Here is a 72089-nt window from a genome sequence, read left to right on the forward strand (position 1 = left end):
AGTGGGTCCGAAATGTACATACACTATGTTGACTGTGCCTTTAAACAGCTTGGAAAATTCCAGAAAATGTCATGGCTTTATAAGCTTGATAGGCTAATTGACGTCATTTGAGTCAATTGGAGGTGTACCTGTGGATGTATTTCAAGGCCTACCGTCAAACTCAGTGCCTCTTTGCTTGACATCATGGGAAAATCAAAAGAAATCAGCCAAAACCTCAGAAAATAATTGTAGACCTCCACAAGTCTGGTTCATCCTTGGGAGCAAATTCCAAACGCCTGACAGTACCACGTTCATCTGTACAAACAATAGTACGCAAGTATAAACACCATGGGACCACGCAGCCATCATACCGCCCAGGAAGGAGACGAGTTCTGTCTCCTTGAGATGAACGTACTTTGGTGCGAAAAGTGCAAATCAATCCCAGAACAACAGCAAAGGACCTTGTGAAGATGCTGGAGGAAACGGGTACAAACGTATCTATATCCACAGTAAAACGAGTCCTATATCGACATAACCTGAAAGGCCGCTCAGCAAGGAAGAAGCCACTAATCCAAAGCCACCAGTAAAAAGATCATACTTTTTGGAGAAATATCTGATGAAACAAAAATTGAACTGTTTGGCCATAATGACCATCGTTATTTTTGGAGTAAAAAGGGGGACGCTTACAAGCCGAAGAACACCATCCCAACCGTGAAGCACGGGGGTGGCAGCATCATGTTGTGGGGGTGCTTTGCTGCAGGAGGGAATAATGCACTTCAAAATATAGATGGCATCATGAGGGAGGAAAATTATGTAGATATTTTGAAGCAACATCTCAAGACATCAGTCAGGAAGTTAAAGCTTGGTCGCAAATGGGTCTTCCAAATGGACAATGACCCCAAGCATACTTCCAAAGTTGGGACAACAAAGTCAAGGTATTGGAGTGGCCATCACAAAGCCCTGACTTCAATCCTATAGAAAATTTGTGGGCAGAACTGAAAAAGCTTGTGCGAGCAAGGACTGAGTTTAAATGTGTTTGGCTAAGGTGTATGTAAACTTCCAACTTCAACTGTATACACTACCATTCAAAAGTTTAGGGTCACTTAGAAATGTCATTGTTTCTGAAGGAAAATCACATGTTTTGTCCATTAAAATAACATCAAATTGATAAGATATACAGTGTAGACATTGTTAATGTTGTCAATGACTTGTAGCTGGAAACGGCATATTTTTTATGGAATTTCTACATAGGCGTACAGAGGCCCATTATCAGCAACCATCACACCTGTGTTCCAATGGCACGTTGTGTTAGCTAATCCAAGTTTATCATTTTAAAAGGCTAATTGATCATTAGAAAACCCTTTTGCAAAGATGTTAGCACAGCTGAAAACTGTTGTTCTGATTAAAGAAGCTCAAGTAGTCTAAAGAAGGCCAGTTTTATTGCATCAGCATTTGTGGGTTCGATTACAGGCTCAAAATGTCCAGAAACAAAACTTGTTTCTGAAACTCGTCAGTCTATTCTTGTTCTGAGAAATGAAGGCTATTCCAGATCTCGTACAATGCTGTGTACTACTCCCTTCACAGAACAGCGCAAACTGGCTCTAACCAGAATAGAAAGAGTGGGAGGCCCCGGTGCACAACTGAGCAAGAGGACAAGTACATTAGTGTGTCTAGTTTGAGAAAGACGCCTCAAGTCCTCAACTGTCAGCTTCATTAAATAGTACCCGCAAAACACCAGTCTCAACGTCAACAGTGATGAGGCGACTCCGGGATGCTGGCCTTCTAGGCAGAGTTGCAAAGAAAAAGCCATCTCTCAGACTGGCCAATAAAAATAAAATATTAAGATGGCCAAAAGAACACAGATAGTGGACAGAGGACCTCTGTCTAGAAGGCCAGCATCCCAGAGTCACCTCTTCACTGTTGACGTTGCTGATAATAGGCCTCTGTACGCCTATGTAGATATTACATAAAAATCTGCCGTTTCCAGCTACAATAGTCATTTACAACATTAACAATGTCTACACTGTATATCTATCAATTTTATGTTACTTTAATGGACAAAAAGTGCTTTTCTTTCAAAAACAGACATTTCTAAGTGACCCCAAACTTTTGAACGGTAGTGTATATAAAGAATTGTGTTAAATTGGGCACAATGATAAAGTATGATACAGCCTGTTGGTGGCACTACTGTAATGACACGACTCTTGATGTGATAACATCACAATGTTGTGATGGAACAGACTGATATGTTGTTGGAATGGACCTGCACACAAATGGTACAAAGCAGATGCTACAGGAAGATTCTCTCAGATACTCTCACCTGAGGCTTTGTTCTTAAAAGACGTGACACGATAAACAAACAAAAGGTACATTGCAATGCAAATACATAAATGTAGTTCAGAAACACTGACTATAATCCAGGCCTATCGGTCTGGAGTCTAAATCATTTACATTTGAGGAGGACAACAAAAAAGGGAATTTTAGAATTGTGACATTGCATTTGACTACTGTCCAAAGCAGGGTATGATGAGGTAGTGAACACTTGCTTCTACTGCAATAATGTTTTGTATTATTCAATGAGGGGATGAAACTGCAGAGCATACCAATCAAAACATTAATGGCATATTGCAACTGGCATTGGTTTACAAAAAAAACCATACACTCCCACATTTGTCACATCTGGCCTAGGACCAACACCATGGGCCTAAGCATTGTCACTCCCCGACAAGGTGTTTGTGCCAAAACAAACCAATACACAGCCCTCCGTTTTGTTTGACATCGCAAGCGAGAAATAACTTGAGTACCATTACTTGAAAAAAAAAGATCCATCCACTATGAAGGTGTAAAAACGGTTGGTTGTCCACTTCTAACCACCAGGGATGATTTCTAAGCTTCAGCTCATCTCAACCTGAGAGATTTCAGAGTCAAATAGTAAGGTGGTTTTGTAGCACAAGCATGTCGATGAACCAGCAGCACATTGACACATATCGACAGACAGTCCATTACTGAAGAACACAGTACTTCTTATAGTCAGACTCAAAGTCCTCGTCCATGCAAGTTGTGTCGGCCATCTTTTTGCCGTCAGTTTTGGGCATGAACAGAGAATAATCCACTTCCTGCTGCTCATAGAACAGGATATAGGCAGAGTCTGCATCAATCTCCTCTGACTGCAACTCCTTAACACAGAAAACACAGTGAGGTTTGTTTATACTTGTGAACTTTAAATAACTGAGTTACAGATGACAATGAACACTGCATCACATAGCAGAGATATACGTTCTGTTTTTGGCATACAGCTTACCTTACAGCTACTGTCGTTGTAACAGTACCACTTTTCATTTGGGTTTTTGGCATATGTCACATAGTGGCCTCCTCCTAGGATCCCTGAATGGCACTGCAAACCCAAAAGTGATTGGGGGTTAGAGGATATTTCAGATGGTAGATAGACAGTCACTTTACTCTAAGGCTTCAGGCTAGAACAGTACAATTCTTACAGAGAAAAACAAATATTTGACCCGCTTAATACTTACTGAAATTGCATACAAGTTGTACATGGCATCCAGGTAGATTTTGTCTCTTTGGCCTTGGGAGGCCTCCAGATCCATGCTGTCCTCGGGGTAGCCATTGCTGTTTAGCTCAGACACAGACATTGTGTTGTCACATTCTCTGGCCGTGTCCTCACCAGAGGTGGAGTCACCGAGGCCTTCTCCCATGCTCCCCTTCCTCATCCTGCTGGCCTCCAGCTCCATGGGGCTCTCCCTGCCACTGTCCAGGCTCTCCTTACTGAGGGACAGTTGGTACCTGCTTCCCGTGGGAAACACCAGCCCACGGCCCTGTCTCCTGCCCTCACTCTGAGGGCTGCAGTTGGGGCAGACGTCTCTGCTGAGGGGGGTGCTGGCCATCCTCCCTGAGCACAGAGAGTCTGCAAACAGACACATATTCATAGAAGAACACCAGCCTCCTTTAAATAATAAGTGGGATATGACAGGTACATCTGAAACCCGTCAAGAATCTATACAAACCTTTCCCATTGTTGAGAGTCAGGGCAGGGTTACAGACAGTGTCTCCACCCCCAGACTTTTGCACTCCTCCCTCTGTGTCGTGTAGCTCCTCCCCCAGCTTATCCCTCCAGCTCTCTTGGCTTTGGTCTGCATCTCTTGGGGTCAGGAAAGCACTGGGGTCAAACGTCTCCCTGGGAAACCTAACAATCTTCTGGGATTTGATCCACCGCCCATTCATAAACTGGAACCGTTTTAAATGAATTATCTGCAATTCAAATGGACAGAATAAAGGGGTTTTAGAGTGGGTGGTGTCATGTGCAATCTTGCACTTCAGACATAGCATTGAAAATGTTTGAGTTGGGGTTTATTCATGTATATTTGAATAGGTTTCAACTGCTATTGACACATATGAATAGGCACATATACGTATTGACACATATGAATAGGGAGAGGACAGGGAAGTTAACGCAGAGGGAATGAGCTCTATGTCTGACCAGGATGGGCGGCAGCCTCCACAGGTCCAGTTTCTTGGTGGCCAGGCGGTGGGTCTTGCACTTGGAGCAGTAGTAGAGCTCATCTTCTCCCAGCTCTTCCTCACTGGTAAAGGCCTGCAGACAGCTGTCCAGACTGATGGGCTCTGCCTGGGCCCTGCGACTCTGTTCCACACTGGGGTGCTCCTCCACGATCTGCAGGACAGACAAACATTACTTAGTGTATGACGTATATCCATTAGATATCGAATAAATACATTGATATGACCCCTAGGGTTCCTGCTGCTGTTATCCCCAGCCTCATGTCTCTCTTACCCTCTCCTGAGAGGTCTGGTAGCGGAGGTGCAGAGCAGTGGGGTCCCAGTCCACAGCCATGAAGGCATTTCCCACAGCAGCCCTCTCATCGTTACACTCCACTGTGCAGCCTCTGCAGAACCTGAGGGGGACAACAATACAGGGTATGAAATGAACAGATTCTCTATCTTCAACCGTATAGTGATATGTTGTACTGTGGTGACAGACTTAATTACCTGTACCACGGACACCAAGCGCAGGAGTTGCCATCTTTCTGCACCACGCGCAGGGTGAAGGGATACTGGTAGCCCATGCTGTCATCACTGTGTTCACACACACACACAGATCAGCATCACACACCTGTACCTTTAGGAGAACACTGAACACTGCAAAGCCACCTGACAAAATACAGAGAGTGGTCTGGAGAGACTGACCAGTCCTGGGCGTGGTTGCTGGCCTCCTGAGGGGGCAAGGGACTGGCCAGGCGTGACACCTGGGTCCACACAGAATCATACAGGTCCCTGGTCCTGGTGTGGACTGTACATGGCACGATTAACGGCATCCCAAACAGGCTGGGGCGGTTCTTCTGACTGGACAGGAAGTATAACTCTGCCCGCATCTACAAAACAAACACAAATGACCCATGGTTTAGAAGTGAGCATTATATAGACTTTGACTAATCTTGATGCACTGCTAATCTTCTCTCCATCTTTAGCCCATCCTGCAGTTCTTACCATCTTCCTGTGGATGGTGATAATGTACCCAGTGAAGGGGCTGTCTGAAGGGAGCACCTCGGGGCCGTCGGGGAGACCGTTAGCAAGGCTGCCCTCTGTGCCACAGGGAACCACAGTGCTGGGCATGCCCTTGGGGATCAGTCCCAGGTTCAGAGAGTTACTGTCAGTTACCATGGTAGCGTTCCCATAGGCTAGTGCTTGAGCTTCTGGAGATGACACGAAGAACAAATGTTATACGTTATATTTTCTAGTGTCAAAGTATCTACCTTTTTTCATCTGTTTTATAGAACCTGTGCATTTGTTTACATTCCAAGGTGTGTTTGGTTGCTACTTCTTTGGATTCTAAACCCCTTTCATCACTTCTTACGGATTGCCTTTAAAAAAGGAATGAAACGTCGCTAATGAACAGAAGAACCAATTGGTATACCATCTGTTTGTGTGGGAGTGGACACCACAGACGTGGGTGCACTTGGCACCGGGATCTCAAACGCACACAGGAAGCCGCACACCGCCCGACGCACTTTCTGGTTGTCCAGTGGAAAATTCTAAAAATAGGGTAGACAGACAATCATTAGTCTACGTGCAGACTGTGATATTGACAGTGTGATGGATGGATGTACAGTGCTGGAGGATAGATGACGGCTCCACCTTAATGTTGGAGGCATGTACTTCAGCCAGGAGGATCTGCTCAGGATTCAGGCAGCAGAGCTCACTCAGGAGTCTCTTCAGGCCTGTGTACTTCTCATCCGCATTGAGCCGGAGCCCATACCGCACTGGGCATGACCCATCCAGCTTAATGACTGGACAGAGGAAGCAAAGAGAAAAGTGTTTCAGAGGCACGGGATCCAATATACATTCCCTCAAAAGACAACAGGAACAAAATAGCTTTCTGTTCAACACCACACTGTTACTGTAAAGCTCAGAGTCCAGTACAAGAAAGGGTGGACAGGCGACAGACTTCGAGACATATCTCCAATATGATGCTTATGTTTCATCTTTTGGAATGTATTTTCTGGATGTTGCACTGTAGTACTGTATACACTGCATTTCACTAAACCCACAATAAGATCTGCTAAATATGCGTACGTGACCAATACAATTTGATTTATAAGGCTCACCTATGATCTCTAAGTGCATGGAGTTATCCATGGGCAGAGGGAGAGAGAGGAAGTTGAAGGGATCAAAGCGTGCACTGACGTGGCCACAGGTCTTGCACTTGACCTGTGACCTGAGCTGGCCATGGAACAGGTCCACCACAATGGAGCGGTTTCTCCTCAGGTGATTCTCCCACGCCTGGGGGAACACAATTCACCATCATCACACCAGACAATAATATACGCCATTTAGCAGACACTTTAAGCCAAAGCGACTCAGTCATGCGTGCATACATTTCACATTTGGGTGGTCCCCGGGAATCGAACCCACTACCCTGGCGTTACAAGTACCATGCTCTACCAATTGACCTACAAAGGACAACTTCTAGCAGTTCAAGATGACACAGAAAGCTAATATTACACCTCCAAATCAATATTTATACTCCAACAGCTACATGAGGTGATTCACCTGAGGCCTTATTTCTGGATCTCCCCACCATGACGATAGGAACAGTGTGTATGAACTCTGACCTCAGAAGCAACCTCCCAGTCTGGTCGTCCGTCGCTGTCCTTCAGCTCCACGTAGGGCTTCTCGTGAACACGGTTCAGGTCCTCGTGAAGGCCATCCAGCAGGAAGGCCAGCAGCTCCTGGGAGTCCTGCTGCTGGAAGCCATTGAACCGGGGAGCGTACTTCGCTATCGTCCACTGAGGGAAGAGACGGAGGACAAGGAGAAAATGGAAAAAGACAACCATTTGACTCTTTATTTTTTAGGGTGAAAGAAAGTACTTTTAGGTTGGTAGTCTGTAGTGTTATTGGGGGGTGTCAGTTGGAGGCTTGTTTGTGGACATACTCTGAGTTTCAGAGGGGCCAAGTTCTTCTGTGTTCCGCTCCACAACTCCTGAACCAGATCACCATAGCATTTGGCCATGTGACCCCGCATCCCAATTGGATTGGTCCTGTTATGGACACAAACAGCACAAATTAAAAAGAAACTCACACAATTAATCTCTGCTTGCTGTGGATTTATCTGCCCAAAGAGTATAATAAGCATGTATAATAATACTTTCTTGTATAATAAGCATGCATTCTTTTAAGTCTAAAATAATGCACACGCATACCTGTTGAGCTCGTAAAGGTGGTTTCCTGAGGTGAAGTAGTCTGTGAGAGGCTTGGTGTTGCTCACACACTGGATACTGGAGTTCATGAAGCACGTGTTGCCAAGGTTGCTCAGTCCAGTCGCACCTTTCTCAGTAGGGACTGTGAACAACAGCAGGAGGCAACAGTCTGAGGACGCTATTCAACCATCAAAAGCTTCTACAGCAGTCAGTAGGACCCCTTCAATGTGTTTGGAGACAGCAAAACAAGTACTGTCTGACAGACTTATCTATAATACATCCAAGTAGCAATCAGCCCAGTTAATGTTAAATTATCAATAATGATTACATATAGGAGTGCTAATGTTGTGTTGGTGCTGTAACTGTATGCAGTGACGGTCTTACCATTGTGTCTGTTCATCCTGTTGCTGTTAGCGATGAAGGACATCTCCTCTGGCCAGCTCATGTCCTTGTTCCGAACTGATGAAAACAAAAAAGTGTCTTCATCTATTCATCCTGACAATACATGATGGAGCTATTAAAAACACAGTTGTTATGATGCATACCTTCTATGACCATGTACTGTTCATCTGGGATCTTCAACCCCTCCAGGGAATGGTCTTCATCATCAAGGAGGGTCAGATAATTCTGTGGAATACAATGTTTTGAACTGTAAAATTAGCGTGTGTGTGAGTATTTGAGTTTGAGTGTTTACTGTGCACGTCTGTGTGTGCAGTGTAGGGTTCTCCCCAGGATTTTTTTTAACAAGGTGTTGCTGATGAATCAGTCGAGGGGGAGGTCTCAAGGAGGGCCGTGGCCCCCTTTGGACTCAGAGATGTGTGTTTTTTGAACAACTAAGTGCCATTTCCTGCAATCTAGAGCCTTAAATGATAACAAATAAAGCAGCGCACACTGGTTAAGTGCAAAATAATTATTTTATATTCTTCACAGTATTTTTTCTAGAATTATCCTAGTAATGTCATTATTCAATGATCTACAGAACAGGGACCATCAGTATGAGGTCCAGGCAAGAGCAATTCAAGTAATTCACAGTGTGTGTGTTTACATTTTGTATATTTATTTATTTTGATTTATTTTTTTAATAGTGGCACAGCCAAGTCCACAAGGTGGCGCAGTGCCCCTCTTACATTCTTTGGGGAGAACCCTGCCATGTATGTTGACAAAGGGTCAACCTTCTATGAGTCACACCCACCTCATTGTTGTAGAGCCAGAGGCGCATGTCTTCCTCCTTGATGCGGAGTCTCTGGGACAGGTATTCATGGATGTCCTTGATGGTGCCCACCCTACTGAAACAGCCCGTGTAGACCAACACACGCTTTAGGGGGGCACTAGGTGAGGGAACGTTACCTGGGGGAGTTCAGGGAGACACCACGGATACATTGAACTGCTCTGCACACATGATTGGTAAAAAGCACAGGAATGGGTGTGGAAGAAAATTCACAGACCATGTTGCGGTGGCCAAATGCTCTGACATATAATGAGGCCCAGATCCTACATAGCCTATTTCAGCTCACACTGCAACACTGCCTGGCTGGGGCTGTGCGAACGTGATGAGCGGAGTGAAAGATTTATTTTTAGAACCGCTGCGCACAGGCATGAAAGTTGGTCTAATTTACTTAAAATGAAAGTCTGCTGAAGTGAGACTTTTTGTCCTTGTGTTTCTTGGCTATTTACATTGTTTTGTTCACAAGCTAGGTTGTTTTTCTATGTTTGAGTTTCAACAGCTAGGGAAGAGAATACAACGCTTCTACTAGACAAACTCAATCTCAGACACAAACATGACTCTAGTCGTGCTACCACGGTAACCTCCCGCCCTTACAGGGGCATGTGGACATCTGTCGTCTCATCTGTGATATTTTGGTTAAAAGACTCAGGTCACAAAAAAGGTAATTCAACATTTTTGTGTCCCTGTGCTGCCCCAAGTCTTGTGACGAATGTTCCCTCTAAGTGCCTTCCTCCTCCTGGACTGCTGTGCAGAAGAAATGCCAGCCCGCGCAGAGAATTCTAGTGATTAAACTACTTTGCCAAGTTACATACTTCCTTAAACAGATCAACGCTTCCCTCTAACGTGGGAATTATGTTTGCATCAATATAATATCAGCCCCCTTCAATGCAACCAACCAAATCTAACTTTGCAAGATTGAGTCGTGATTGTGTTGTAGGCAGAACGCATCTATCGCACGAGCGGTCTTTCAATCATCCGCAGTCGGGAGTGGACGTGCTTTTCAGATCAACATGCTGAATGGCCCTGGACACTCTTGGGCAGAAAGTCACTAGGGTACTCTGCTATTCTTGTCCCTCCATTGCTTTGTAACCTTTGGAGAAGTGCTGGAGACACATGCAGGGGAACCTCTTACCCATATTGACCCAGACGTTGTTCTGAGGGGTGCGTGCGGGGGGCTGCTGCTGCCTCAGGAAGAGCAGGTGTCGGGGTAACAGCTCCAGCTCAGCACAGTCTGTCTTGGTGTTTCTGATCACCTGGGAATGCCAACAGGAGAAGAGGGGATGGGAATGTGAGGTTATCACAATGTCAGGATCAATAGGGATGATAATGGTGACGGTTTAATGGAAAATCCACAAGTGGTCCTGCTTTACAGAGTTGAAATGTACGTACCGGCCTGGGGAGACTCAGGTTGGCTCCGTACCAGTGGTAGAGTGCCCTCCACACAGGCTCTGGCACAACCTCAAAGTCCCTGCCTAGAATCAGGGACGGGGAGCGCCTCAGTAGGCCCCCCTCCATAGTCAATGTGGGAGCCTAGGGGAACAGTTCAAGATAGACAGATTTAAAACTGAAACAATATGGCAAGGCCAGTTTGAAGAAGAGGAACATTTTAATCTCTAATTGAGTCCATCCCCTTCCACAGTGTTGTTTGTGGTGCCTAACTTACCTTTAAGGGCTCTGATGTGACCAGAGGCTGGTTATCGATGGCCCCAGGCCTTAGAACCACCATGTTCCCATCAGCCCCCAGGAAGCACTGGTTGTCTGTGTCATCATGCTGACGGGCAAAGCAGATATCCGTAGCAGTCGAGCCCCGGGGTAGAAGGCCTGAGGAGAGCAAATTAATGGTTTTCAATGACATTCAGTTGTACACTCACTCTCAGCACACAGTATGCAAGGCAAGGCAGGTATAATGAGTGGTACATTTCCTTATTATTAAGCTATACTAGTATCCAACTGTTTTGCTAATACTAAGTGTAACACGGGGTGCTGAGAATTCTTAGCCACTCACTGCCGCTGGTGGTCGTCTCGGAGGCCTCTGATGCACTGGAGATGTTGTCTGCGAACTTCTCCTCTGTGGAGCTGTAGGAGCTGGCCATGCTCTCCCCCTCTGGGCCTTGCTCTGCCCTGGCCTGGGTTCCGGCCCCTACACCACTCCTCACTGTGCCAAACACTAATGGCTGCTCCACCACGATATGCTTGTTATCCTGGAAGAGACGCCAACAACCACAATCACATCAGCAAAGAAATTAGTGTAGAATGGGCACAGTATGATAAACAGATGATCATGGTGTCAAGCAGCAAAAAAGCCTTGCTTACATATTTGACGTAGTCCCTCCACTGCTGCCACCACGGCACTGCTATGAGGAACCAGTAGTCTCCTGGCTGGAGGCCGTGTCTGCTCGCCCTCTCCAACCAGCCCCTGCAGACACAAGTGAGTGAGTTTGTGAGTGTTTGATTGATTGATTGATGAGGGGATAAGGAAGCATGTGTATGACAGCAGGAAAGGACACTGACATGGCGACACAGACACACATACCTGATTATCTGTCCCTCCTCTTCAGGGGAAGCAGGCCGCAGCCCCAGGACAATATGACACACCTAGAGACCAACACGATAGCAGAAGACTGGTGATCCAGCAGAACAAGAAAAGCACACAAAGCACATAATGTTGACCAAAGTAGAAACACATGGTGGCTGGCTCTTACCTGAAACAGCAGGTTGAGGAACTCATTGGCAAATGCACTCTTCACACTCCATATTTGGTAGTCCTCCAGGGTCAAATGCCCTTGCTAAAGAACACAACAACCACCAATAACAGGTTTCAACATTAAAGAAATCTGTATGAATCCAAAGTCACGCAAGCAGTAAGGTAATACCTTAGTGGTGTCATGCTCCTTCAGGATGTCTTCCACAATGGCATGGACATTAGTGTCCGCTTCCTTAAGGGACAGAGGCAGGGTAAGGCTTAAGTAAGAACCCAGAGTAGTAATGGGACAGGTTAAAACAAAACAATCTAACTACAAACATTACAACAGTTATCATTATCTACAGTATGTCCATCATATGTCCAGTCTGGCCAAATGGTACTTACAGGTAGAAGGTCTGTGCGATTGTCTTTCCACACCTCCAGTAATGCTCCAACCATTTCTGTGATTTCCTCCCGAGACAGAAGCCCATCATGGTCAACGTCAAACACTTTGAAACAGACTGGGGAGAAGAAACAAGAGGAAAGTTACACATTGAAACTGTCAATGTCATGAAAGAATGACAAACAGCAAGGCTTAGTGCTTGTGTATCTACTTACACTTCTGTCTCTCTGCCAAAGGCCCTCTGCAGCAAGCAGATAGTCCACATGAGATTTCCTTAAAATCTATGTGATTGTCCCTGTTTTCATCAAAGGCATGAAACAAACCTGCACAGAAGGAGAAATGGACGTAACGATCGCCTTCAAAAGAAGTATCCAATAAATCAGATCCACATCCTGCGTGTTCTCTTACCTTCACTTAGGGATGTATGAATAGTGGGAGAAACTAAAGCGACAAATGTTTCCAGGTCAAATCGTCCTGTCCGAGACTGAGCTTTCAGCAGCCAGTATCTCTTCTCCAGGTCAATGATATCCGATTCCTCTACTGCAAGAAAGAAAATCTATAAGTGGCATGACAAGACCCCTAGCCTAGGCTATTATTTAGTATATCTCCCAAAGGATCAGGATGACAGTCACTCACAGTGTGTTACTCCAGCCAAGGTCTGGTAGAAGGTGGGTGTGTCACTATCGTCTGTCAGAGTGACACACACCCCACTGGACAGGAGCCAGCGGGAGAAGGTGAAGGCATCCTTGTTCTGCAGGAGCCAGCTCTTAAACTTCTCATAATTTACCTTCTCACCCTGGTAAAGAAAATAACAGGAACTCCACTAAGCCTTGAACAAAGGTGCAAAACACATAGTGGAATTATCTTTCTGTGTCAAGTAGCATTAGCAGCCCTGTGCACTTTTATTTTATTGAACCTTTATTTAACTAGGCAAGTCAGTTAAGAACAAATTCTTCTTTACAATGACGGCCTACCGGGGAACAACTGCCTTGTTCAGGGACAGAACGACAGATTTTTACCTTGTCAGCTCGGTGATTCGATCCAGCAACCTTTCGGTTACTGGCCCAACGCTCTAACCACTAGGCTACCTGCCATCCCAAACAGGTAACATAAGTTCTGTCAGCAGCTTACAATTAGATAAGGATACATTAGGATATGTGGCATGTTTGTAGTGAACAAATAAAATATACCTGGTAAGCGTGTAATAGCAGATTTGCACCCACCCTGGTGGTCATACAGTTTGTGAAAACATGGCTGTCAAAATGTGTTTAAAACAGTCAAATACAGGTAACTGCTAAAATAAAGGAAATACTTGAGTAAATGAGGGATACAACGCATATTGAAAGCAGGTGCTTCTACACGTGTGGTTTCTGAGTTAATTAAGCAATTAAAATCCCATCATGCTTAGGGTCATGTATAAAAATGCCTAGTTGCCCAATATTTTGGATACCATGGCTAGAAGAAGAAATCTCAGTGACTTTGAAAGAGGGGTCTCAAAGGAGCATAGGGGGTTTGAAGTGTGTGTGTGTGTGTGTCTCTCTCAACCACCAGATCTCAAACCAATTTAACACTTCTGGAGTGGCACCCGAGACAGCGTTTTCCACAACCATCAACAAAACTCCAAATTATGTAATTTGTTGTGGAAGAATGGTGTCGCATCCCTCCAATAGAGTTCCAGACACTTTTAGAATCTATGCCAAGGCACATTGAGGCTGTTCTGGCAGTTCGTAGTGGCCCAACGCCCTACTAAGACACTTCATGTTAGCGTTTCCTTTGTTTTGGCAGTTACCCATACATATTCATTCAAATAAGGCATATGAGCTAACCTCAGAGAAACACTTTCTGAGAGAAAGTGGGATCTCTCCATCCACAGTCTGCAGCATACTTTCCATGTCCTCTCGCGTTGCATGATTGCCCAAATCGCTGGCAAACAGACTGAAAATGTCTGAAGGAGAACCACAAAAAGAAGCTTAGCCTTATAAGCAACTCTGTCATGTGTGATATTCACAAAGGGGGTGAATCGCATTATTAGACATTATCAAGAATACAAATTAGATACCACTACAAAAGAGGGGTCATTTTGTGAAGGTCTATTTGTTTGTTTTTATTCTCAGAGATCCTATTAAATTATATGATTATTCTTGTAATTACATGGTCAACACAAGCATCTATAGAGGTTCCATAAGTCTGTCGGTTACAATACTCACATTTAGCTTTTTCTTCATCACGTCCTCTAGTCAACAGAACCAGGCCAACAATTAGGTTGTTGAAGTGCAGGCCTTTAGAGGTCCCACCGAATGAGCTGTATATCACCTAGAAACAGGGGAAGGGAGCTGGGTTCAATTCAGGTAAACCTGTCAACTCATTCTGGTCCAGTCCTGACCTACTTGTTGTTGTAATTTGGAGAGTGAGTTCCCTTTCAGAAACCGATAAAAAGGTATATTATCTTTGATAACCCTGTCAGGTGGACTAAAGTTGAATTCAAATATGCAAGGTTGTCCAGGTTAGTAAGCTAGTTAGACTCATATCAGAAGAGCACAATAGGCTACAATCACTCCTGAGTCATTCCACCTTAAAAAACACAAGAAAGAGGATTGACACCCACCATCTCAGATTGTTCTGAAATTATTTATGTAGTTTGAAACAGATAAGCGTTCCTGAAACATTTTGTTGAAAGACCATTTGAACGCCCATTATACAACCTGATACTACCAGGTTCTGACCACTAGACGGTGGTGTTGCTAAACAGGCTCACTATTATATCCAGTTAGAAGTTGTCGATAAATAAAAACATTCAATACAAATGAATGGTTAAGATTAGGATTGGTTGAGATTCGGAACGAGGACAGGATAACCTCCCAATCAGAACAGCTGAAGTTAGGTACTACCCAGGTAGAGGTATAGGCGCAGGGGTTTTCAACCTCATGAGCAACATTTTATTGGTTGAGAATACATTGAGTATGTGGCCAAATCCCTTCAAAAGAGGTCTGGAGCGGTTAGACCTTTTCCGGTGAACAAGCAAACCACTAGGCTACAGCAGTTATAATGGTTCTGGTCTCTAAATGGTCTTCAAAAAGGTAAATATCCCCAAAGCACATTGTGTTTTGCAATAGTTTCTATTGGTGAAGGCTTAATTGTTTATATAATGGTGTATTGCGTAGGTTTAACGGTTTCTAATGGTAAATGTCCTAATTGGTTCTCTTTTTTTTAATAGGGTTGTCATGCTCAGCATTTCAGTCACTTGCCAATTGCTCCAACGTTTTGGGCTAGTAGGAAACCCCTTAATGAGAATTGCACCATATGGAAATACCTCAGAGTTGCCATTCAATGGACTATTCAAGGGCAGTTAGTTTGAAGCATGAGGTAGCTAAGAGTACAAACTAAAATTGTTTTCATGGAGGACAGGTTTGACTTAAGGATGACCACACAATTTGCAAAAGCTATTGATTATCTACTCAGACTTCCAAAGAAAATGTTGTGATCCATTTAATAATCACTAGAAAGCAGTAAATAGATCACTCAGAAGTAAATGTGGAGGTAGCTAAGAATTAAGGGAATGTTCAGTGAGCATGTCATCCCTGGAATTAAATTGCGTCCATGATGTCGCATTGCTTTCAATGAAAAGTGACAATGGAGATCCACATAATTCATCTGGTCATGATGTTGACAGTGAACAGGCTGCTAAAAGAATGAAGTCCTGTCTTGACTCCAGTTTAAGTGACATTGGTGTTAAGTCCACTACAGCTCAAAGGAGAGGCATCTCATTCCAAGGTATCCTGCGCAAAAATAAATCTTCATGTGCAGATCAAGTTCAAAGATGCACAATACACCATACATCAGCAGGCTGCTCAAGCTGTCAATGTATCTCCTGAGGAACTGGCGCCTCAGAGCAGCCTGAGATCTTTAAAGAAATTAATAAAAATGCTGAAGATCTTGACAGGCTCATTTACTTAATGAAAGAAAAAAAAGAATTATCCAGCAGAAAGTAAAAGACACATTAATAAATGTCTCCACCATCATGGTCTATAGTCAAAACTAAAAGAGGTCTTTAATGTCAGTGTTTACATAAGGGCAACAAGAAAACTGGCTTCAGAGAAAGGTATCATGGAGTTGCCAAAGCAGAACACTCTTTGGCAATGATTTTCCAGTTGAGGATTTGGTAATTAGATTCTACAATGACGATGTATATAGTAGACTTATGCCAGGAAAAAAGCATTTTGTCAAATTCAAAATTCACGAGCAGACAATAGTCATTCTGTGCAACCTTAAAGAACTGTATGCAGCTTTCAAAAAGAAACTGCAGTCTGTCCGAAGCATTGTGTGGCAGTCGGCTCATCTGGAACACATTCTGTGTGCATGTACAATACATCAAAATGGCACTAATGTTAAATGCAGTAAAGGTGGACAAGGACTGCCATGCATTTGTGGACCTGATGGTGTGGTGCATAGATGTGATGTGAAAGTGTTTTTCATAGAACAGGACATGGAAAATTTGCACATAGAACTCAGGGAAAGATATGCGAACACAATGACTCTGCCAGGACCCTGCAGCTTCCATCACTTTGTTCCACTCTACAAAAGCCTCATAGGAGCAGAGTTTCCAGTAACCAGGTTTCTATCCAACCACTTCATGCGGATAAATTACCTGACGAATGAAAAAAGTCACGACCGGGCTGATGGAAACAGGATACGCCAGTACAATTTCATATATGCCGACAGACAATTTGTTCATTTGACAAGGTGTCGGTAAAATTTCTTATGCGAGAAATGGCAGTGGAAATGCGCAAATATTGATATAATAACCATCATTTCGAAGTAAACCTGCGTGGTCCTCCCACTATGACTCGGGAAACCATGCAGTTTATTAGGCTACAGATTAAATAAGTTATGAACTTCACAGGGTGGTGAAAGTGCATTTGATGTGCTTGATGCTCCTTTAAAAAGTGAGGGTCTTATTCTAGTGACGATGATCGATGCTTGGCTGCCTTTTGACAAATACAAATTATATCGGTATATGCATAATATTTTCAATATAGGTAGCCTACCCGTACTGTATCTGCGAGCTGTTGGCTAGAGCGCAAGTGGCAAGACCAGAGTGGGCACGTTTGCTATATAACGCAACAGTTTGTGCCAAAACCATCAGTAGCATTAAATGCAATGAAACCCATTTAACTTGTATTTTACATTCAGTACATAGTCATTTAACCGCAAAAGTTATTTTATGTGCACTACGTCAAAAATGCCAACTTTTATCCATAATAAGTGAGTTATGGAAAAATATATGGTGGGAAAATGCACATTGTTTTATGCAGATTTTAAAATATTTGCATGAAAATCTGTCCAAAATTGAATGGAAACCTAGATACTGACACAGATTATGCCATTAAGTTTGACTTAGTCCTCGGAAAATCCATAGATATAAAATGGTGAATGTGCGAGCATCTGATTTTCTAGTTTGCTGCTATGATGAATACTAGATTGGAATTGTGGATGATAACATGGACGTAAAAGGTGAAATTCATGCATCCAAGTTATCCAGCAAGGTTATTTTCTTGGCCAAATAGAGAGGACACGTTATGTTCCAAAACAAGCATCATCTGCACCATTAAAGGGTTACTTCATGCTAGCAGATAGCTCAATGACTGAAAGTCTATGGGTAAGGCTAGTTAGTGTTGGATCGCAAAACTACCTCAACTTCCTTCATACTGGACACAGAGATATGGATATATTTTTTTTAACTTTCACCTAATGACAGGAACAGCACCATCTAGTGGTCAGAATTTGGTAATATCAGGTTGTATGTGGGCCATAAACCTAACTTTAATGACTAATTTCTTTGAACAGGGGGAAAAACATCAGATTAACAAGGAATACATTACAAAGGATGAAGAAGCAATACTCCCAAGCCACAGCTCCATACTGCTTGTCAGACATAAAGAACTGATACTGTATACTGGTTGTTATGGTGGGATATGTGGGTGGCTTTTGGCTTTTCCAAATCGGATGTTAGGTACTATATTTATTGAATATTATGTGAATCCTATAAATTAAAATGGCCTATATGGGTGCAATCAATTAGCTTAATTTCTCAGAGATCAAATAACATTACAGCATAATAATGTTGCAAGAATTAGAGGTCTTCACGTGTCCAAAAAGGAGGAGGGAGAGACAGCAACCAACCAAGCCAACTCACGCTATAGTAGACTAATAGTTGCCATAGCTAGGTTATTTATTATCAAATATGAATACATAGTACATTTGACTGCATCAAACTGGGAGAAGCTAGTTAAATTAGCTAACGTTAGCTAGCTAGGATAACTGAGGCTGCAGTGCATACACTTTCTCATCCTACGGTTGAGTGATAATGCCCTCGAAGCCGGTGTTTGGAGGATATTGGCACAGGTGTTGTTAGGCAACCCGTGCTAATATATCCTCCAAACACCGGCTTCGAGGGCATTATCACTTTAATACAACGGGTTACCAACGTATTAAAATAATGACTGACATATTTTCATTAATAACCTTATTTTGATTAATACTATTTCATCCTTCCACAAGATGTAGTCCCAACACAAATCTAGGGTTGCTACCCAAGCCAGCTTGTCGGTCGTTCTATTCGTTCGGTTACTAGAGACGCCTATCCTTCACCTTTAACCTTCAATTTCGTATTTTTAATTCCATTTACTAGATATCTATTAACTTTTGCCACACATGGAGTCGAGGCTATATGGCTGTAGCCTATTGCCAATCTACAGTACCAATCTACAGTACCAGTCAAAAGATTGGCAACACCTACTCATTCCAGGGTTTTTCTTTATTTTTACTATTTTCTACATTGTAGAATAATAGTGAAAACATCAAAACTATGAAATAACACATATGGAATCATATAGTAACCAAAAGTGTTAAACAAATCTAAACCAATTTTTGATTCTTCAAAGTAGCCACCCTTTGCCTTGATGACAACTTTGGACACTCTTGGGATTTTCTCAACCAGCTTCATGAGGAATGCTTTCCCAACAGTCTTGATGGAGTTCTTACATATGCTGAGCACTTGTTGGCTGCTTTTCCTTCACTCTGCAGTCCAACTCATCCCAAACCATCTCAATTGGGTTGAGGTCGGGTGATTGTGGAGGCCAGGTCATCTGATGCAACACTCCATCACTCTCCATGGTCAAATAGCCCATAAAAAGCCAGGAGGTGTGTCTTGGGTCCTTGTCCTGTAGAAAAACAAATGATAGTCTCACTAAGCGCAAACCAGATGGGATGGCATATTGCTGCAGAATGCTGTGGTAGCCACGCTGGTTAAGTGTGCCTTGAATTCAAAATAAATCACAGACCATGTCACCAGCAAAGCACCCCCACACCATCCGTTCACCTACTATGCGTCTCACAAAGACACGGCAGTTGGAACCAAAAATCTAATTTGGACTCATCAGAACAAAGGACAGATTACCACCGGTCTAATGTCCATTGCTCATGTTTCTTGGCCCAAGCAAGTCTTATTATTGGTGTCCTTTTTTGCAGCAATTCGACCATGAAGGCCTGAATCACACAGTCTCCTCTGAACAGTTGATGTTGAGATGTGTCTGTTACTTGAATTCTGTGAAACATTTATTTGGGCTGCAATCTGAGGTGCAGTTAACTCTAATGAACTTACCCTCCGCAGCAGAGTTAACTCTGGGTCTTCCTTTCCTGTGGCGGACCTAATGAGAGCCAGTTTCATCATTGTGTTTAGTTTTTGCGACTGCACTTGACGAAACTTTCAAAGAAATTTTCCACATTGACTGTCTATGTCTTAAAGTAATGATGGATTGTTGTTTCTCTTTGCTTATTTGAGCTGTTGTTGCCATAATATGGACTTGGTCTTTTACCAAATAGGGCTCTCTTCTGATTGGCTCAAACACATTAAGAAAAAAAATTCCGCTGTTTAACTTTTAGCAAGGCACACCTGTTAATGGAAATGCTACCTCATGAAGCTGGTTGAGAGAATGCCAAGAGTGTGCAAAGCTATCATCAAGGCGAAGGGTGGCTACTTTGAAGAATCTCAAATATAAAATATATTTTGATTTGTTTAACACTTTTTTGGATACTACATGATTCCATGTGTCATCTTATTGTTTTGATGTCTTCACTATTATTATACAATGTAGAAAATAGCAAAAATAAAGAAAAACCCTGGAATGGGTAGGTGTGTCCAAACTTTTGACTTTCCACTCTCGTGAAAAGCAAAACCATCAGCATAAATTATAAAATGTCTCGCTCTCTACTGCAGCAGTCATGTTCGGCCTTCCAGACAAGTCACTTAAAATTACACATAGCCGATACCTGTCACAATTATATCAGATCCAAACCAGAAGGGTCGGAAACTTTCCGATAACTTCCCATGGAAAATGTCCGGAAATTTAAGTCCTGGAATTTGGGCGGTTTTGCTTAAATTCATCAAAAAAAGTTAGCGACCCTTTTTTGTGAGATACATAAGGCAATTCTAGGTCTTGTGGCATATTTTGGTTAAACTATCCCCAATTCAATGGAATCGCAACCCTCTGCATGCACAGTGCATTCTTCCATCACATTCGCAGTGCACTCTTCCATCACATGTACAGCTGATTCTCAAGATCTTGCACACTAATGAGATGCTATTGAGCCCACACAACTACACTGTCTGAGCCAAGGACTACATGCATTCTGTTAAGTTTTGATTACAATAGTGGGTGGGGTGAATTTATTTGATACGACATACATGATTTTTTGTTAACTAGTAAATAGTAGCCTACAGCAACATACATGATTTTTTGTTAACTAGTAAATAGTAGCCTACAGCAAAGTGTGTTTAAATAATTTCTAACTTGTTAACAATTTCTGCTAGTTAGTTTTTGCTACCATGTGGGTTTTAGCTTGCTTGAGCCTGCTAACTGAGGAGTGTTAATTCCCCTGTTTCCATACATGTTTAATTTTTTTAACATTTATCTTACAAAGGAGTTGTTTAATTTAACTACTTAACTATTTATCTGTACATGGAATTGTATTTGTTGTTTTTTTAACTCATTTTTTCAAATCTTTACAGGAAAATGCCACATCTGATGTGTGGAGACATTTCACTGCAGCTAATGTAGAAGGAAGCTGTGTACATTTTCAAATACTGTGCCAAATCATATGTGAAGAATGCAACAAAGAGGCAGAATCATCTGGCCAAGTGCATAAAGTTCCCTCAGCGCTCACAACAAGCAATCTCTGACAAATGTCCCTCTACCTCTATTTGAGGTGAAAATTATGAATCAGACACCTTATCGATAGCAACAGCTTATGGTCCTTCTGGAATCAGAAGTTTTTTTGACTGAATGGAGGAACATAGTCAGAGAAATGCTGATGAATGTCTTGCTCGAGCTGTGTATGCATCTGGTTCACCTCTGATGCTCACAGGCAATGTGTATTGGAAGAGATTTCTGAATATTCTTCGCCCAGCATTCACCCCTCCAACCAGACATGCTTTATCTACTCATTTGCTGGATGCAGAGTTCAACAGAGTTCAAGTGAAGGTCAAGAAAATCATAGAGAAAGCAGACTGTATTGCAATCATCTCTGATTGGTGATCGAATGTTTTCGGGCAAGGAATAATTAACTATATCATCTCCACCCTTCAAACAGTATTTTACAAGAGCATAGACACAACAGTCTCTACATTGCAGATGAGCTGAAGGCAGTCAATGACCTTGGAACACAGAAGGTATTTGCACTGGTGACAGACAATGCTTCGAACATGAAGGCTGCTTGGTCTAAAGTGGAGTAGTCCTACCCTCACATCATACCCATTGGCTGTGCTGCTAATGCGTTGAATCTGCTCCTCAAGGACATCATGGCACTGAAAACAATGGATACCCTCTACAAGAGAGCCAAGGAAATGGTAAAGTATGTGAAGGGTCATGTAGTTATAGCAGCAATCTCACCAAGCAAAGACTGCTGAACAATTAATAAAATCGCCACCGGACAATTTACATTGACGACCCCCCCCCCCCCCCCCCCCCCCTCCCGTACACTGCTGCTACTCGCTGTTTATTATCTATGCATAGTCACTTCACCCCCACCTACATGTACAAATTACCTCAACTAACCTGTACCCCCGCTGACTCGGTACCGGTGCCCCCTGTATATAGCCTCATTATTGTTACTTTAGTCTACTTGGTAAATATTTGAACTCTTCTTGAACTGCACTGTTGGTTAAGGGCTTGGAAGTAAGCAGTTCACGGTAAAGTCTACACTTGTTGTATTCGGTGCATGTGACAAATAATGTTCGATTTGAAGTGAGAAGAATAAGAACACCACATTGAAGCTGCCCAGCAACACCCGTTGGGGTGGTGTTGTCATGATCATGTTTGACAGTCCCCTGGGGGGGGGGGGGGGGAGTCTCTCCAAGAAATGGCCATATCACAGTCTGCCGATATGGACAGCCCCATCAAGAGAATCCTCGTGGATGATGTATTTCGGGAAAGAGTGGTAAGCAGCCTGAAACTCCTGAAACCTATAGCAGTAGCCATTGCACAGATTGAGGGAGACAATGCCATCCTGTCTGATGTTCAGACTCTGCTTGCAGATGTAAGAGAAGAAATCCACACTGCCCTGCCCACTTCACTGTTGCTCCAAGCAGAGGAAACTGCAGTACTGAAATACATCAAAAAGCGTGAAGACTTCTGCCTGAAGCCCATACACGCCGCAGTGTACATGTTGGACCCCAAGTATGCTGGCAAGAGCATCCTGTCTGGTGCAGAGATCAACAAGGCCTATCGTGTCTCGCCACCTTGGCCTGGAAGAGGGCAAGGTTCTTGGCAGTCTGGCGAAGTACACTTCTAAGCAAGGGCTTTTGGATGGCGATGCAATATGGCAGTCGTGCCAACATATCTCATCAGCCACCTGGTGGAAGGGACTTTGTGGATCTGAGGTGCCTTCCCCTGTTGGAGAATTTGGAGAATCAATCATTCTCCAAATTCCACAAACAGCAGCCGCCTCAGAACGCAAAAGGTCCTTGTTTGGGAACACACACACCAAAGCACGCAACAGGCTGACCAATACATGGGTTGAAAAATTGGTGGCCATCCGGGCAAATTTTGGGGCTTTTTGAGCCTGACAATGAGCCATCCTCAACAGGGTTGGAAAGTGACAGTGAAGATGAGGCCTCAGAGTCTGATGTTCAAGAGGTGGACATTGAGGAGGTCCAGGGAGAAGAAATGGAAGCCTGAGAGGAAGACAACAAAACTTTAGTTTCTAGACTATCATTTTACGGATGTATGTTGAAAACGTTTTTGGGATCCTCGATGAGGCAGTCAATATCGGCAGATGCGATGGATCAGTGGGGATCATTCAATATTCCCTTTTGTTGTTCAGTGAAATCATCCCATGTGAAGAGTCAACTAATTTAATTAAAGTTCAATTCGTAACTAAAGTTGTTTTTTTTTCTATTGGAAGGATTTTATAATTTGCAATTATGTCTACTTATGATAAGATAAAAAGATTTGTTTCTGTCTCCATATGATAAGGTAAATATATCCAATGCAAAATACATCTACATTTAAATGGTATTAATATTTATTTGCATAAATTCCCGTTAAATCCCACAGAAAGTTTCCACCTCTGAATATTCCCCAAAATGTGCAAACCGACTTGTGACATAGAATTCTGGATCCGGAAAGGTGGTCTCGGGTACAGGTGGATCCGTGAAGACCTCTAGCAGGAATGCTCCTCTTATCTGTTTCTAACTACAGAAACGATGTCAGAACAATCTGAAATGGTGGATGTCATGGCTTGCGGAAATGACATGGAGACTCTCCCATCAGACCTCATGTAACACTGGGGCCGTCTGTCTGTTGAACAAGGCTCACCTCAGCAATCCTGGGTGGTACGACGTCTCCCAGCACCTCCCTGAGGAAGCACTGCTGGCTCATGTAACAGGACAGGCCACTGGTCCTCCGGAAGGCATCCTTCAGACGCTGGAGCTCCACATTAGTTACTGGGAGGGATAGAGACACAGAGATTGTGAAGAAGCTTTTCTGTGAATTAAAACATGGACTGTATGGTCAGGCAGAGCATTAAACCATGGTCACCAATACAATCTTAGGCAGTCTAAACCAAACCCACAACCACAAAAGCTATTAAATTGTATTACCATAGCAACTATCATAACTAATCAGTAATTGCGGGAAGGTATATGTCTGCCACCCAGCCAGATTTAGAAATGCTTGCAAGTGCTCAGCACTACAATAGGGAACTGGCAGACGCACATACACCACCATCATCATCATCATCAACAACAGCAGTATACTGCTAGTTAGCTTCGTCAGCTGTTAGCTACAGTGCCTTTGGAAAGTATTCAGACCCATTTACGTTTTCCACATTTTGTTACAGCCTTACTCTAAAATTAATTAAATAAAAATCCTCAGCAATCGTCACACAATACTCTATTGTGACAAAGCAAAAACTGGTTTTTATTCATTTTTGCAAATGTATTACAAATAAAAAAACATAGCTAATTTACAAAAGTATTCAGACCCTTTGCTATGAGACTTAATTGAGATCGGGAGCATCCTGTTTGCATTGATCATCCTTGAGATGTTTCTACAACTTGGAGTCCACCTGTGGTAAATTCAATTGATTGGACATGATTTGGAAAGGCACACGTCTAAATAAGGTCCCACAGTTGACAGCACATGATACAGCAAAAACCAAGCCATGAAATTGACGGGATTGTCCATAGAGCTCCGAGACAGGATTGTGTCGAGGCACAGATCTGGGGAAGGGTACCAAAGAAATTCTGCAGCATTGAAGGACCCCAAGAACACAGTGGCCTCCATCATTCTTATATGGAAGAAGTTTGGAACCACCAAGACTCTTCCTAGAGCTGGCTGCCCAGCCAAACTGAGCAACTTGGGGAAAAGGGCCTTGGTCAGGGAGGTGACCAAGAACCCGATTGTCGCTCTGTCAGAGTGACAGAGATCCTCTGTGATGATGGGAGAACCTTACAGAAGGACAACTATCTCGGAATCACCCCACCAATTAGGCCTTTATGGTAGTGGCCAGACGGAAGCAACTCCTCAGTAAAAAGCACATGACAGACCATGAGAAACAAGATTCTCTGGTCTGATTAAACCAATAATGAACTCTTTGGCCTGAATGCCAAGTGTCACCTCTGGAGGAAACCTGGCACCATCCCTACGGTGAAGCATGGTGGAGGGAGCATCATGCTGTGGGGATGTTTTTCAGCGACAGGGACTGAGAAACTAGTCAGGATGCAGGCAAAGATGAACGGAGCAAAGTACAGAGATCCTTGATGAAAACCTGCTCCAGAGCGCTCAGGACCTCAGACTGGGGAAAAGGTTCACCTTCCAACAGGACAACAACCCTAAGCACACAGCCAAGACAACACAGGATGGAGGCGAAGATGTATACTAGCAGTATACTGCTAGTACATCACCAGGGCCAAGCTTCCTGCCATCCAGGACCTCTATATCAGGTGGCAAGCTGTACCAGAGCGCCAAGTCTAGGTCCAAGAGGCTTCTAAACAGCTTCTAGCCCCAAGTCGATCGGACTTGAACCCGATCGAAAATCTCTGGAGAGAACTGAAAATAGCTGTGCAGCAACACAGTTGCACAACACAACCTCTGTCCAGTGTCTGTTCTTTTGCCCATCTTAATCTTTTATTGGCCAGTCTGAGTGTTGCTGCACAGCTATTTTCAGTTCTCTCCAGAGATTTTCGATCGGGTTCAAGTCCGGGCTCTGGCTGGGCCACTCAATGACATTCAGAAACTTGTCCCGAAGCCACTCATCAAGTTGTATGTCACATGGGCCGAATACAACAGTGAAATGCTTACTTACAAGCCCTTATCCAACAATGCAGTTAAGAAAATACCAAAAAAAATTAAGATAAAAGTAACAAATAATCCAACCTGACAGAGCTTGAGAGGATCTGCAGAGAGGAATGAAACACTTTTTGCTATGTCATGAAGGGGTATTGTGTGTTGATTGATAAGGAAAAACAAACATTGAATCAATTTTAGAATAAGGTAACGTAACAAAATGTGGAAAAAGTCAAGGGGTCAGAATACTTTCCAAATGCACTGTATATGGCTTTTCTAGGTCACTGATTGCACAAGTTCCAGCTCGAGGCTAGGCCTGAATATCATATCATAACTAGAAACATTGGCACAGCAGATGGCAGACACAATGTCAACAATACAGTATTGGCAGAGACAAATAGACCAACATCAGTATACTGCTAGTTAACGTTAGCTCGGTCAGCTGTTAGCTAACTATACTGAAGAATGCAACATGTACGCAACATGCTACAATTTCAATGATTTTACTGAGTTAGTTCATAAGGAAATAGATCAATTGAAATAAATTAATTAGGCACTAATCTATGGATTTTACATGACTGGGCAGGGGCACAGCCATGGGTGGGATTGGGAGGGCATAGGCCCACCCACAAGTCCTCAACTGGCAGCTTCATTAAATAGTACCCGCAAAACACCAGTCTCAACGTCTACAGTGACAAGGCGACTCTGGGATGCTGGCCTTCTAGGCAGAGTTCCTCTGTCCAGTGTCTGTGTTCTTTTGCCCATCTTAATCTTTTATTTTTATTGGCCAGTCTGAGATATGGCTTTTTCTTTGCAACTCTGCCTAGAAGGCCAGCATCCCAGAGTCGCCTCGTCACTGTTGACGTTGAGACTGTTGGCATTATGCATTTGGGCAGGTAGCGTTCTACTGGCATCCGCCAAACCCAGGTTCGTCCGTCGGACTGCCAGATGGTGAAGCGTGATTCATCATTTCAGAGAATGCGTTTCCACTGCTGTTTCCACTGAGTCCAACAGCAGTGAGCTTTACACCACTCCAGTCGACGCTTGGCATTGCGCATGACGATCTTAGGCTTGTGCGAAGCTGCTCTGCCATGGAAACCTATTTCATGAAGTGCCCGACAAAAACAGTTATTGTGCTGATGTAGCTTCCATAGACAGTTTGGAACTCGAGGACAGACAGTTTTTATGCTCTTTAGCACTCTGCGGTCCCGTTCTGTGAGCTTGGGTGGCCTACAACTTCACGGCTGAGCAGTTGTTACTCCTAGACGTTTCCACTTCACAATAACAGCACACACAGTTGAACTGACTTGTTAGAAAGGTGCCACGTTGAAAGTCACTGAGCTCTTGTTTGTCTATGGAGATTGCATGGCTGTGTGCTCGATTTTACACACCTGTCAGCAACGGGTGTGGCTGAAATAGTCAATGGGTGTCCAGAGCAAGGGGTGTCCATATACTTTTGTATATATAGTGGATCATGAATATTTAACATTTTAACACGGCGGGGGTTAAATTAATCTCACACGGGTGGCCTGTGTGTGTTTTAGATCTGTTGAAAGTTGATTTGGAACTGGGCTGCCTCCCAGGCATGAGCCAGGAGACCCTTTCAAAGCCCACCTCGATGTCAGCTCAAAACAATTGTGACATAATTAAGCACGTGTAGTCATTAGTAGGATTCTGTGTTATCCCATGCAAAAGTTATTGTTTTTGATAAAAACGCTTCATCTGCCTTCCCAATAAAAAATAGTTCGAAAATTTAGGAAACGATGCGTTTCTGGACGATGCTTTGTTGACAAAATGACCAAGCTACACAAATTACTGTTGCGCTCCTCCCTCCCATTTTCGCCCGATGACGTGACTGGCCTTTGCCTGGTGCCCCGCGGCTCAGCATAATCGAATCCGCCCATTCACACAGTACCACCAGGCACACACAATGTCAACAAACAGCGGCTACTTGGTGTCATTAATTTACTTCTAGATGACCGAAGTGGAGATAGCTCTAGTTCTTAGTTTCCGGTCGTTGGCCTCTACCTGATCCCGAGGGCAGTAGCGGTTTTAGGGTCAATTAGGTAGCCTGTTAATTTACCTAGCTAACCGCCTACCTGGACCCCTGGTATATTTGAATTACACTTTAGTACACTTGACACGGTTATCTAGCTAGTTAGTTGCCTGTCCCAATGTTGTTCGCCATCTACCTAGTAACGTTAGTACTGTTAACACATTACCCATCCAACAGTTAGCTAGCCTTACCTTCATTAGCTAGCTGTCTATCACGCTAATGTTTACAGCTAGCCAAGGTTAGCAAATGATCAATTGTTACCTCTGTTGATGGCCTCTTCGTACGAGAGGAAACCTATCCTTGACTCTTTGGCTCCCATGTTTTTCTCATTTCATAGCAACATCTTAACAAATAAAACAGGTTGTTAGGAACTGCTTTGTTCGTTTAGCTTATACACGGCAGTCAAAACTATCTAAAAATGTAGCCAGCTATGCGTCTACTGGCGCCTTGCCAACGCCAACCCCTCGAGTCACGTGATCACCTGTCAAGGCCCTTGAATTATTTCAGGAATGTGCGTATACATATTCAATACTTACTGACAAGCTATTTAGTAATCCTTGTAGTATTTATTAGCAAATAATAACGGACACAGAGTCATGTACAAACAAGTTTAATATCTTAATGGTGGTGCATTAGACTGTGCAGTGGCGGAGTCCTAGCCTGGGTGGCAGTTTAGTTAGCAGACATTCCATTCCTTGCTACTGCCACTGGAATGTTAACTAAAAAGACTGCTACCCAGTCTAGCAGAGTTCTGCTGGAGCTTGCGTCACATACACAAGCCAAATAACGTTCATGTATGTAGCCATAAAAGTGCGCACTGTGGCACTAATGATGTCAATGTTTACATGTTAGTGCTTTTTGAGGTTGTTTCGGTTTAATTATTAAAAAATAATCACGGTTATCGATGTCGATTGTTTTTGTTACATTTAATGCATTATGAAATAATTTGTGAACATTCAATTGCCAAAACATTTGAAGTATTTCATTCTCTGTCAGGTCCAAATAGAAAACTAGGACATTAGTATGAAATAAAATATTTCAGTTGTGTACATTACTTGGTTTTATTTGACTACTTTATTATTTTTCATTCCTTAAACTCATTTAATCTCCGCTCACAGCCTGGTCTCAGACTAGACGTAACATAGTAAATGCAATTTCTCAAACTAGTATATGTTAAGTTTGGTATGGTTACATAAGACAGAAGGTTACTTAAGGCAACTAAAGTAGGGTGGTTGGTCGGGGTGGGTGTATAACGTGAATGTCGAGCAATACAAAGGTTACGTGTTCAAATCTCTTCTTGACAACTTCAGCATTTTAGAAACTTCTTTACTACTTTGTAGCTACTTTGCAACTACTTAGAATGTTAGTTAACTATTTTATCTAACCCAATTCCTAACCTTAACCCCTAGCCTAGTTAACGTTAGCCAGCCAGTGAACGTTAGTCCGAACAAATTGGAATGATAACATGTTTAGAAATGTAAAAAAAATATATGGTACTTTTGGCTAATTCGTAACATAGCATACGATTTGCAATTGGTAACATATGATACGAAATGGATGATGGATATTCCCAAACTAATACACACCAGATGAAACGTAACATACTAAATGGAAGGTTCGTATTTTCGTACAGAATAATACGAAATGCTGCGAGACCAGGTTGTTTGCAGGTAGTAGTAGCCAGCCAGACAACCATCTAACTTTATCTCTGTTCTCCCCAAACTGTACTGTCTTTAGTCATCCTATTTAGGTAGGCTAGCCTACCTAAGTCTGCTGCAGAGATGTCCGACAATAATTTCTCGTTTTTGAAAGTAGATAAGGCATACTTCACGAACTGTCTCCATCACCCTCTCTCCTCGTTGTGTTGTGTACATTCCCCTTGCAAGCTGCGGTGTATGCGTAAGCATATAAGCACAGTTCCTAAACATACACTTTTACCAAAGACCGTAGAGTATCTAAGCAGGAAAATGTACGCAATGGATTATGGTCATTGTAGCTAATTACAATATTTCTGTGCTGAACTAGTTTGAACATTTGCTTAATGAAAAACTACAAATCCCTTCAGCGCAGCGTCCCATATGGTTCTTGATTTCATTTCTCTAGTGAATTATCTCTAGAGAAACGGCGCGTTAAAAAAAACGACTACTTGGAATTCAAGTAATTGAACTTACGTCTGTCAATTAGTTGTTTAATAAACGAAACAAATTGTTTCATCGCTCTGCACTAATACATGTCTTTAACTTTTAGACATTTTAATATTCGTATTTTCTGAGCTTTGAAGAGAACAATATTTCCAATGTAAAATGTTAATGTACAAAAACATGGTAGCTACAGTGTTGACATGAAGCAAAAGAAGATTCTTGAAAGCCCTCATTTAATATTTTTTTGTTCTATTTCATTTTAAGAAGCCATCCCATTACTGAATAATGGGCTGACCCACTGTTGCTAACTGTCAGAATTTGATTTGGAGGTACTGCAGAAGGCATTCAAATAATGGAGAGAATACATAAAATGACAACTATTTCCATGTTTTCAGTACACACATTACAATAATTTCATTTTACCTTTCTGGGTAGACATGGACAGCATGAGGAACAACCACTAAGACCACTCTTAACTAGAGGACTGTATACACACCTTTGCAGCAGGCAGCAATTCACACAGTATGCAATGAATACATACATATCAAAAGATCACTTCAACACACACCACAGTTCCTTAAACTCTGATAATGCATGCATGGAATATCAGCAATCTAGTTCTGCAAATCCTGCCAGATACTTCTCTCAGGGTCATACGTAAACTCAATGTGTCTACACTTGTAACCCAGAGGCACAGTACTTATACTCCTCTTAACACATGTAGGAACAGTTTCACAGACCAAGATTAAATGATTCCAGGATTTGGCCAAATTATCTGTTAATAATCAAATAGCTTTAAATGTGAATTCAAGAACATAGTTAACTATGGATTAAATACAGGTGATGCAAACCTCTTAAAATGAAGTTTAGCCATCTCATCATAACCTTAATCAAAACTTTAGTCCAAGAGTGGCCTTAATGTAGGTCTATGAAACTTGCCCATATTTATACTTGTAGAATTGGACAACCTTCCATATACAGGAGAGTTTCAGAGTGAGCAATGGTTAAAATGATGTTAGTGTGGAAATAAATGTGCCGTAAAAAAAGGCTGGCGCAATGCATGTGAGAATATAGACAGCACATGTATTAAAAACAAAATAAAAAAAGCTTAAATGGGCTGTATTTGCTCCAGTTCCAGTGGAAAACTTGTCTTGAAGAGAAACTCTCAACAGTTGTTCCACCTATAACAAACCAAGATGAAACTCCTGATTTAAGAGCTGTCTGCTTCCAGAGACACTGTCAATGAATCTTACTGCAGTCTTGCTGACATTGACAGAAAGGATAGGGTGTGTGCTGCAATCACAAACACCATTCGATTTTCTAAGGATCCCTTCCAGTAACATTCACAAGAAACAATTAGAGCCTTGTAAACAAAACTAAGGACATACAGACAGCCATATAACAGCCAGGGTGGACCACAACCTCCGACTACAAGGTGGATCTCCTCTTTCAACATCTAATTTCTTAAATCAACACTTTCTATTGTAAGATTTACACAGGCAAAGCACTTGGGGGTGAAAGGGTTAGAAATCAAGATAACAACAATGTCTATTTACTTCACCTGTTCAGATTATGACTTTGTAGCTAATCTGTCTGTCCCTTGTTCTGCAGTGTTCATCTCTGTAACTCGGTTCATCTTAATGCATCGCCCATGGTTCAATACTTTTCATAACAAAGCTGTTGAGGAAAGCTGGCTGACAAATGGGGCTGGTGGTCTTCACTCAGAAAGACTGGGTGTCCTTGATTTGAGGACAACATGAATCAGTCTTAGCTCAAAGATACACTACATGGCCTGCTCGTCAAACAACTAATTCCAAAATCTTGGGCATTAATATGGAGTTGGTCCCCCCTTTGCTGCTATAACAGCCTCCACACTTCTAGGAAGGCTTTCTACTAGATGTTGAAACATTGTTGCAGGGACTTGCTTCCATTCATCCACAAGAGCATTAGTAAGGTCGGGCACTTATGTTGGGTGATTAGGCCTGGTTCGCAGTCGTCGTTCCAATTCATCCCAAAGGTGTTCGATGGGGTCTAGGTCAGGACTCTGTGCAGGCCAGTCAGGTTCTTCCACACAGATCTCTACAAACCATTTCTGTATGGACCTCACTTTATGCACAGGGACATTGTCATGCTGAAACAGGAAAGGGCCTTCCCAAAACTGTTGCCACAAAGTTGGAAGCACAGAATCATATAGAATGTCATTGTATGCTGTAGCATTAAGATTTCCCTTCACTACAACTAAGGGGCCTAGCCTGAACCATGAAAAACAGCCCCAGACCATTATTCCTCCTCCACAAAACTTTACAGTTGGCACTATGCATTCGGGCAGGTAGGGTTATACTGGCATCCACCAAACCCAGATTGGTCCGTCGGACTGCCAGATTGTGAAGCATGATTCATCACTCCAGAGAACGCGTTTCCCTTGCTCCAGAGTCCAATGGCGGCGAGCTTTATACCACTCCAGCCGCCACATGGCATTGTGTATGGTGATCTTAGGCTTGTGTGCGCGGCTGCTCGGCCATGGAAACCCATTTAATGAAGCTCCCAACAAACACTTCTTGAGCAGACTTTGCTTCCAGAGGCAGTTTGGAACTTGGTAGTGAGTGTTGCAACCGATGACAGACGATTTTTACTCGCTTCAGCACTCTGTGGTCCTGTTCTGTAAGCTTGCGTGGCCTACCACTTCTCGGCTGAGCCGTTGTTACTCCTAGACGTTTCCACTTCACAATAACAGCACTTACAGTGGACATTGCAGCTCTAGCAGGGCAGAAATTCGACGAACTGACTTGTTGGAAACGTGGCATCCTATGACGGTGCCAAGCTGAAAGTCACTGAGCTCTTAGTACAGGGCATTCTATTGCCAATGTTTGTCTACAGAGATTGCATGGCAGTGTGCTCGATTTTATACACCCGTTCGCAACGGGTGTGGCTGAAATAGCCGAATTCCCTAATTTGAAGGGGTGTCCACATACTTTTGTATATATAGTGTATACTACCGTTCACAAGTATGGGGTCACTTAGAAAAGTCCTTGCTTTTGAAAGAAAAGCACAATTTTTGTCCATTAAAATACCATCAAATTGATCAGAAGTACAGTGTAGACATTGTTAATGTTGTAAACGACTTTTGTAGCTGTAAACGGCAGATTTTTAATGGAATATCTACATAGGCGTACAGAGTCCCATTATCAGCAACCATCACTCCTGTGTTAGAAAACCGTTTCCCGCTACAATAGTAATTTACAACATTAACAATGTCTACACTGTATTTCTGATCAATTTGATGTTATTTTAACGGACAAAAAAATTAGCTTTTCTTTCAAAAACAAGGACATTTCTAAGTGACCCCAAACTTTTGAACGGTAGTGTATGTCAGGTCAAACATATGATCTTCCTGTCTCTCTCCAGTGTGGGTATTTGGAAAGCAAGCATGCTAAGAACCAGAACAAGAGCACCTTTGGCTGATCGTCCTTTAAGGCGAAGGCTTGGACTTCAGTTGAAACATAACAGCACATGTAACATTAACATCCATTAGACACACACATTTGTTCAAAAACAAGGCAATAATTTCCATTGACCTAGTCCATACACAATGGGGTACTTACTACATTACTTTGGAATAGGTAATCCTTCACTAGACAAATGGTTTCTAACATGAAAACACAAGGCCTATTCTATTGTTAATGGTGTGTTTGAGGACCCCTAATCTCGTTCATAGACACTTCAGTCCAAATGCCTGAAGAGTCTGGTAGTCCAACGGGTCAAACTTGACCTTCATTAGCCAGTACAGAATGCCCGGGAGAAACTCCTGTAGCATAGGCTTAATCTACCAACCAATCATCTCCCACAACCTTCCCCCTAACCCTCCCCCGTACACTAGCATACCACAAGCACAGAGCCATGCCTCGCAGTTGTGTGATTCGCTAAAATTAAATGACATACTTTACTCAGTACGGTCACTCCCACTAAGGCCAACTTTGAATCGATGTACCAGGCTTATATGCACAATAGCCTGGGGACGATGTCAGAGGACCTCCGTCTGAGAAGTCATCTGAATAGCAGGTTTAAGCTCACTTGTTTTTGGTTTAGCTCTATGAAATTCCTTATAAATACTTGTCATTTTAATTCCTCAAAAAAAGGTACCTATGTACACTTTCAAATAAACTACACGTCAGCACACCAACAAATCTACTGAGCACAATTGTGGTCAAATTTAACACACACACTGGTGCATTGCAAATTCATCAAATCACGGACAACCTTTAACCACAAGCATAAAGACTGTGCCAACGTCTTTAGATGGAGACAGAAACAGGTGTTACAAAAAGGAAACTGAAGATTTGGTCCATGGATGAAAGCTCCCTCATGACATTAGAACAATAAAATAAGGATTCCACCCAGAAAAAGTAACTTGCTCTTTATAATTGGCCAAAGCAAAAAGGTGCTCCATCCATGCTTGTAGGGGATATCCCAATGGTCAACAAAGGGCAAGCTCTGACCAAAAATGAAGCCGAAAACAAACCGATTCCTATTCTAGAGCTAGACCACACTATGATGTTGTTGTTTTATTTCCCCCCCTTCTCTCAATTCCTCTTACAGAAGACTGAAGGTGATGAAAGCAATGTTAGGTGATGCAAAGTGGATGGCAAGAGGTTCCTTCCATCAAATGTTCAATACCGGGTTGATCACAGGAGAATGCCCCCGTTGGGAGCGAAAGTGAGGACAAAAACACTAGATTATATGCATTCCACAGGCGATAGTGCATTTTCCCATAGCCAGGTGTCCCATTGCAAGGCCAACCATGTAGCTTGATGTGGAGAGGGTGTGTTCAACAAATGTAAGTGAGCCGTGAACACCTTTAGCGTTTCTATCAGTGTGTGGGCATGTGTGTGTCTGTGTGGTGAGCCTAAGCAGGTGGGCCAGCCCCATTGTTCTGTGACAGTAGGAAGGACTGCACCACCTCCCCGGTGGCCTGGGGGCTGGTGTTTACGTCCTCTAAGGCATCAGCCACAGCAAACTGCCGGTCCCTCAGCCGGTTCCAATTGGATAAAATATTGTGGTACTCAAAGACTTTCTCATAGTTCCCCACAGAGTTGTAAAGTTTAATTAGGCCCCTGTAGTCGTATTCCAGTCCACTGTAGCCCTCGCCAAACAGCTTCTTACCTGCAGGGGGGAAACACACACACACACTAGTAAGAATGTAGGATGGTAGAATGAGGAAGAATAGATTACAAAAAAAGAAGAGTACACAAGGGAAGAATAGACCCCAATCTAGCCTGAAGACTGACCAATAGCAATGGAGCGCAGGTAAAGCCTCTCTGCATCTTCATACTGGTTCATGTCGTAGTTGTAGAGAGAGGCCAGGTGGCCCACAGACAGAGCCACCTCATAGTCCTCCTGACCCAGAAGCTGCTCCTTGATCTGGATGGCCTTGATGTGCATCTCCTCTGCCTCCTGAAACAAACAGGGTAAGTGAGACCTCAGTCACCCACAGCCTTGGGGTCTGCATTTTCAACTACCATAAAACCCCAGAGCCCCTGTGACATTTAAGCCTCCTTAGAAAGAGGATTCACTTCCTGCTATCAAAGTGAAATCACAGGGTTGGTAAACAGTGTGGAGAAGATTTGGATGGAAGTTTACCAGACAGAGCATAGGATGACAGTGTGTCAGATGTCAACCACTGCATGTTTTCTACAGACACTTGGATGAAAGGGAGGGATGATCTGACCTTGAACTTCCTCATGGACTGGTAGAGGCGGCCCAGGTTGCCATAGTGCTTCGCTGTCTGAACATTGAACTCCCCAAAGGCTTTCTTGGCCAGCTGGAGAGAGGAGAGGTGGAGGTCATGGGCATCCTGGAGCAGCCTCTCCTCTGTCTCCTTGTTGTGGCAGTCAATCGCAATCTCCTCCAGGATCAGAGCTGAGGGAATAGCACAACACAGTCAGAAAGAGGACAGAGTCAGATGGTCATCTGAACAAGTTAGTTAGGAAATGAAAGATATCTACTGATCCAATCTATTTATTCTCCAAATTAGACCTCTCATCACCTCCATGATAAAACAAATCCTCTACATTAATTTACTCTACCGCAGTGGAACGTATTTGATACCCTTGAGATTCACAGACATCCGTGTGCCCATCACGGAGGCCGGGGAACAGGAGTACACAGATAGTTGTGAAAGCCGTTTTTACCTTTGACTCTTTTGGAGGAGGCCAGCAGCAGATGATCCTCAGGGAGAATGTGAGTGATGATGTCTATGGCCCGCTCTGCATGGAATCTGTACACAAAATACCCAGAGGGCACAGCAGGGGAACAGATTGAACTCAGCGACACAGTTACATCAGTAGCTAAAGCACAAACATGGCCTGCATGAACTTCAGAGGTTGAAATACAAGTAAGAGTACATAACATGAATAGAAACCAAGTACCTTGGTCTAAATGTAAGGTCATAAGAGATGTTGACATAGGGCTGAGCGACATGGCCTAAATATCAGCACAATATTGTTCACATTTCTTTTATAATTAAAGTTCTAAATATGCTTTATGAGTAGGGTATGATGGGGTGGGGCTCGGTGTGTGTGGAAGGAGGGAGAGAGACAACTCAAGAAGCAAACAGAATAAACTATAAAAATGGACATTACACGGGGCAGAGTGGCATTTACACACTTAACAAACCAAACATTAAAATACCGTTATACAAGGCAAAGTAACAAACCAAACATTAAAATACCGTTATACAAGGCAAAGTAAAAATCCAAACCAGTCCGTGCATCAATACCGGTGTATATAGTAAAATATGGTATATTGCCGAGCCCTGTGGAATTTGTATTTATTATGGATCCCCATTACTCTTCCTGGGGTCCAGAAAAATTAAGGCAGTTTATTCCATTTTAAAAACATTACAATACATTCACAGATTTCACAACATACTGTGCCCTCAGGCCCCTACTCCACCACTACCACATATCTACAGTACTAAATCCATGTGTATGTATAGTGCGTATGTTATCATGTGTGTGTGTCTCTGTGCCTATGTTTGTGTTGCTTCACAGTCCCCGCTGTTCCATAAGGTGTTTTTTATAATCTGTTTTTTAAATCTAATTTTACTGCTTCCATGAGTTACTTGATGTGGAATAGAGTTCCATGTAGTCATGGCTCTATGTAATACGGTGCGCCTTCCATAGTCTGTTCTGGACTTGGGGACTGTGAAGAGACCTCGTGGCATGTCTTGTGGGGTATGCATGGGTGTCCGAGCTGTGCGCCAGTAGTTAAAACTGACAGCTCGGTGCATTCAACATGTCAAAACCTCTTAAATACAAGTAATGGTGAAGTCAATCTCCTCCACTTTGAGCCAGGAGAGATTGACGTGCATATTATTAATATTAGCTCTCTGTGTACATCCAAGGGCCAGCCGTGCTGCCCTGTTCTGAACCAATTGCAATTTCCCTAAGTCCTGTTTTGTGGCACCTGACAACACGACTGAACAATAGTCCAGGTGTGACAACTAGTGCCTGTAGGACCTGCCTTGTTGATAGTGCTGTTAAGAATGCAGAACAGCGCTTTATTAAGGACACCCTTCTCCCCATCTTAGCTACTGTGGTATCAATATGTTTGACCATGACAGTTTACAATCCAGGGTTAGTCCAAGCAGTTTAGTCACCTCAAATTGCTTTATTTCCACATTATTCATTACAAGATTTAGTTGAGGTTTAAGGGTTTAGTGAATGATTTGTCCCAAATACAATGCTTTTAGTTTTAGAAATATTTAGGACTAACTTATTCCTTGCCACCCACTCAAACTAACTGCGACTCTTTGTTAAGTCTTTTAGTCATTGCAGTCGCTGTAGTAGCTGACATGTATAGCGTTGAGTCATCTGCATACATAGACACTCTGGCTTAACTCTTTATCCACAATATAGCAGGGGGTGTAAAGCCATAACACATACGTTTTGCCAGCAACAGACAATGATTGATAACGTCAAAAGCTGCACTGAAGTCTAACAAAACAGCCCCCACAATCTTTTTATCATCAATTTCTCTCAGCCAATCATCAGTCATTTGTGCAAGTGCTGTGCTTGTTGAATGTCCTTCTCTATATGCATGCTGAAAGTTCGTTATCAATTTGTTTACTGTAAAAGCATTGTCTGGTCAAACACTATTTTTTCCAAAAGCTTACTAAGGGTTGGTAAAGGGGACTTCACTAGTCTTAGGTAGCGGAATTACTTTTGCTTCCCTCCAAGCCTGGGGGCACACACATTCTAGTAGGCTTAAATTGAAAATATGGCAAATAGGAGTGGCAATATCATTCGCTATTATCCTCAGTAATGTTCCATCCAAGTTGTCCGACCCCGGTGGCTTGTCATTGTTGATAGACAACAATCATTTTTTCACCTCTTCCACACTAACTTCACAGAATTCAAAATTACAATGCTTGTCTTTCATAATTTGGTCAGATCTACTTGGATATGTAGTGTCAGCATTTGTTGCTGGCATGTCATGCCTAAGTTTGCAAATCTTGCCAAATTAAAAAAATTGAATAAAATTTTAATTAGTCACATTAATTAGTCACAATTTTAATTAGTCACAGTGAAATGAAATGCTTACTTACGACCCGATAACCAACAATGCAGTTTAAAAAATAAAATAAAATACGAATAAGAAGTAACAATTAATTAAAAGGCAGTAGTAAAATAATAGCGAGGCTATTTACAGGGGGGTACCGATACAGAGTCAATGTGCGGGGGCACCGGTTAGTCGAGGTAATATGTACTTGTAGGTAGAGTTATTAAAGCGACCATGCATAAATAATAACAAAGTAGCAGTGGTGTAAAAGAGAGGGGGCAACGCAAATGGTCTTGGTAGCCATTTGTTTAAATGTTCAGGAGTCTTATAGCTTGGGGGTAGAAGCTGTTTAGAAGCCTCTTGGACCTAGACCTGGCGCTCCGGTACCGCTTGACGTGTGGTAGCAGAGAGAACAGTCTATGACTAGGGTGGCTAGAGTCTTTGACAATTTTTAAGGCCTTCCTCTGACACCGCCTGATATAGAGGTCCTGGATGGCAGGAAGCTTTTCCCCAGTGATGTACTGGGCTGTACGCACTACACACTGTAGTGCCTTGCGATCGGAGGCCGAGCAGTTGCCATACCAGGCAGTGATGCAACCAGTCAGGATGCTCTCGATGGTGCAGCTGTATAACCTTTTGAGGATCTGAGGACCCATGCCAAATCTTTTCAGTCTCCTGAGGGGGAAAATGTTTTGTTGTGCCCTCTTCCCGACTGTCTTGGTGTGCTTGGACCATGTTAGTGTGTTGGTGATGTGGACCCCAAGGAACTTGAAGCTCTCAACCTGCCCCGTCGATGAGAATGGGTGCGTGCTCGGTCCTCTTTTTCCTGTAGTCCACAATCATCTCCTTTGTCTTGATCACATTGAGAGGTTGTTTTCCTGGCACCACATGGCCAGGTCTCTGACCTCCTCCCTATAGGCTGTCTCGTCGTTGATCAGGCCTACCACTGTTGTGTCATCAGCAAACTTAATGATGGTGTTGAAGTCATGCCTCGCCGTGCAGTCATGAGTGAACAGGAAGTACAGGAGGGGACTGAGCACGCACCCGAGGGGTCCCTGTGTTGAGGATCAGCGTGGCGGATGTGTTGTTACCTACCCTTCCCACCTGGGGGGCAGCCCGTCAGGAAGTCCAGGATCCAGTTGCAGAGGGAGGTATTTAGTCCCAGGGTCCTTAGCTTATTGATGAGCTTTGAGGGCACTATGGTGTTGAACGCTGAGCTGTAGTCAATGAATAGCATTCTCACATAGGTGTTCCTTTTGTCCAGGTGGGAAAGGGCAGTGCAATAGAGATTGCATCATCTGTGGATCTGTTAGGGCAGTATGCAAATTGGAGTGGGTCTAGGGCTTCTTGGATAATGGTGTTGATGTGAGCCATGACCAGCCTTTCAAAGCACTTCATGGCTACAGATGTGAGTGCTACGGGTCGGTAGTCATTTAGGCAGGTTACCTTAGTGTTTTTGTGCACAGGGACTATGGTGGTCAGCATAAAACATGTTGGTATTACAGACTCGGACAGGGAGAGGTTGAAAAAGTCAGTGAAGACACTTGCCAGTTGGTCAGCGCATGCTTGCAGTACACGTCCTGGTAATTCGTCTGGCCCTGCGGCCTTGTGAATGTTGACCTGTCTAAAGGTCTTACTCACATTGGCTGCGGAGAGCATGATCACACAGTCTTCCGGAACAGCTGGTGCTCTCATGCAGGTTTCAGTGATATTTGCCTCGAAGCGAGCATAGAAGTAGTTTAGCTCGCCTGGTAGGCTTGTGTCACTGGGCAGCTCTCGGCTGTGCTTCCCTTTGTAGTCTAATGGTTTGCAAGCTCTGCCACATCCGACGAGCGTCAGAGCCGGTGTAGTGCGATTCGATCTTAGTCCTGTATTGGCGCTTCGCCCGTTTGATGGTTCGTCAGTGGGATTTCTTATAAGCTTCCGGGTTAGAGTCCCGCTACTTGAAAGCGGTAGCTCTAGACTTCAGCTCAGTTGTGGATGTTGCCTGTAATCCATGGCTTCTGGTTGGGGTATGTACGTACGGTCACTGTGGGGACAACGTCATCAATGCACTTATTGATGAAGCCAATGACTGATGTGGTGTACTCCTCAATGCCATTGGAGGAATTCCGGAACATATTCCAGGCTGTGCTAGCAAAACAGTCTTGTAGCTTAGCATCTGCTTCATCTGACCGAGTCACTGGTGCATCCTGCTTTCATTTTTGGTTGTAAGCAGGAATCAGGATAGAATTATGGTCAGATTTGCCAAATGGAGGGCGAGCTTAGTATGCGTCTCTGTGTGTGGAGTAAAGGTGGTCTAAAGATTTTTTTCTTCTTGTTGCATATTTAACATACTGATAGAAATTTAGACCGATTTAAGTTTCCCTGCCTTAAAGTCCCCGGCCTCGAGGAGCGCCGCCTCTGGTGAGCATTTTCCTGTTTGCTTATGGCGGAATACAGCTCAATGAGTGCAGTCTTAGTGCCAGCATCAGTCTGTGGTGGTATGTAGACAGCTACGAAAAATACAGATGGAAAATCTCTGGGTAGATACGGTGGTTCGTCCTTTAAAAGTTGCAGCGTACTGCAGCACAGCTTGTGTGGTGCCGCAGAATTCTATGGAAATTATAGCGCTGTACAACTTGACGGTCGGGAGTCCCCGAGTCGTGCGGGCCCGGGGTTTAATTCCCCGACGGAGAGGAAGGAGTAGCCTGTCCTTGTAAATAAGAACTTGTTATTTCATTAGTTGTGTTGTATTCACTATTATTCTACAATGTAGAAAATGTAAAAAATAAAGAAACCCTGGAACGAGTAGGTGTGTCCAAAATCTTGACAGGTACTTGCTTAATTAATTTGATTAATGTTATGGTGTTTCTATTCCAAGAAAAACTGAGGATTGAAGGATTCTAAATTAAAACCAAAAGCCGCCTCGTGCGTCTCCCGGTGGTGGCCGGCACGGGTATCGAACCTGCATCTGTAGCAATGCATTTTGCAGTGTGCCACTCTGAAGGCCCCATCCACAAAGTATCAAAATACAGAGAGGTGTTGGTAAAGGTATATTGTCCTGCTAATAGCCTGCTAATAACATAAATGGGCTATTATAATATCGTACATGCTGTCCAGGTCAGGATAACCAAAACATTTCTTTATTAAAAGACTATCAGAAAGAATGTTGGTACTTATTTATTTTGATCTAAAGCCATGAATGAGTGAGTCAGTCAGCTTTATGTAGGTGCCCGCTATATGACTGTGCCATTAACTTGATAATATATAACGATATTTTGGAGGTTATTTCTTTTTCAAAAAAACAATAGTGAGCGATTGTAATCTGAATAAAGGCCAAAACATTTTTCAGTTTTTAGAGGGAGAGAAACACTGGGCCAATTGTGCGCAGCCCTATGGGACTCCCAATCACGGTCAGATGTGATGCATAATAATAATATTAATACTTAGGTTCTAAGTTAACTTACAAATAGATTTGACGATAGAATTCTCCCCCTACCCTCCATCTATGCAAATCTATTGTCCAACTACCTGCTAGAACAGGGGAAACGTTTCCCTAGTCAGCGCCATTATTAGTGCAATGCCCCTTAAAAGAGTGTTGCTCTGTACTACCCAGTGTGGTGGGGGTCCAGCCCCCTCCTCCCTTCCCCATTGGCTAGGTCCGTCTTCTGTGCACGGCTCTGCGGCCCATCCCATGCCTATTGCCCTCGTGCCTTGAACCTCACGTGCTTTCAGTGGATACAGCTGGAGAACTGCAAGGAAATCCTATTGTGCGTCACTCAGGAGCCATGACCAATATATATAGTCCTGCTAATAACAGGGTTAATAATATATCTGTGAGAATATCCAAGGAGATTTAATATAATTCTAAATTAATAATAATAAATCGCTTTGTTTAAAAAATTATATTTTGGAGACGATTTTGTTTTCAAATAACATAAAATGAGTGAGAAAATCTTTTTAAGTGGGAGAACTTGCACAATTGGTGGCTGACTAAATACTTTTTTGCCCCACTGTATGTCACCCATTCATTGTCAGTTAGATACACAGTAGGACCCAAAAGCATAATCAGTGCTCTAACTCCCCCTTGCGCTGGTCTGGAGCAATGAAGTGGTGACGCAGGGTACCGTACTAAACCACAAATTACCTCTAAATCCCACAGCATAATTGCAAAACCTTTAGTGGAGCAACCACTGTAGATAGAGTATCTCATGATAAGCTGTAGACCACACTAACTCAGGCGAGCAAAACCTTGAGACTCCTTAGATATTGTGCACCAGCTGTTATTTACAAAAATACATAGTCCGCCGCCCCTGGTCTTATCAGACGCAGCTGTTCTATCCTGCCGATACAGCGAATAACCAGCCAGCTGTATGTTGATAATGTCGTCGTTCAGCCACGACTCCGTGAAGAATAAGATATTACAGTTTTGAATGTCCCGTTGATAGTTTAATCTGCCGCATAGGTCATCGATTTTATTTTCCCAAAGATTGCACGTTTGCTAGCAGAATGGAAGGCAGTGGGAGTTTATTCGATCGTCTAAGAATTCTCAGAAGGCAGGCCGCCCTCTGGCCCCTTTTTCTCTGCCTTCTCTTCACGCAAATGACGGGGATCTGGGCCTGTTCCCGGGAAAGCAGTATGTCATTCACGTCAGGTTATTTAAAGGAAATAAAGGATTCTGCCAGTTCGTGGTGATTAATCGCAGTTCTGGTTTCCAGAAGTTATTTTCGGTCATCAGAGACAGTAGCAGCAACATTATGTACAAAATAAGTAAAAAAATAAGTTAAACACAAAGAAACAAAAAAAAAACACAATTGGATAGGAACATGTAAAACGTCAGCCTTCTTCTCCGGCGCCATCTTTTCAACATTAAAGTAGTTGGCAATATCAGATGGTTTTGTGATGAATCTTATTCAAAGAATGATGGAGGCCTTTTCCCCAAAAATGTCATTTAACCTCTACAGAATTGGTATCCCGACCTTGGGACGGTTGAGCTAACGTAGGCTAATGCGATTAGCATGAGGTTGTAAGTAACAAGAACATTTCCCAGGACATAGACATATCTGATATCAGCAGAAAGCTTACATTCTTGATAATCTAACTGCACTGTCCGATTTACAGTAGCTATTACAGTGAAAGAATACCATGCTATTGTTTGAGGAGAGTGCACAGTTATGAACTTGAAAATGTATTAATAAACCAATTAGGCAGTCTTGATACAAAATTTGGAACTAAAATTAAATGGTTAATTTGATCAGTCTAAAACTTTGCACATACACTGCTGACATCTAGTGGCCAAAACCTAAATTGTGCCTGGGCTGAAAATTAACAAAAAAAACATGTTTGTATTTGTATTATCTTTTACCAGATCTAATTTGTTATATTCTCCTACATTCATTTCACATTTCCCCAAACTTAAAAGTGTTTCCTTTCAAATGGTATCAAGAATATGCATATGCTTGCTTCAGGTCCTGAGTTACAGGCAGTTAGATTTGGGCATGTCATTTTAGGCGAAAATTGGGGGAAAAACGTGCGAATCCTTGGTGCTCCAAAGCTTTTTACTATCATTCTTTATTTCATTTATCTTTGTTTCATAGTGTAGTTTCTTTTTATTCAGTTTAGTCACATGATTTCTCAATTTGCAATAAGTTTGCCAATCGGTTGTATAGCCAAATGCACTTATTTGCCACTCCTTTTGCCTCATCCCTCTCAACCATACAATTTTTCCATTCCTAATCAATCCACAGGGATTTAACAGTTTTCACAGTCATTTTCTTAATGGGTGCATGCTTATTAGTAACTGGAATAAGCAATTTCATAAATATGTCAAGTGCATTGTCTGTTTTCTCCTCATTACACACCACGGACCAACATCTTCTTTACATCAATAACATAGGAATCACTACAAAACTTCTTGTATGACCTCTTATACACTATATTAGGCCCAGCCTTTGGAACTTTGGTTTTCGTAGATATGGGTACAATATTGTGATCACCACATCCGATGGATCTGGATACTGCTTTCAAGCAAATATCTGCAGCATTAGTAAAGATGTGATCAATACATGTTGATGATTTCATTCCTGTGCTGTTTGTAACTACCCTGGTAGGTTGACTGATAACCTGAACCTGGTTGCAGGCACTGGTTACAGTTTGAAGCTTTTTCATGAGTGGGCAGCTTGATGAAAACCAATATTTAAATCACCCAGAAAATATACCTCTGTTGATATCACATACATTATCAAGCATTTCACACGTTATCCAGATACTGACTGTTTGCACTTGGTGATCTATAGCAGCTTCACACTAGAATGGGCTTTAAGTGAGGCAGATGAACCTGTAGCCATATTACTTCAACAGTATTTAACATGAGATCCTCTCTAATCTTTACAGGAATGTGGTTCTGAATATAAACAGCAACACCTCCACCATTGGCATTTCTATATTTTCTGTAAATGTTATAACCTTGTACTGCTACAACTGTATCAAAGGTATTATCTAAATGAGTTTCAGAAATAGTCAGAATATGAATGTCATCTGTTTCTAGCAAATTATATATTTCATGAACCTTGTTTTCTAAGCTACATATGTAAACGTGGGCTATTTTGAGCACTTTTCTTCTGGGATGCTTGCTTGCTTTATTGGGAAGCTTAGCAGCAGTAGATGTGCTCATGTTCTTTGTGTTAGTGCAGGGTGCGCTTCACAGTGGACTTCCTCCTAGGGCTCACCGGCTCAATGCTAACAGTATAAATCTAGTTCAAAGGCACATGATTACTGCATGCAATAGCTGTAGGATCAGTAGAGGCATTCAGGGCAGTTAAAGGGACATCAATTAGGTTACTTATATTGTGTCTACTGACGCCCCTGGTGTAATGTACATTTGCTGAAGCATTATGACAACTCTGCGTCACAATGGTAGAGATTAGCTGAGGTGGGCTTGGGTCATTGATAAGTCATTGTCTCAATGGTGACAAAACGATTACTCACAGTGCATTGTCAAATTTGCCAGAACTGTACAGATGCACATAGGAGGAGTATGCCAGGTCCTCGTGTGCTGTGGCCACATGGATATTCTTTCCCCCGAAAACCGACTGCCGGATATCTAGAGCCGTCTGGAATATTAACACAGTTTCAATATCACACATTTGACACACCTCCCCTCTCTGCTGTCTATCTACAGTTGAAGTCGGAAGTTTGCATACATCTTAGCTAAATACATTTAAACTCAGATTTTCACAATTCCTGACATTTAATCCTCATAAAAAAATCCCTGTTTTAGGTCAGTTAGGATCACCACTTTATTTTAAGAATGTGAAATGTCAGAATAATAGTAGAGAAAATTATTTATTTCAGCTTTTATTTCTTTCATCACATTCCCAGTGGGTCAGACGTTTACATACACTCAATTAGTATTTGGTAGCATTGCCTTTAAATTGTTTAACTTGGGTCAAACATTTCGGGTAGTCTTCCACAAGCTTCCCACAATAAGTGAAATAATCTCTGTAAACAATTGTTGGAAAAATGACTTGTGTCATGCACAAAGTAGATGTCCTAACCGACTTGCCAAAACTATAGTTAATAAACAAGAAATTTGTGGAGTGGTTGAAAAACGAGTTTTAATTCCAACCTAAGTGTGTGTAAACTTCCGACTTCAACTGTACATCTCAGACCAACTCTCTCACCTGGTATATTGCAACTGATTGGCAGATGTTATCCACATTCAGCAAATAAAACCCATAATCAAGGAGAGTGTCTGAATATTTGGGATGCTTGTGTCCAAAATGCTCACTGCAAAACAATAAGGAAACAGACATTAGTGAAGGAGACAGACAAATACTAGCTTATACATTTTACAACACACAGTGTTGTGAAACTAACCTACCGTGCCAGGAAAACAGCATGCTTTATCAGATGCTCTGCCTTCCTGAACTCCCTCTTTACTACACAGGCCTGTAGGTCCAAACACATGAAACCACGCTAAGTGCCAACTACAGTCTGAGGCAGCATAAATTACCAATACAGCGTTACAGTGGCTCATGTGACCGTAGGGAACATCTCAAAAAGTATTTGTTTATCCATTCATAGTCTAACACAGGAAAAGGGAGCACTCATACCTTGGAAGCCTGCCTTAGGACATCTACCACAACCTTAACAGGCAAACCCACTGTGATCTCTTTCATTGCCTCTATGCACCACCTGTAGGCCTGCACAAGACATGATATAGGTGATGATTTCTACATGAAAAACCAGAACACCAAAAAAATCTAACAACCACTTGATATACAATATCTCTTTAAGGCAAAATACCTCATCATAAAGGCTCTTAGCAAAGAGCAGAGCACACAGCTCTCCATAGAGTGCAGCTTTGTTGGCCTGATGACCATGTTTGGCCAGTTTGTCCATGTACAGCTGGGCCAACTTGACAGTCTCTTCACCAAGATGGTACTTGCAGTTGCCATTCCGGACATGAAGCAACCTAAGATAAAGTGTTGAGTCTACTAAGCTTTTGTGGGCAAATACAAACTAGGAGTTACCAGCCATAGAACTAGAATCAGAACAGAATATACTAACTCTCTGGGACCAACTGACCTGACACAGCACTCCACAGCACGGTACCAGTGCAGAACCTCGTCATGCAGTGTGCACAGCTGCAAACACGCCAGAAACACATTCTCTGCATCGCCATACCAGCCTGCGTCAGACAGAAAGCCACCTACAGGACAGGGTCAACATTAGTACAACCAGACACAAAAGTTGAAGAAAAGTGAGGAAAGTTGATGGGTGCAGGGGCCTACCTAAAACAAAGCCAAAGTGAATGGCCTTCACTTTCACATGGGCATCAGACTCTGCAATGTAGGAGCAGCGGCGGCTGAAGGAGTTGGCCAGGACGGAGGCGACTTTCACCCCATGATCCATCAGGGCCTGGAAGCAGTGGTGCAGGAGGTGTCTGCAGGCACACATACAAAGACAGGGCATAAAGATGTGATACAAACATACAGTTGAAGTCAGAAGTTTACATACACCATAGCCAAATACATTTAAACTCAGTTTTTCACAAATCCTTACATTGAATCTCGACACCACTACGCAGACGACACCATTCTGTATACATCTGGCCCTTCTTTGGACACCTCCAAACGAGCTTCAACGCCATTCAACATTCCTTCCATGGCCTCCAACTGCTCTTAAATGCTAGTACAACTAAATGCATGCTCTTCAACCGATCGCTGCCCTCACCTGCCTGCCCGACTAGCATCACTACTCTGGACTAGAGGTCGACCGATTATGATTTTTCAACACCGATACCGATTATTGGAGGACCCAAAAAAAGCCGATACCGATTAAATCGGCCAATTTTTTATATATATTTGTAATAATCACAATTACAACAATACTGAATGAACAATGAACACTTTTAATTTAACTTAATATAATACAACAATAAAATCAATTTAGTCTCAAATAAATAATGAAACATGTTCAATTTGGTTTACATAATGCAAAAACAAAGTGTTGGAGAAGAACGTAAAACTGCAATATTTGCCATGTAAAAAAGCTAACGTTTAAGTTCCTTGCTCAGAACATTAGAACATATGAAAGCTGGTGGTTCCTTTTAACATGAGTCGTCAATATTCCCAGGTAAGAAGTTTTAGGTTGTAGTTATTATAGGAATTACTCTATACCATTTGTATTTCATTAACCTTTGACTATTGGATGTTCTTATAGGCACTTTAGTATCGCCAGTGTAACAGTATAGCTTCCATCCCTCTCCTCGCTCCTACCTGGGCTCGAACCAGGAACACAACGACAACAGCCACCCTCGAAGCAGCGTTACCCATGCAAAGCAAGGGGAATAACTACTCCAAGTCTCAGAGCGAGTGACATTTGAAACGCTATTATCGCGCACCCCGCTAACTAGCTAGCCATTTCACATCGGTTACACCAGCCTAATCTCGGGAGTTGATAGGCTTGAAGTCATAAACAGCTCAATGCTTGAAGCACAGCGAAGAGCTTCTGGCAAAACGCAGGAAAGTGCTGTTTGACTGAATGCTTACGTGCCTGCTGCTGCCTACCACCGCTCAGTCAGACTGCTCTATCAAATCATAGACTTAATTATAACATAATGACACACAGAAATACGAGCCTTAGGTCATTAATATGGTCGAATCCGGGAAACTATCATCTCGAAAACAAGACGTTTATTCTTTCAGTGAAATACGGAACCGTTCCGTATTTTATCTAACGGGTGGCATCTATAAGTCAAAAATGACTTGTGTCATGCACAAAGTACATGGCTAACCAACTTGCCAAAACTATAGTTTGTTAACAAGAAATTTGTGGAGTGGTTGAAATACGAGTTTTAATGAATCCAACCTAAGTGGATGTAAACTTCCGACTTCAACTGTACATGAGAACAGCAGCATAAAGGCTCATCTGTCAATGTGTGACAAGGGCATTCAACATTGGCTTAAGGCTCTTGTCAGATCCCTTTCATTTCACGTAATTATGGGGTCAGATTCCTATTGCGTGGTGAGGAGGCGCTCCGTGGCTCCTTCATGTCCAGAAGTAATTTATCCATTCATTGTAGTCATTGTGCTCTGTAGAGTCGCTATTTTCTCGTGTCAATTAACTTGACATTCCTGGATTACTCATTATATTAATAAAGTCTGATTTAAATCAAGTTTAAAAAAAAAATAAGGGTACAAGTCTGTGTACATATGTGGCTGTGTTGAAAAAATCCCTACATATCCCATCGAGCTAAGCGGGGAGAGGATGCCCGTTGTCACAGTTTCAAGACCAGTTAGAAACATCCAGCTAACCCTATGCCAATGGATCGCAAAACTGAACTTGGATCCGCGTTAAGTAGCAATGATAACCAGCCATGACTATTCAACAAAACAATAAATAATTTTTTACATGTATTTCAAGAATATTTCTTAGTTACATGATTGTATAACTAGCAAAGGAGTTTTGAAGTTGGGGGTGCAGTATTTATGAAGTTTGGCAATGAGGACGAAAACTGGACATATTTAAGTTTATATGCCCTGATATCAGGAGCTGACTTGAAAAGTTTGATTAAACAATTCAGAGAGTGAATATACAATCCTAAAATCAGCTCTAACTGTCAATAGTAAAAGAAAGCTTAAAACGATGTTCGAGTGAACCCTGAATACAGAAAATTAATGGTGAAGTCACTTCCGGACACGGTAAACTCCTCCTCCTCACCACTCTATAGGTCATTATCAATAAAACAGCACAATTAGGTGCAGAGATTTTGATTTGCCTTCAGGGGGGCAAGGAGATCCCCAGCTCTGCTAAAACCATTGACAACTGCCTGCAGTTTTCAAGGGATCGTTAAATAAAAATGTTAACTATTTTGTTATAATATCATCAACTCTTGGTGAGCATAGTCCGAACGACAAATGTCTGATTATACCATGCAACACAATTGCGCACATTTAGATCTATCAGAGTTATACAGCAATTAACTGCATGCTTTTCAGTAAACATAATTTGATAATGTAATTTCAGATATGTGTGGGTAGCCTCACAAAATCGTTCAATATTGGCCAACATTAATTGGATATTTGAGTGAATTTAATTTATTTGAGTTAGAGAGATATACAGAAACATTTACAATGTGGACCCAAAGGATAGCACTTAAAAGTAAGAATCAAAAAACTTGTTTCCAAAGTGGTCCTCGATGGTAAAAACTGTAACACATTATTATTAAAAGGCAATCCAAAATAACAAACAATGAATACAATCATTTATATTAACATCCTAAAGTGGCAATTTTCATTGCACTTTTCCTTAACCTTAAAAAACAAAACATATTCATTACACATTTTCTAATCTTAAAAACAATCATACCCATCTTTCAAATAAATAAACCTGACCAGCAGTAAGGGCACAAGAAGACAGTGGAGTGGTTTCTCTTAGTTGGACAACCTTTGCCTGCTTTTTAAAGCAATTCTACTTTTTCATTGCTTGATCTCCAAGGGGAGGCTATTCCATAGACAAATGTCTGTAGAGAAAAAAAGTGCTCCTAGCAGTACTGTTAACTCTTGTGATTTTACAAGACATAACACTAGCTCTGGTATTGTAACTGTGCTGGTTATAGACCATATCAATGTGGTTTTTTCATATAACTTGGGGCACGATCATTTAAGATGTCAAACATATGATTGAGTTTAAGTTGGTCCACTCTGAACTCCAAAGGCAACAAGCAGGACTACCTATTGAAGTTAACATTATCCCCTTTTCAACATTGTTTTCAAGAGTGTTTAATCCCGATTGCTGCTGACAGGCATGACTGATGGACCACGTCAGTCTGCAAATTGGCTAGCTAGCTAATAACAGATCATTACTGACAACAATTAATGACAACATTACCAGGACTTGCCAGTGTCAGGCTCTTTCCAAAAGCCTAATCTCTGATGAAGCAAGCTAAATGATAAATGACATAAATTTGCTTAGCTAGTTACATGCCAAATGGATAAGTTACCCTCACATATCTGAAATGACATGATCAATTGATGTTTACTGATCATGAAAAGCATGCAGTTACTTGCTGTATAACTCTAATAGAGCTAAATGTGGAATCAAATGAAATTCATAGATCTATCTATGCTATTCAAGAGTTGATTATATTGAAACCAAATAGACCTAGTTATAACATGTATTTGTTATATATTTATCAATTCCTTAAACATCACGCAGTTGTCAATGGTTTTAGCAGAGCCATGCCCCCCAGCAGCCAAATGGAATGCTCTGCACCATATTGTGACATTTGATTGATAACGACCTATACAGAACCAAACAAGTACCTTTTATCAGATGCCCGTAGAACTTTGGCAAACACCTCCAGCTCACAAAACTCTCCCCCCAGCTGGCAGAGCCGACCCTGCTGGTACAGCTTGGGAAACATGAAAACAGGTTATGAAAGCAAAAAAGGACAGGAGTGTCAGAGAATGATTATCAACATGCAGAATATGAGTGTGAGATCCCACTAACTACTGTCCAAAACACAATGTTTTCACAGATCACAAACATAAGATGGTTAGAGACACCCCCAATTAAAATCATGAACACATGTGCTACTATCTAGGACTTCAGCAAGAAATGCACTTTTAAGACATGTTAACAAACAATTTGTCGTCAGATGGCTATTAGTCTTTGGTTTATGGTTAAGCTTGTTAAATAGCAGGATAGCAAGTAATCAGTTGATTTGCTTTGCAAAGCGTTTGATAGCTAAGGTTAGCTAAAACGAGTCACATCTCGCGAACATCACGTTATATAGTTAGCAAACTAGACTATGAACGTACCTTGTAATACACATCAAATTGAATATTCTCAGGGATGCAACGAATATCCCTTCGCGATCGACTGTAATTGTCCACCACTGCTGATATAGCAGTGTTGTACAGCGTCTCTGGGATCCATTCGAGCTCCAATGCCGCCATGTTGTTTTCCTTTTCTCCAGCAAGCAACACCCTCTCGATCTACCGTAGCTAGCTAGCTAACCACCTTGCCAAGTTTGAACTCCTTTTTCTTGTACCTTCTCATGTAGCAAAAGAGTTTTGAGTCTTTCATCGGGTTAAGCACCAGCATTAACTAACCATCGGCCATGTTCCTAGGAGGATACGCACTGAGCCAGTCCCATCAGACAGAAACAGATGTTTCACCGGATGTATAAATTTGAAGCATCCGGTTGGTGTTTACACTCACACAGCTGTGAAGCAGGAAAAAATATATAAGTACTTCCGGGTCAAATGTTTTTTGGACAGAATAATTCCGTTCTGCATACATTGTAAATGAATAATTGGGGTAAAAATTATAACTTTGCACAATTATCGATATATTTCGTACTAGTTATAATACAAATAAAATGACAAGTATTTCTATGTGATTTATAAAAACAATATATATATATATATATATATATATATATATATATATATATATATATATATATATATATATATATATTATAATACATATACATATATAAGGTTTGGGGTCACTTAGAAATGTCCATGTTTTTGAAAAAAAAGCAACATTTTTGGTCCATTAAAATAAGATCAAATTGACCAGAAATACAGTACTGTATAGACATTGTTAACTTTTTATGGCTGCAGGGGCAGTATTGAGTAGCTCTGTTTAAGGTGCCCATTTCAAACGGCCTCGTACTCAATTCTTGCTCGTACAATATGCATATTATTGTTATTATTGGATAGGAAACACTCTCTAGTTTCTATAGCCGTTTGAATTATGTCTCTGAGTGGAACAGAACTCATTCTACAGCACTTTTCCTGATATGGAGTGAGATTTTAGAAATCTTGGCCCCTGCTCCCAGGTCAGTTCATAAGTCCCTGTGAAGGCTATGATGCTACAAACACTGCCTACGCCTTCCTCTAGATGTCAGTAAGAGGTGACAATTTGAATGGAGTCGATTGCGCAATCAGGGCCTGTATAAAACGCCAAAGACCGGATGTACCGTTCTTTTCCTGCTGCGCCTGACGCACGATGTACGTTGGACCTGCTCTCTTTCCAAGCTTGGGTTTAGCCAGTAATATTTCGACGGTCATGTTTTTACTCGTTATAGGTGTTAAAGACATCATAAGGTAGTTAATTTAAACCGTTTTATAGCAATTTATATCCGTTTAGTGCGATTTTGAGGCAATTCTTGGTGATGCACTTTGAAGCGCCGGGCACGTTTCCAGTACCGGTCGAACGTTAGTGGGCATTTCGACGGACAAGAGGACATCTTTCGACCAAAAGAAGATTAGACCCAAGAAAGGATACATTGCCCAAGATTCTGATGGAAGATCACCTCATAGTAAGAAATATTTAAGATGATAAATCGTTGTTCTGTCGAAAAATTTTAAACGCATATTCCGCCATTTTCTTTGGTATAGCTTCGCTTGGCGAACCCTGTATTGCACAGTAAGGATAATTTTAGAAATGTAATTCAGCGATTGCATTAAGAACTAATTTGTCTTTCGATAGCTGTCCAACTTATATTTTTTTAGTCAAGTTTATGAATAGTTAATCATGAGACAAGATCACTGTCAAATATGGCGCCCGACATTTTCAGGCTAGTTTTGCTAGTTTTGTCATTGTATAACCACGGTTTTTTGTGGCTAAATATGCACATTTTCGAACAAACTCTATATGTATGTTGTAATATGATGTTACAGGAGTGTCATCGGAAGAATTCTGAGAAGGTTAGTGAAAAAATTAATATATTTTGGCGATGATTACGTTATCGCTCTCTTTGGCTAGAATCAATGCTCTGGTAACGTTTGCACATGTGGTATGCTAATATAACGATTTATTGTGTTTTCGCTGTAAAACACTTAGAACATCTGAAATATTGTCTGAATTCACAAGATCTGTGTCTTTCCATTGCTGTGAGCTGTGTATTTTTAAGAAATGTTTTATGATTAGTAATTAGGTAATACACGTTGCTCTGTGTATTTATTCTAGTCGAGTTGTGATGGTGGGTGCAATTGTAAACTATGATTTATAACTGAAATATGCACATTTTTCTAACAAAACCTATCCTATACAATAAATATGTTATCAGACTGTCATCTGATGAGGTTTTTTCTTGGTTAGTGGCTATCAATATCTTTATTTGGCCGAATTGGTGATAGCTACTGGTGGAGAGAAAAAATGGTGGACAAAGAAAAATGGTGTCTTTTGCTAACGTGGTTAGCTAATAGATTTACATATTTTGTCTTCCCTGTAAAACATTTTAAAAATCTGAAATAGTGGCTTTATTCACAAGATCTGTATCTTTCATTTGGTGTCTTGGACTTGTGATTTAATGATATTTAGATGCTACTATTTAATTGTGACGCTATGCTAGCGATGCTAATCAGTGTGGGGGGGGTGGGGGATGTTGTCATAGGTGTACCGACCTCGGGCTTGCAGCCATAAGAGGTTTTTAATGTTGTAAATGACTATTGTAGATGGAAACGGCTGATTTTTTATGTAATATCTACATAGGCGTACAGAGGCCCATTATCAGCAACCATCACTCCTGTGTTCCAATGGCACGTTGTGTTAGCTAATCCAAGTTTATAATTTTATAAGGCTAATTGATCATTAGAAAACCCTTTTGCAATTATGTTAGCTGAAAACTGTTGTGCTGATTAAAGAAGCAATAAAAATGTACTTCTTAGACTAGTTGAGTGTCTGGAGCATCAGCATTTGTGGATTCGATTACAGACTCAAAATGGCCAGAAACAAAGACCTTTCTTCTGAAACTCGTCAATCTATTCTTGATCTGAGAAATTAAGGCTATTCCATGCGAGAAATTGACAAGAAACTGAAGAGCTGGTACAACGCTGCGTACTACTCCCTACAAAGAACAGCGCAAACTGGCCTTAACCAGAATAGAAAGAGGATTGAGCAAGAGGACAAGTACATTAGAGTGTCTAGTTTGAGAAACAGACACCTCACAAGTCCTCAACTGGCAGCTTCAGATAAGTCTCCAGTATCAACATTTCCAAGCAAACAAAAACAGGGAGAAGGGAAAATCTGTAGACATGCTGAGATAAAAGAACATACTCGTTGCCAGAACTCTGCCAGCCTCCACAAGACCATAACGTATGCAAGTATGTCCCCTTTTGTGTTTTACAGCTCCAGCAGAGGAATGACATTTCTGAAAGCATGTAATTCTGTTTCTCTGGCATATAGTATGCTCCTTTGATGCCTTAAACTGCAGTAATTTATGTCAAACATATCTGTATCCAGTCATCATCAATAGCTTCTCCCAGGTCTTCCTCACATTTTTGTTTTACGGGTTTTGTGTCATCGGGGAAAGCCTCGGTCAACCCTTGATACAGTTTGGAAATCAACTTTGGAGGTTTGTCAGACTGCCTTAAACAAGTATCTGGCTTGTCCAGTGTTTGCTGCTCAGAGAGAATAAAGTGTTGTATCTGTAAAAATTCACCTCACCTCGATCACAGACTGGTCTTCCTTGGCTGCATGAGCCTGCTGAGACCCCTGCCACCAACTGATCCCCATAAAATGAGGCATGACAAATAATAACCTTGCTGTACATTTATCCATTATATTATCCAAGAATATAATGAATGGTTAAATAATTACTATTATTTCCCAGATTCCAGACTGTAGCTTTAAGCTTAAGTTGCTGTCCTGTAGCTACTGTAGGTCTCCCCATTAATTCAAGATGTAACTTTGTATCATTCACTGATATTTTTATTATACTGCAAAATTCACCTGAGCTCTGTAGACTGGTCTTCCCTGGCTGTCTGACTCTTGTCGTGACCTGACTTCCATTAATGTGATGACTGTTATTTTATCAAATCAATTAACTATGTTTAATTATTACGTGATTAAATGAATCATGTAACAATTATCTCATTAGCAATCTTGGGGCACCACAGGAAAAGTTATTTAATGAGTTAATATCTCCCGACTTAAACTCTAAAGATATAAATATCTCTTACATCAATACAAGTCAATTATGAATTATTATTACTTCATATCAGTCTCAATCTGAACGTCGTTGACTTCATAAATCTGCATGAACCTTAGGCTAAATGATGATTCAGCAATACATAAATTGGCTTAATTATTTATTTACTAACTAGCTAAATAATCACACAGAAATACATAAACACACACAACATAGGTTAAATTGATTACTAACATAATGCAATGGAAAGTCCCTAGTGGACTAACCCGATATGACGGCTTGTTACACAATGAAAGGGGTGGGGAAATAAAGAGCGGGAGAAGGAGAGACAAAGGAATTCAACTATCGTACATAAAGTTGAATAATACGCTCACCATAAATATGGATATTTAGCACCCTAACAACCGCTCATTCAGATTTAGAAATGCAACATATATTTATGCTAAGATGTCTTTGTCTGTCATCTCTCTGTTGAAACCACTCGATCCGTCTGTGACGAATAGTTCGACAGAATGTCTCTGGTTGTGTAAGTCTCTGGTTGTCCACCAGAGGTCACAATGTCCTCAGTTGTAGTAGGCTTCTTTGTCTCAGAGTGTTCGTTAGACTGGATACATCAGACATACCGCACGGTGTTGAGAGGGAAATGTTTTTATTTTCTCGTCTTTGGTCGAGTTTCCTAGACTACGTTACATGCAGAGCTGCAGGCGGTGCATGTCTTAGTCTAGTCTTCTTCTTCTCTGTTGAGTTTCAGAGGGTCTTACCATTTTGTAACATCCAGCTGATGCTGTCGGTCACGCTGGTCTGTATTTAAATTGCAACCATTTCAACGTGGTCTAATATGTTAATTCTTCAGCTAGTCCTTTTAAGCACTCGCTTTAGAGGACGGTTCCATCACGTTGCCACAATGTCTGTGCTCACATGGGCATGGTTACTGACTTGGCAAATGTTTATATGACAAACAGTTCTCATTTAGAAGGGTAAAATGTAATTTCATCTTCACAAAAGTATTCTTATACTTAATCATATCAGTTTCACAACATTTAGATGCAAACCTGGTCCCTTGAATGCGTACACTTTCAGAGATACAGTTATTTAGTTATACCATCCTTAATGATATCACAAAACAAAAAACTTTTGACAGGATTTATTATTTAGATCCACACCAAACATTTCCTACATCCTTTATGTTAGAAATATTGTTTCAATGTCCAATCTTTTGATGTTAAAGTACTGCATTCTTTCTCTGTTGTAACACTCAGACATTCCATTCTCAATACTGCAAAGGCAAGAGAGAGAAAGCTTACGACCGGTCATTAAGACATAAAACCGGCCCAACTTCCCCCCCTTCCTCTCTGGTGGGATAGAGGGGGTGGGGCCTGTATTTGATCCTCACCCAGGAGCGAGAGTCATGACAGTCCCCCTCTGGTGGTTTAAATCTTGTAATTATCCTGCAAGTTGCACACCACTATAAAAATGAACGCGGAATGTCCTGGTTGGTGATCGCCGTTGTGGTCCCCCTCTGGTGGTTTACACTGGTAGGCTTTCTGCCAACAGAGCAGTCCACCACCAGAATGGGCAGCGGATGTCCGGATTGGGGATTGCCGTTCCAGATCCGTCGTCTGGTCGTCCAGGCTGGTAGATCTGGGCAGTAACTTAGGCAAATGTTAACAATGCACACACACTCACAAAATATCTAATTACATTTCTTCCCAAATGAGCGGGTTGGTTTCACCTTAGGGTCATGAAAGGGGCTGTACCAAATGTTTGATGTATTATAATAATTGATTATGCTTATGTTGTATTAATAGAAGGGGAAGGGTTATAAGACCCCTCCCCCTTACATTTATAGGGTCCTAGACTACAGATTAACAATATATATATGCATTATAAGGTTTAATATTGTTCCACAGTACTTTTCTAGTCTCTGCTTCTTATAAAAAACGGTCTGAGAGATGTGTGAGTTATGGCAGTCAAAACAGGGTGTCTGTGAAAAAGCTCCTCAAAGATAAAAGAGATGCATAAACAAAGAACTCTGCAGGGGAGTGAAAGAGATAAGAGACTAGTCAGACACTATAAATCAACTAGGGGAGTGGACATTTACTTCTGAGCCTTTAGATAACATTGAAACTCTTGTTTGTATAGCTGTGTAGGCATGGGCTTGATCTCATGAGTAGAAGGTAATGACGTAGGCAGTGACATCACTAAGGGATGACTGCAAGCATAATAAAACAACTTGGACCCTTTTCCTGTTTTGCAGAACTTACTCAGAAACATGCGTGCTATGTTCCTGTTGTCAACTTCTGTCTGCAATTGCATTAATAAAGGTTTTTGATTGATTTACTTAAAGATATTGTCTGGATGCTAATTTCACCAATGAGCCAATGATTGACAAGAAAAAAGGAACAAACCCCAACAGCGGCGTTGTTGCACTAACTGATGGTGGTATGGGGAACTTGTTTATGGCTCTATCACTTCCTAAGTGTCAAAGAAAATGAAACAAAAAGGAATAAAAGCATAAACAAAAGATAAACAAAATATAGTTATCACACCTTAACCATCTAATGGAACTGTTATCCATATACAGTTGAAGTTGGATGTGTACATACACCTTAGCCAAATACATTTAAACTCTGTTTTTCACAATTCCTGACATTTAATCCAAGTAAAAATTCCCTGTCTTAGGTCAGTTATGTTCATCACTTCATTTTAAGAATGTGAAATGTCAGAATAATACTAAAGAGAATGTTTATTTCAGCTTTAATGTCTTTCACCACATTCCCAGTGGGACAGAAGTTTACATACACTCAATTAATATTTGGTAGCATTGCCTTTAAATTGTTTAACTTGGGTCAAATGTTTTGGGTAGCATTCCTCCTGACAGAGCTGGTGTAACTGAGTCAGGTTTGTAGGCCTCCTTGCTCGCACATGCTTTTTCAGTTCTGCCCACACATTTTCAATATGATTGAGGTCAGGGCTTTGTGATGGCCAGTCCAATACCTTGACTTTGTTGTCCTTAAGCCATTTTGCCACAACTTTGGAAGTATGCTTGGGATCAATGTCCATTTGAAGACCCATTTGCGACCAAGCTTTAACTTCCTGACTGATGTCTTGAGATGTTGCTTCAGTATATCCACATCATTTTCCTCCCTCATGATGCCATCTATTTTGTTAAGTGCACCAGTCCCTCCTGCAGCAAAGCACCCCCACAACATGATGCTGCCTCCCCCGTGCTTCACGGTTGGTGTTCTTCGGCTTGCTAGCCTCACCCTTTTCCCTCCAAATATAACGATGATCAATATGGCCAAACAGTTCCATTTTTGTTTCATCAGACCAGAGGACATTTCTCCAAAAAGTACAATCTTTGTCCCCATGTGCAGTTGCAAACCGTAGTCTGACTTTTTTATGGCGGTTTCGGAGCAGTGGCTTCTTCCTTGCTGAGCGGCCTTTCAAGTTATGTCGATATAGGACTCGTTTTACTGTGGATATAGATACTTTTGTACCTGTTTCCTCCAGCATCTTCACAAGGTCCTTTGCTGTTGTTCTGGGATTGATTTGCACTTTTCACACCAAAGTACGTTCATCTCTAGGAGACCGAACACGTCTCATTTCTGAGCAGTATGACGGTTGCTAGGTCCCATGGTGTTTATACTTGCGTACTATTGTTTGTACAGATGAACGTGGTACCTTCAGGCATTTGGAAATTGTTCCCAAGGATGAACCAGACTTGTGGAGGTATACAATTAATTTTCTGAGGTCTTGGGTGATTTCTTTAGATTTTCCCATGATGTCAAGCAAAGAGGCACTGAGTTTGAAGGTAGGCCTTGAAATACATCCACAGGCACACCTCCAATTGAGTCAAATGATGTCAATTTGCCTATCAGAAGCTTCTAAAGCCATGACATAATTTTCTGGAATTTTCCAAGCTGTTTAAAGGCACAGTCAACTTAGTGTATGTAAACTTCTGATCTACAAGGAATCTGTCTGTAAATTTTTGGGGGGAAAATTACTTGTGTCATGCATGAAGTAGATATCCTAACTGACTTGCCAAAACTATAGTTTGCTTACAAGAAATTTGTGGAGTGGTTGAAAAACGAGTTTTAATGATTCCAACCTAAGTGTATGTAAACTTCCGACTTCAACTGTATCTACAGTACTAAATCCATGTGTATGTATAGTGCGTATGTTATCGTGTGTGTGTGTGTTACATGTGTCTGTGCCAATGTTTGTGTTGCTTTACAGCCCCCGCTGTTCCATAAGGTGTTTTTTAAATCAAATTTTACTCCTTGCGTCAGTTACTTGATGTGGAATAGAGTTCCACGTAGTCATGGTTCTATGTAGCACTGTGTGCCTCCCATAGTCTGTTCTGGACTTGGGGACTGTGAAGAGACCTCTTGTGGCATATCTTGTGGGGTATGCATGTCAGAGTCCTTGAAGAACAGTGGGTTGGAGTCAGGTGCAGAGAGCAGAGGGTTCGAATAAATGTATATATTTTATTCCCAGGAAAAACGGTCACGCCACAAACACAAGGCGCATAAACAGACCGGCCCATACACAGGACCCAAACTGTCCGGGAAAACAGAATACAAAACGAACATCCACAACCTAACAGAAATTTAATCCCGCACAAACCTAGGCGGGCCTAACAGGCTTAAATAGACAAAAATCAAGAAACACAATAAGGAACAGGTGCAACTAATAAGACCAAACGAACAGAAAAGGAAAAAGGGATCGGTGGCGGCTAGTAGACCGGCGACGACGACTGCGGAGCACCGCCCGAACAGGCAGGGGAGCCACCTTCGGTGGGAGTCGTGACAATGCATGGGTGTCCAAGCTGTGTGCCAGTAGTTTAGACAGACAGCTCGGTGCATTCAACATGTCAATAAAATTAAATCAAAGTTTATTTGTCAAGTGCGCTGAATACAACACCTTACAGTGAAATGCTTACTTACAGGCCCTAACCAATAGTGCAAAAAAGGTATTAGGTGAACAATAGGTAAATAAAGAAATAAAAACAACAGTAAAAAGACAGTGAAAAACAGTATTGAGGCTATATACAGTAGCGAGGCTATAAAAGTAGTGAGGCTACATACAGACACCGGTTAGTCGGGCTGATTGAGGTAGTATGTACATGTAGATATGGTTAAAGTGACTATGCATATATGATGAACAGAGAGTAGCAGTAGTGTAAAAGAGGGGTTGGCGGGTGGTGGGTGGTGGGAGACAATTCAGATAGCCCGGTTAGCCAATGTGCGGGAGCACTGGTTGGTCGGGCCAATTGAGGTAGTATGTACATTAATGTATAGTTCATACATTCATGAATGTATAGTTCATACAATACCTCTCATAAATAAAAGTAGTGATGAAGTTAATCTCTCCTCCACTTTCAGCCATATTAGCTCTCTGTGTTCATCCAAGGGCCAGCCGTGCTGCCCTGTTCTGAGCCAATTGCAATTTTCCTAAGTCTTTTTTGTGGCACTTGACCACACGACTGAACAGTAGTCAAGGTGTGACAAAACTAGGGCCTGTAGGACCTGCCTTGTTGATAGTGTTGTTAAGAAGGCAGAGCTTTGCTTTATAGATAGATAGATAGATAGACTTCTCCCCATCTTAGCTACTACTGCATCAATATGTTTTGACCATGACAGTTTACAATCTAGTGTTACTCCAAGCAGTTTAGTCATCTCAACTTGTTCAATTTCCACATTGTTTATTACAAGATTTAGTTTAGGTTTAGGGTTTAGTGAGTGTTTTGTTCCAAATACAATGCTTTTAGTTTTTGAAATATTTAGGGCTAACTTATTGCTTGCCACCCACTCTGAAACTAACTGCAGCTCTTTGTTGAGTGTTGCAGTCATTTAAGTCGCTGTAGTAGCTGACGTGTATAGTGTTGAGTCATCCGCATACATATAAACTCTGGCATTACTCAAAGTCAGTGGCATGTCGTTAGTAAAATGAAAAAAGCAAGGGGCCTAAACAGCTACCCTGGGGAATTCCTGATTCTAACTGGATTATATTTGATAGGCTTCCATTAAAGAACACCCTCTGTGTTCTGTTAGACAAGTAACTCTTTATCCACATTATAGCAGGGGGTGTAAAGCCATAACAAATACGTTTTTCCAGCAGCAGAATATGATCAATAATGTCAAAAGCTGCACTGAAGTCTAACAAGACTGTGAAATAGCATTGTATCTGGTCAAACACCATTTTTCCCCAGATGTTTACTAAGGGTTGGTTACAGGCTGATTGGTCGGCTATTTGAGCCAGTAAAGGTCGCTTTTCTATTCTTGGGTAGTGGAATGACTTTATCTTCTCTCCAGGCCTGAGGGCAACTGCTCTCTAGTAGGCTTAAATTGAAGATGTGGCCTCCTTGCAAGCATCACCAACAAGCTGGTGGTCCAGGTCAGTCTTCCTCCTATGGGTTGGGACTCCCGATTGGGGTGAAATACTATTTTTGATGGGTCGACGTGAGGTCTTCCTTGATTCCATCTTCAGGCGATAATTCAGATATGCTTTGCTCGTGTCAGGATCATAGAACTGTTCCTTAGATGTGGGAAAAGGTGTCCAACATGGTAGTCAAATGGTTATTATTTTTAGACCTGATTCTATGACTTTGATGCCCCCTTCAGTCCACAGAACAAGTGTCAAAATATTAAAGCAAATATGCTATACCAGCACTTACTTTGACAGAAAAAGGATCTCTCAACGAAGGAAAGAGGGTCATAATTCCAAGAGCACAACGTTCTCTCTGTTGACGAGTGGGAAGTCTCCTGCTCAAAAACAGTAAAGCATACACACGCCAAATATGTTCAACAAAAGTTTTGTTGATGAAGGTACTGTATCTTTCTACAGTGTCATAATGATGCCAAATAACATTAATGTATAATTTGATTGCTTTGATCCATTGTTCGTGCCAGATTGGCTAATGAGAAGCTTACCCATGCATCTCTTTCACGTGGCTGACTAAGATGGTCTGTCATCTCTCTCCTGGTTCTGTTGTCCAATGTTTTGGTTATCTGGTACTCTTCTAATATGTCTTGCCCACCAGGTCTAATAGTTAGGGAATCTCGGACCATCTAGAGAAAAATGTAGGGTTGGTTTATGCTGTCGGACTGTCCATGAAGAGCAAACACAGAAATGGGATTATCAACATCCAATATTAGTTATCATTATACCTCTTTTGCTGCTGCGGAGTCGATGGCCTTATATCCTAAGGTTGTGTTGGCCTTTTTAGACGGCCTTTCTGGAGATCTCAGGTCTAAATCACTTGACAAGACGGATAATGTGATGGTGCACGAACTAGGTGTCGAACAACCTGCAGGAGAAAACTCTGAGCACAAACAATGGATCAAAGCAATCAATCTATCATTCATGTTACTTGATATTTATATGAGAGGCTGTAGAAAAATACCTTCATCAAGATCTTTGATTGCGAGGTCTGGATTGGCCTCACACAGGTCTGGATTGGCCTCACACAGGTCTGGATTGGCCTCACACAGGTCTGGCTTGGCCTCACACAGGTCTGGCTTGGCCTCACACAGGTCTGGCTTGGCCTCACACAGGTCTGGCTTGGCCTCACACAGGTCTGGATTGGCCTCACACAGGTCTGGCTTGGCCTCACACAGATCTGGATTGGCCTCACACAGGTCTGGCTTGGCCTCACACAGGTCTGGCTTGGCCTCACACAGATCTGGCTTGGCCTCACACAGGTCTGGATTGGCCTCACACAGGTCTGGATTGGCCTCAATCAAGTCTGGATTGGCCTCCCACAGGTCTGGATTGGCCTCAATCAGGTCCAGCAGGACATCCTCCTCAACCTCAGTTTGGGAATCATCAAAAATGTGCATTTGTGCTGCAGCGGGCAGTCCAAATCATTTTGGACTTCAAAAAAGAGAGACTAATCAGAATACAGAGAGATAAGTCACCAAGGGGGCAACAGAATGGGTCTGACCCAAATCAAGCCCAAGGGTACAATTAAGAAAATACAAAACATATATATATTCACCTTGATTGATGAAATCTCCATAAGAGAACACAGGCTTCAACTTCATGAACTTCTTGCATTTTTGTTATTGGACCACCAACATGTTACACTGCACTCCTGCAAAATGCAATTACACACAATGTCATATTTAAATTAAATTTGGTTGCAAATATTTTATGGTGTAGCTGTACATATAGAAACAAATCACACAAAATGCCCCCATATACCCTCTCCTCTTTGTCTTCCCTGCAGTGGATCAACCATTTGTTCCAAATGTCACTTCAATGATGTAACAGGTGTCTGCCTGCCTGCGGGTCTGGGGCTTGGCAAGGCAATATTCCAGTGAAATCAACCAACCAATCTAGCTAACTAGCTACAAACAGTTATCACCACCACTCAAATCTATAGGAAAGAATCTGGCCAATACATTTCAAGCCATATTGGCTTGAACACAATGTCTGATCTGTGATGGTTAACAACAAGCACGTGTAACAGGGTTATATTGGTGATTCCCCTTGCCACTTTATTGTTAAGCCAATGGGTTTTTGGTTTTATTTTGTCTTGCCTTCACCTACTCAACATGGCGTCTTATTGGCTGGTTTGCGTAGCTTGCTTACGAGGGAGGATGTTTCAGTTAGAATCGTCCCAGTGAACAAGCACCAAACCAGCGGTAAGTTGTTGGTTGCAAAGCTCTGTATGTCAAAAGTGATTTCTATACTCCCAAGTGATGATTTAAAATGTACAATTTATATCAATTTGTTTGCAAATGTTATTAGAACACCACACATAAGATGTAGCGTTTTTTTGGTGCATATTTGTTATGCATTTTGTTGTAGAGAATTCCATCTAATACTAGCTAGCAACTTACTGTGTCTGGTGGGGGGGTTTGTATATTTTGTACAGTACGTGAGTGCAGAGTTGGATGGTGAGCCGTGCATTGCATGACGTGCAATTTTGTGCTGTTTCTATCAAGTACATTGTTCAAAATATTATATTGTATATTGTAATTGTTGTATTATTTTGGTAACTACTGTGAGTACTGCGTGTAAAACATCCGGTGTCAGGATAAATAAAAAGCAAGGTCTGCTAACTTTCTTTAATCATGTTTAATTACCGCAAACAATGAATGGCAAATGCAATTTTCGTATATACGGGTTCGCTGCATCACCACGCAGGGTAAACAGGGAACTGGCAGGAAGTACGTAAACAGCTGTTCTTATACCGTGATGACGTAGTTCCAACGCGTCTGTTGGCCTATCACAGTAGAGGCTGGGCGTGGTTTAGACTTTGCCCCCCTCGGATTTGTCCACGCCCCTTGGCGCGTTCCTTTTGTCCACATCTGGTTGCTGGTAGATTAGATCCGTCTTGTGTCTGTCGATTCTACACTGAAACAGTTCCTAATATGGCATTGTCCAGTATTCTAACCACCTGGTTGGCCTAGAGAGATGCACCCCTCCCCTCTCCAGACTGTCCACAGCTTTTATGGCCTGTGTTGGTCAGTCCTTACACCTACACACACACCCCCCTCTGTATTGTTTGTGTGTGTGTGTAACAAAACAATATTCATCTTCAAACAATATGCTAACAGGCTATTATGCATAAACATAAATCCTATCAATTTCCCCCTTTTTACACACTCATGGGGTGTAATCAACTTATATATCCATATACTGGGTTGTCGTTGAAACCTTCAACCTAGGAGGATATTTATTTTCATGAAATGTATCATTTTTATGCAAAACAAAAATAAAAAACATCGGTGGGGTTTTAGATTCCCCCTTTTGACATCCACCAGGGTGTCATCACAACAACATGATTACAGACAGAATATATATATTTTTTAAATTAAACCCTCTGGTCTCTCCCTCTATACATCTTGTACCAGGTGGGCTCCTTGCCACCCGGGAACTTCAAACCTTCACAACAAGGAGGACTAATGTAATGACCTGGATAAAAAGTATATTGTTTCTTTTTATTATTATTAATTTTTCTTTTTCTTATACGACCACTTCACCCACAGCAAACCAAGGGTCATCCTCAGTCAGACCCATCTTTCTCCTGTAGTTTGACTCAGTATCAGCATCTCCATCCAGAGCATCAAACAAAGGCATCATACCAGCATCCTTCACTACATCTGTAACAGATTTCTTTAGACAAGGTATGATGCAAGCAGCACAACACATTAACATAAGAAATACAACTACTAGGGTCAGAAATCCAGTAACCATCAATGCAGTGTACTTACCAAACCAACCACCCAGCCAGGGGAACAGTCCATCCTCCTCCACACCTGCCAAACCCTTTATCTCCACAGATAACTTTTCCAACCCGCTCAGAGCTTTTGAAATGCTCCCATCCGGACTGGTATTGTTAGGAATAAACGTACAACACTGTTTTCCAAACATCTTACAAACACCCCTCTGGTTGGCCAGAATCATGTCTAGTGCTAGCCTATTTTGTCTAGCGGTTCGAGAGGTGGCATCCAATTGTTCAGCCATCCCTATAAGTGCGGTGTGGTTAACTCATTGTTGATTATAGTAAATATAATTGATCGAGGCAGTTTGCTTAGCATCAACAATAGCTGGGCCAATAATGGGCAACAAATGCCACAGACCATCATTTCTGTTTAACACCTAGAATTCGTGGGGGACCCCTACAGGGAACCCCAACAGGTTGGTATGGATGTTATCTGTACCCTCGGACCAAGGAGCATCACGTTTCTGCCGTCTCCTGGGTTGGTCCCGAGCCTCTGTGTCATGTGTAGCTCCCAGGAGTTGGTTAGCTGTAACCTCAATAATAGTCAATGGTGTTATCAGACTGGCCAAAGCACATGTGCCCTGCCAGTCTCCTTTCAAAATGGAGGTCAACCGCCTGACAGGTCCACGCATCCACCATACATCAGCAACACCTCTAGTTTGGTTCAGCCCTTCAACGGGCCAGGTGGCATTAATAGTGACATTAGTGATGCAGTAGGGAGCCTCCCATAGTCTATACCCCTACCTGTACCAGTGATACAGCTGTAATTTCCCCCATATGCCTTAACTCCCCACGGTACCTTCTGGGGGGGACTTCTGGGAACACAAGACTCAGAGCTTTACACAGGGTCGAATTTAGCTTGTTATGGTAAAAACCCTCCAATATGCACATCCAACCTCCCCACTGCTTAGGGCAAATGGGTGAGTAGCCAGAACAGGTCTAGCATGTCCACAGATCACACAGTCTTTTCTATTAAGTGTTCTGGCGGTGTATCTCCTATAGGCTAACCACATGTTCTCCCTACCCTCATATCCAGTTTCAGTCCCCAATTGGTCACTGTCTGCGATATCCCTTACATTTATTACCTGTACCGGATTGGAGAGCTTAGGTGATGATGTGGCACACGGTCTTGAAGTGGTGGAGGAGTTCGGCTGAACCTGGCCTTGGCCTGTTGGGACTGGTGGTGGTTTTGGCAGTACTGTGACGGTAACCATCCCCATCGTATCCGCCCCGTTTCTTTCCAATCCCAGGGTATAGGTACCTGCATCGGAGAGCTTAATAGACTTGATGGTTAGTAGGATTTCATCACCTTTACAAACATCAGTCTGCCCATCACTCCTTCCCCAGATAATGGGAAACCTGTCTACTTTTGTCGGGTTCCCTATGCTGTACGGGTAACCCCTCCTCCATTCCCAATAAGCACACCCATGCCCATTACACAGGTACACTGGCACACTCCTATACACAGGTGTTAAAACATTTTGGCTCAATTCTCCTGGTTCCACAAATATCTCAATTTCTTCCCTGCTTATCCAGATTAAGTGATCCTTCATGCTTGGTTAATACAAAATCCTCATCGTCTAAACTATGGGTCAGGTTTCCCTCTTTAGCCTTCTCGGGGGCTCATGGTGTATCAGGAATATGGCTCCCACCAATCAGACAGCACAGAACAACCAATACTCCTCTAAAGCCCCACCCTCTCCCAGAGACCACATCATCAGCCAGTGGCCAAGCCACACTTCCACTTCTATGAACGCTCACAGCGGGGAAAGGTCGGGTATAAGGAAATCTTCGGTAGAGAGTTGGCCCCCAGTACCCTGTTGGTTCTGGTTCTGCTCCTACCCCTGTGATTGTTCGGCAGTGTCAGTGTGTCCTACCCTCCTGCATTGTGTGATATGAACCCAGGTAGTTCTTTCAGTTATTCTCACTGCGAATGCAGTCTCCAGGAGTGCTTGGTATGACTCCTCCCACCATGGCTGCTTCCAGTCCTTTTTCTTTAGTGATTGGACCCAGACCCAGTCCCCTGGCCCATTCATGTGGGTAATCTCCTCCTGTAGTTCTCCTGTAGAGCATAAAATCTTGGACATACGGGTTTGGTTAATTAACAGTTTTTTTATGTGTTCTGCTAGAACCTCTGTCATTCTATCTGTTCTATCTGATTAGCTAGAATGTCATCCATTATTATCCTAGTCAACCATCTCCAGAAATGTTTAACTAATAGGCCACACCACAACGTGTCCTATTCCATCCCCCTTTTGATACATGGCTCCGCCCTTGTATCAATACTGGCACAAATCTAACAATTCTCTGTCAAGTGTCTTATCTACTTTAAGAGTTATCAGTGCCGCTCCTTAGTTCCTGAAACCAACCAAGTCTTCATTGTGTTCTCAAGCCCATATGCTTAAACTGTCCAATGGCGCCCTCTAGTGACTTTTCACCTTCACTATCTATCAAATTACCTTAAACTCAGACGCCAAGGCCCTTATATTCTCCATTTTAAGTGGCTTTTCAAGGAGGTTGATCAGACAACCCTAAAAAGTCACTTTGGAAATCATACCCCCACTTTTATGTGTGTATCCCTTTAAGATATTTTTTCGCTGGGAAATTTAGAAATCCCCCTCTAACCCAAACGTTTACTACAAACAAAACCTAGTAGTTATAACTGTCCCTTTAACATTAGCTATCATAAACTTTTACGATTAAACTATTCTGACCTTCCTATTTTTATAGTAAAATACAGTCCAGTAAACGCCAACAATCCGTGATGGCCACCTAGCATTTTTGTTGCTAGTTTTTAGCATCTTTTTAGACTACCCTGACGATATTCAGCTACTTTTAAAATTCTAAATTGGAACTTTTAACAACTTCTGAAAAGTGGCTCAAAGCTATAATGCACGCATTTTCTCTCTAAATGACACAAACCATTTTCTCTGTCCCTTCTCAGTCACAACATCACTGCTTCGATAAACCAAAACCAATTTATCACCATTGTATCACTAATGTTGGATCTTGAATAGAATTTACAACATCAACTTTCTCTTAATCAAAATTATACTGCCCAGGCCTCCCGGGTGGCGCAGTGGTCTAGGGCACTGCATCGCAGCGCTAGCTGTGCCACCAGAGTCTCTGGGTTCGCGCCCAGGCTCTGTCGCAGCCGGCCGCGACCGGGGGGTCTGTGGGGCGACGCACAATTGGCCTAGCGTCGTCCGGGTTAGGGAGGGTTTGGCCGGTAGGGATAACCTTGTCTCATCGCGCTCCAGTGACTCCTGTGGCGGGCCGGGCGCAGTGCGCGCTAACCAAGGGGGGCGGGTGCACGGTGTTTCCTCCGACACATTGGTGCGGCTGGCTTCCGGGTTGGAGGCGCGCTGTGTTAAGAAGCAGTGCGGCTTGGTTGGGTTGTGCTTCGGAGGACGCATGACTTTCGACCTTCGTCTCTCCCGAGCCCGTACGGGAGTTGTAGTGATGAGACAAGATAGTAATTACTAGCGATTGGATACCATGAAAATTGGGGAGAAAAGGGGGTAAAATTTAAAAATAAAAAAATAAAAAATAAATAATTATACTGCCCAAGTACAGTAAATAGTGTACCTGAATGGTCAAACCCATTTGCATAACGTTATTGTGTATCCCAAATACTGTCGCAGTTTTACGTAAAAGTTTTATCGTAAAAGTAAAATCAACTTTTCAACTTTCTCCACTCCCAACTTTTTAAAACCCCATGTGCCTCGCTAAATTTATATCGCAAGAATGTATTTTAGTCTCTCGGTACCAAGGCTGAGATACTAACCCGAGTCTCCCGCGCCGCAGTCAAAAAAGCTTCTCCGTCATAGCCAACCCTATCTGCGCCTCCCCAGCTTGCCTTCTCCATAGCATCTGCAAGTTAACCCCTTCGTAACTCTCCCTCTCTTTTTCTGGCTTCAGACAACCACACTCTAGCCGTGTCTAGTCTCTCTACCTTCTGCTGTATCAACTTTATCATTAATTGTAATCTTTCTACATCCATACTCTCAAACTCGTACATTCCTCTCCACCCTGGGCATTAGATTCACCCAAACATTCCACCGGGTTCCCCGTCGACTGGGAGCCCCCCCTTCCACTCTCTATCTCTTTCACTCCTCTCCTTACCATTATCCTTCTCTAGAACAGATTTCAACTTCCTCAAAAACCTTTCTATTTCTGGAGACATTATATATCCCGTGCATATACTCGCGTATGTGTGTAAATTAATTAACCTCTAATTCCTCCCAAACCCGGATCCGGGAGCACCCCCATCAGTAAAAAAGCTGACTAGCATAGCCTAGCATAGCGTCACAAGTAAATACTAGCATCTAAATATCATTAAATCACAAGTCCAAGACACCAGATGAAAGATACACATCTTGTGAATCCAGCCATCATTTCTGATTTTTAAAATGTTTTACAGGGAAGACACAATATGTAAATCTATTAGCTAACCACGTTAGCAAAAGACACCACTTTTTTTACTCCACCAGTTTTTTACTCCATCAGTAGCTATCACAAATTCGACCAAATAAAGATATAAATAGCCACTAACCAAGAAACAACTTCATCAGATGACAGTCTGATAACATATTTATTGTATAGCATATGTTTTGTTAGAAAAATGTGCATATTTCAGGTATAAATCATAGTTTACCATTGCAGCCACCATCACAACTCTCACCAAAGCGACTAGAATAACTACAGAGAGCAACGTGTATTACCTAATTACTCATCATAAAACATTTCTTAATAATACACAGCGTACAGCAAATGAAAGACACAGATCTTGTGAATCCAGACAATATTTCAGATTTTCTAAGTGTGTTACAGCGAAAACACAATATAGCGTTATATTAGCTTACCACAATAGCAAACATCACAACAGCATTGATTCAAGCCAAACATAGCGATAACGTATAAACCACCAAAATATATTAATTTTTTCACTAACCTTCTCAGAATTCTTCAGATGACAGTCCTATAACATCATATTACACAATGCATATAGAGTTTGTTCGAAAATGTGCATATTTAGCGGCACAAATCGTGGTTATACAATGTGATTAGTGGCCAAAACTTCAAGCAATCTGTCCGGCGCCATCTTGGAGAGGCACCTAATCTAATCGAAAACTATTCATAAACTTGACAAAAAAATCCAGATTGGACAGCAAATGAAAGATAAATTAGTTCTTAATGCAATCGCTGTGTTAGATTTTTAAAATTAACGTTACTGCGCAATACAGCGTGCGCTAAAGCGAGACCGCACCATAATTCATGGCGGAATTATTATTTGACATTTGTCAACATAAGTACGAATTAACAGCATAAAGACTGCTTACTATTTGCTGAGCTTCCATCAGAATCTTGGGCAAGGTGTCCTTTCTCCAGAACAATCGTCTTTTGGTTGAAAGATGTCCTCTTGTCCTGTCGAAATAGCCGCTAACGTTAGCCACCCACTGGAGAGGTGTCCAACTCGTGAAAGCGCATCACAAAGAAATCCAGGAAAATCGCAATAAACTGATATAAACTGCTATAAGTCGGTTTAAATTAACTACCTTATGATGTCTTTAACAACTATAACGAATAAAAACATGACCGGAGATACAGAACTGCTAAAACGAAAGCTTTGCAGGAGGCCATTGTGATGTCCCTGATGCGCCAGGCGCCCAGTTGAAAAGAACGATACTTCCGTTCCACGGTCTTATATAGGGCCCCAGATTGCGCAATCCACTCCATTCAAATTCTCCCCGCTTACTGACATCTAGAGGAAGGCGTATGCAGTGCATGTAGCC

At 42.0% G+C, this 72089-nt stretch overlaps 2 protein-coding genes across 3 annotated transcripts; both read right to left on the reverse strand.

Moving 5' to 3' along the window:
* Positions 1-2276: 2276 nt before the first annotated feature.
* LOC120045064 (ubiquitin carboxyl-terminal hydrolase 32-like) lies at positions 2277-28364 on the reverse strand. Its single transcript, XM_038989907.1, has 34 exons — positions 28182-28364; positions 23894-24021; positions 14228-14333; positions 13847-13965; positions 12657-12816; positions 12429-12560; positions 12236-12343; positions 12023-12138; positions 11808-11870; positions 11637-11720; positions 11468-11529; positions 11248-11350; positions 10940-11135; positions 10598-10755; positions 10324-10464; positions 10067-10187; positions 8902-9056; positions 8255-8336; positions 8094-8168; positions 7713-7851; positions 7445-7550; positions 7125-7298; positions 6618-6792; positions 6148-6299; positions 5927-6044; positions 5500-5705; positions 5200-5384; positions 5002-5088; positions 4787-4907; positions 4475-4666; positions 4002-4245; positions 3510-3901; positions 3281-3373; positions 2277-3155 (listed from the first exon to the last, which is right to left on the reverse strand). Exons 1-34 carry the CDS (start codon positions 28237-28239, stop codon positions 2982-2984), a joined length of 4725 nt encoding a protein of 1574 aa, XP_038845835.1. The 5' UTR covers positions 28240-28364; the 3' UTR covers positions 2277-2981.
* Positions 28365-34460: 6096 nt separating this feature from the next.
* LOC120045065 (amyloid protein-binding protein 2-like) lies at positions 34461-52280 on the reverse strand. Of its 2 annotated transcripts, XM_038989909.1 has the most exons (13): positions 51931-52280; positions 51433-51521; positions 47398-47549; positions 47192-47315; positions 46910-47078; positions 46717-46806; positions 46485-46552; positions 46285-46390; positions 45590-45714; positions 36250-36335; positions 35787-35977; positions 35347-35512; positions 34461-35221 (listed from the first exon to the last, which is right to left on the reverse strand). In XM_038989909.1, exons 1-13 carry the CDS (start codon positions 52066-52068, stop codon positions 34965-34967), a joined length of 1761 nt encoding a protein of 586 aa, XP_038845837.1. In that variant the 5' UTR covers positions 52069-52280; the 3' UTR covers positions 34461-34964. The 2 variants fall into 2 exon arrangements, with proteins under 2 accessions (XP_038845837.1, XP_038845838.1); XM_038989910.1 differs by lacking the exons at positions 46485-46552; positions 46717-46806; positions 46910-47078.
* Positions 52281-72089: the final 19809 nt, after the last annotated feature.

The sequence above is a fragment of the Salvelinus namaycush genome, chromosome 3, assembly GCF_016432855.1.
Source record: "Salvelinus namaycush isolate Seneca chromosome 3, SaNama_1.0, whole genome shotgun sequence".
NCBI lineage: Eukaryota > Metazoa > Chordata > Actinopteri > Salmoniformes > Salmonidae > Salvelinus > Salvelinus namaycush.

Coding starts and splice junctions, on each gene's coding strand:
- LOC120045064 (XM_038989907.1), bottom strand. CDS start 28,239: ATGGGAGCCAAAGAGTCAAGGATAGGTTTCCTCTCGTACGAAGAGGCC. Junction 12,139..12,235: donor TTTGGCAGAGAGACAGAAGT/GTAAGTAGATAC, acceptor TCTTCTCCCCAG/TCTGTTTCAAAGTGTTTGAC. Junction 8,337..8,901: donor TCTGGCTCTACAACAATGAG/GTGGGTGTGACT, acceptor TGTATTCCACAG/AATTATCTGACCCTCCTTGA.
- LOC120045065 (XM_038989909.1), bottom strand. CDS start 52,068: ATGGCGGCATTGGAGCTCGAATGGATCCCAGAGACGCTGTACAACACT. Junction 35,978..36,249: donor CTCCTCCAAAAGAGTCAAAG/GTAAAAACGGCT, acceptor CTATTCCCTCAG/CTCTGATCCTGGAGGAGATT. Junction 35,513..35,786: donor AGTCCATGAGGAAGTTCAAG/GTCAGATCATCC, acceptor TGTTTGTTTCAG/GAGGCAGAGGAGATGCACAT.